This window comes from Cyprinus carpio, chromosome B5, assembly GCF_018340385.1.
Source record: "Cyprinus carpio isolate SPL01 chromosome B5, ASM1834038v1, whole genome shotgun sequence".
In the NCBI taxonomy this organism is placed as follows: domain Eukaryota; kingdom Metazoa; phylum Chordata; class Actinopteri; order Cypriniformes; family Cyprinidae; genus Cyprinus; species Cyprinus carpio.
In genome coordinates, this window is record NC_056601.1 from 9,617,285 (window position 1) to 9,678,232 (window position 60,948).

Consider the following 60,948-nt stretch of genomic DNA (forward strand, 5'->3'; position numbering starts at 1 on the left):
ATTTGAATTAAAGGAAGTTGATTTAAAATGAACCAAAATTCACAGAAATTCATATAACAAGCAAAGCTTTTCAAAGCAAACTTTGAATATTGTCTTGAAAGCTTAAAGTTTTAAAAAGTTTAAAAAGGCCTTGAAGTTTGACAGTTTATAGGCCTTATGGGCAGTTTTCGGCATTGCTAATAATAATGAATATTACTTGAGCACCAAATCAGCATATTAGAATGATTTTTGTAGCCCTGCTCACACAGATGTCACTTTTAAAACAATCAGATTTCTGATGGTCAACATAGTAAACCAAACCAAACACTGGTAAATGTGACTACACCTTAAGAGACTTATCTTTACCGACCCCAAACTTTTGAACAGTAGTGTACAGTATAAACTAAATTTATACTAGTCAACATTTGAAGTGAATCAAAACCTTTCATCAAAGTTGTCCTAAAACCTAAAACCAAAAAGCATTCTTGTCTTAGGACAACTTTTATGAACTTTTTTAAAAAAAAAGACACTGCCAAGAATGCAGTACATGTATTGAATGAGCTTCATATATATAATGAAGCAACCTACTTATAATTGTTTTCATTTTGATATACATAAACACTCTTAGAAATAAAGGTACAAAAACTGTCACTGAGGTGGTACCTTTTCAAAAGATTCACCTTTGTACCTAAAGGGTCAATATTGGTACCTTAAAGGTACATATTAGTACCTAAAAGGTACTAACCCCAGTGACAGCTTTTGTACCTTTATTTCTGAGTGTATAGTAACTTTATCAAAAGTCTGCAGTTCAACTTGCTTCTTATTTGTCATTCCTAGATTTCATTATTCATATTTATTCTCTGCCAGATCAATTTTACTTGATAAACTTAGCACATATGGCTCTAATAGCTTTTGGATGGGTTTCTAAAAAGGCCTTGTCGAAAGCCAAAAAAGACAAGAAGAAATTTCAGAAGGTAAAAAAAGACTATGCAAAAAACTTAATTAAATTTGTGAGATTCATAAAGCACATATTCATTAAATCTATCCTGTCAACGGTCTGTGTCTGCATGTAAAGTCAAAGCAATTGAGGACCGGCTTATACGGGTGGCCCATTCAATCTGTTTGTATGAAGAGGTGCTCCTCAGGCTCTAAGCATTTGTATGCAGTATATAGAGTGGCAGAGGCCCATCTGTGCAGCCTAAAACCATCCTAATTTATGTTTCACACCTCTTGCTGCCGCCACACTTTGCATCTCATAGCACATACTATCTCTCTCTCTCCCTCTGTCTCTCTTTTCAGTGGCAGTGACAGTGAAGTTGCTTTGGCTGTTAAAGAGCAATCCATCATCTGTTTAGAGAGCTTCATCAACATTGTGTACATAGCAGTGCTAAAACAGAGAGGATTTATGTTGCTCAGACAGAAGCTTTTTCCAGTGCCATATGGATGAGGTATAAAATCACAAAAACCAATTAAAAGGAATAACATGCATGCATTAGGTTGTGAAAGCTGAGACAACAAAAGATCACATTAGTGGCTGTTACATGAGCTGGTGCTCAAAGTATCAGACTACAATCTGTTTCGAACCTTTTACAAAACCCATTCTTCATTTATTTTTTTATGGTATGAAAGTCTTGACTTTTGCTCTATGATTTTGAATTATTTTATTTTATTGTATTTTACTTGTATTACCTCTTTCTAGCAAGATATGGATTACTGAGACTCTAAAATAGAACTGAGCCCTTACAAGAAACTGCTGTGGTACTTTACCATGGTATTGTACTTCTATGTGCATATACTCCAGAAGAAAATAACAGTATTGTAAAAAAGAAAAAAAGAAAAAAAAAATGGAATGCACCATTGTTAAAATTATGCAAACCTACAAGTTATGGATAAGTACTGATGAATGGTGGATATTAAAAAAAAAAAAAAAATATTTGTGTGATTAATTAATGAATTAATAGTGAAACTATTCAATTAATTTAAAACAATTTTAGGCATCACAACATTATAATGTACAGTATAATAAAACATTCATTACATTGCATTAGTGTTTTACAGATTAACTTAATGTGTTAAACTTAGTGTTAAATTACAGCAAATGTAATCTAAATGTATATTATACAAAAATTAAATATACAAACAAAATTAAATATCCAATACTGGCCAATAACTGATATGGTAGCCTACTGATAAATTGCCCATCCCCAAATATAATGAATTTACAGTGATTAGAGCATTAAAGCTAGCCTGTAGATAGAAGTATGACATATGATGATGTACTGTCAATCTACAGGAAGCTGATTAGAGAGAGGCAATACCAATGGTCACTGGAATCTTCTAAGCACTGCGAACTTAGGACACCATTACGCAACAAATGAAGCCCTCATCTGCGATCTTAAACTCACAACACAGCTAGTTGACTCAATTAATGTTCCTTCCCCCTCTCCTCTGCTGTGGACTGAAAGCAATTCAACTAGGAGCTTTCTTCCTTCAATGTTCCATGAAATTGGGCCAGATTGTTGTGTCACGTTAATTAATGTAATCCTCGTTGCATTGCTTCAAGTTAATAATTAGATCTGCTTTAATGACATTTTGTATATTTTAGCAAAGCTCAATAAATCTTATATGAGATTAAGAAAGGTGTGGAAGCGACTCAGCAGTGACAACACTTATGCAAAATTATATCTAGCGTTTCATACGTTATTGTCCCTTGTAGGCTACATGTGTAACCTACTAAATTATATAAGCTGTGTAAATCTGGTTCACATACCTTTCCAGTTTAAAGACAGAACATCTCGTCACAAATCATAGTTTAAAAGATCAAAGGATTTGAATACAATTAGGAACTAGAAAAGGAATTAGTTATCCCTCATTTTTAGTAACTTTCTATCGCCATCTGCTGGCGAGAACAGAAAATCGACACAATATAAGAGCAGTTGTATTTTTCATTTAAGTTATGTTGTTGGATGTAATATTAACAAAAAAATTAAATACCAGCAGTAATCAAAACATTAACATTTTTGCATTAATTATTTCTAATATTTGCAGTCTGAGACTTTTCATATTCATCTTTGTAGCCCCAGCAAAGCATGACACTAGCAATGCAAAGGTCATGGGGTTTGACTCCCAGAAAATGCATGAACTGAAAAATTTTTTTTTTTTAAATAAATAAATCTTGAATGCAGTATAATTCATTTTGGATAAAAGCATCTGCTACTGAATGTAAACGTAAAAAAAAAAAAAGATATTATCTCAATATTTGATATGAATTTCATTATAACAGGCTAAAGGGCTATAATACGTATACAGTGTGATTTAATATTCTTGGCTTGCTCACTGCGTATTGACCTTAAAAATACTTCTCTGAATATTTCTTAACTAGCTTCTGCGTTATAGCTAATATACCATGTGGATTATTATACATATGATAGACTTTTAAACAAGATAAAAAAGTCAATGCTCCATTTCATTAAATTTGTGTGTGAAATCTCATTTTGAATGTTAGTTGGCAGTCTTGCGTCATTGAATGATCTGCACAATGATGTATTAAAATGGGATGTTTTAAAAAAAATTTACTAAAGAAGCCACTAATCTTAGTAAATAATTTAATATCGCTATACAATAAACAAATGGTATAATAAAAGGAAAAGAAGCCAAAGACAAGACACCCAACAGAATGTGGTCAAATTTAGAGCTTTAATTACACATTTGTTTACATTGATAGCTTTTAGCTGCTTGTGAAAGTGAGAGAACAGAAAAAGACAAAACAAAGAACAAGGAAACTGAACAGAACAGTGAACAAGAACTTTAGCATTCAACCCTTTATGCCAGCTCCTCCTCTCCCTCTTCTTCAAATTCTCCCTCCTCTTCAGCAGTGGCATCTTGGTACTGCTGGTACTCAGACACCAAGTCATTCATGTTGCTCTCGGCCTCCGTGAACTCCATCTCATCCATCCCCTCACCTGTGTACCAATGCAAGAAGGCCTTGCGCCTGAACATAGCAGTGAACTGCTCGGAGATGCGCTTGAACAGCTCCTGAATGGCCGTGCTGTTGCCGATGAAAGTGGCTGCCATTTTGAGACCTCGAGGCGGGATGTCACACACAGCGGTCTTGACGTTGTTGGGGATCCACTCCACAAAATAACTGCTGTTCTTGTTCTGGACATTCAGCATCTGCTCATCCACTTCCTTCATGGACATGCGGCCTCTGAAAACAGCAGCAACGGTGAGATAGCGGCCGTGGCGGGGGTCACAAGCAGCCATCATGTTCTTGGCATCGAACATCTGCTGCGTGAGCTCAGGCACTGTAAGAGCCCGGTATTGCTGGCTCCCCCTGCTGGTGAGAGGGGCGAAGCCTGGCATGAAGAAATGCAGACGGGGGAAAGGTACCATGTTGACAGCCAGTTTGCGCAGATCAGCGTTGAGCTGACCGGGGAAGCGCAGACAGGTGGTGACCCCACTCATTGTGGCAGACACGAGGTGGTTGAGATCACCGTAGGTGGGAGTAGTGAGTTTGAGCGTACGGAAGCAAATGTCATACAGCGCCTCGTTGTCGATGCAATACGTTTCATCTGTGTTCTCCACAAGTTGATGGACAGAAAGCGTGGCATTGTAAGGCTCCACAACAGTGTCTGAGACTTTGGGTGAGGGCACCACGCTGAAGGTGTTCATGATGCGGTCTGGGTACTCCTCACGGATTTTACTGATGAGGAGCGTGCCCATGCCTGACCCAGTGCCGCCTCCAAGGGAATGTGTGAGCTGGAAGCCTTGAAGGCAATCACAGCTTTCTGCTTCCTTACGGACCACATCGAGAACGGAGTCTACAAGCTCAGCGCCCTCTGTGTAGTGACCCTTGGCCCAGTTGTTTCCAGCACCACTCTGACCTATGATTCAAGAAGTCCAGATCAAACCAGGCTCAAATTGGTCTAGAATTTATTATTCAATTAAATGAAATATTAAACTAGACCTACCAAAGACAAAATTATCTGGTCGGAAGACCTGCCCAAATGGTCCAGATCTCACCGAATCCATGGTTCCAGGCTCCAGGTCCACAAGAACAGCACGGGGTACATACTTTCCACCTGTTACAGAAAGCAGACATTTCCAAACTTAAAAAAAGAACTTATTTGCAAGGTATTTGTGTTTTATTATGCTGCAGTTGCAAACTGACCTGTGGCTTCGTTGTAGTACACATTAATCCGCTCCAACTGCAGATCACTGTCTCCGTGGTAAGTTCCCGTCGGGTCAATTCCGTGCTCATCACTAATCACCTCCCAAAACTGAAGGAAAAGGAGTCAATATTAACGTAAAATTACCACTTTGTGTAGCGTTAAAAGTAATATCAAAAAATCTTCAAAAATACGTTTAAATAACGTCCGCTTTTGCACTGTTGTCATGGCAACTCGCTAAGTTACCGTACACACAAGTTTACAGAGAAACCAAACTATGGATCGCTAGCTACACTTACTAATATGCAATTTTCCTCAAGAAAAAGCACATCTAAATAAAACTAGTCAACTGAAATTGATTATTTAAATATAATAACTAACGTTACTCAACATACAAACTACGCCCCTAGAGACCGTTTTTTTTTTTTTTGAGATGAAATCGTAATCAATACCCTTATCACTCACTTTGGCACCGATTTGGTTTCCACATTGACCAGCTTGCAGGTGAACAATTTCCCTCATGTTGAATTGTTACGGAAAAAAGCACTTTTTGTTCTAAAACAAATAGAGTGAACTATCTTCCACCGCGCGTCGACTAAACTGCAGAACACAGTCAGCAACGGTTTCCAGTTTTAAATAATGCCAGCCTTCGCGTTCTAACCGATTCAGATACAGGTGGATGAAGGAGACGTCAATCATTCTCTGTCCGCTTTTGATTGGTTGAGGTGCACGCGCTCTCATGACGATTTTGCCTTTGATTGGATTAGAGATGTTTTAATATGTTGTCAATGGTTACAGCGCCAAGAGATCACCCAGAAACCGTTTTGTATTGGTAACCAGATACGCACATAGAATATATTTTATTATTGAATAGACACTCACTATTTTCTCATTGAGAATCATGTTACCAAGCACCACCATCAGCAAACAGTGCAGGGCATGTTTGGACTTGTTGAGCATAAATGTGTTGGTACATTACATTGAATGCGTTTGCTTAAGTTCTGCACAGGAATTTCTAGCACTAGACAGTATTTAATTTTCAAATAAATTACGTTACCATAAAGAGAAAGCATTTGAACATTGGTTACGTGGCAGATATCCCTTTTTCATTTTTTTTTTTTTTTTTTTTTTTGACCATTTATTCTGGGTATGATTGCATTGCTGTTCTGAACAACGATAATATTAATCATTAAAAATAATATTAAAAACTGTAATCAGTTTGACATTTGCTTATTTTTTATTTCAGGCATGCCAGCTCAAATGGCAACGATAAAAAGGTAATTAATCGAAGGAAGCTGCATTTGCTGGTATTTGAAATTTACATGTAAAGCATCAGTGATACTGTATGTCATGGCTGGGGAGTTGCTTATAAAGACATGCACTTGAAAAACTCAAATGTGAAAAATCTAACTACTTATTAAACACCAGGCACGTGCACACATAGACATCAAAGGGGGCTTGAGCACCTGCCCTTTTTTCTGGGGAGATTTTTATTTTAGTTTATAATTATTATTATTTTTTAAATAAATGTATTTCGGCACATGCACATCACAGACACAGAGCCGCAGAAGTGAGGCTCTCCCTCCCTTTCCAGTTATGTTTGTCTTGGTGTGGAGGTGAGTGGTGATGAATAACAGACTAAGCTACCTGTGCCTCGAATTTGCAGCTAATTATCCTATCCACAACTCATCCCTAGAGCTACCAAGTTAGCTAAAGTTTAGCTAAGGCAATAGGAAGTCTAGTAGGTTAGACCAGTGCAAGTTATTTCACTGCATGATTCAGTTTATTAAAATGCATTTAGGATGATCACAAAATTAATCAGTATCATGCGAAGACGGACGTTTTTTTCCAACAAAAATCAGCATGATTAGAAATGTGATATTGATTTTATATAGCAGTTCAATAAACAAGAATTTAATATTAAGACACTTACGTTTTAGACACAATATTGACTGTTTTTGCTCTATTTCGCCAACAAATATAATTCCAACATGACAATGTTTTGTTCCTGAATGAATCAAACATTTAAATGATTTGGTTCAATCACAATGACTCACTTATTAACAGTGACTTGCTGCCGCCTATTGGCAGTTTTAATTTCACATTTAAAGTATCTTTTTATTTTTTAAAAATAATTTCAATTATCAGTATTTAACGTTTTATGTTTAAAATATCAAAACAGTTTTAATGCATTTGTAACTGCAGGTTAAATACATTCATGTCCTGCATTAAACAGTGTGTAAATGCATCTAAATGCCCCTTCTAATGCAGCTTCTGTGTTTCCTGGGCAGTGCAAAGATTAATTTTGTAATTATTGATTTCTTTTGCTTGGTAACAGCCCAAATGACTTATTATTCTAATTGACTGATTCAATTTAAGAATTTGACTGAAAAGATGATGCACACTTTTAGAAAAAAAAAAAAAGGCTTTATAAAGGTAAAAATGCCCATTAAAGGTAAAAATCAATTTAAACTTATCGGAAAAGATTATTTCTATCACTGGTGTAAACTGATTACCACACAGAATATGAAGAATATCAAAAACTTTAGCAGTCAGCTGTCCAAGGTAGTCCAAGATATCAGCACAATAACACACTCAGCAAAATATTGTATAATTATTGTTGTTGATAAAATCCCAGAGAATATTTAGATATATATAATATCACATACCCCTAAGTTTTGTTTAGAAAAAAATAAAAAAATAAATATGAAGAATTTTTTTTCCACTTGAGCCCCTGCCCCTCAAAATGCCTGTTAAACATCCATGGCTGACATTTAGACACCAAAAGGGTCCATTTTCCTTTTTAGACTGTTATATAGTAGTGCATATTGTTGGGCTTGTTCATGGAAATAATAACTATTTTTATGCTTGATATTGCAATTATTGCAATTTTGTGTCATGCAGTAAACAGCTGAGAATCATGCAGGACTCTAAATACCTCTTTATTTCCAATTCATGTTTGCCTCATGTCTCCCGATTTCATGAGCAAACATAATTTATTTACAAAGTGGTGATTTTATATGATTTCAAACAATGTAATTTGAATGGAAATGTATGATTTTTAGGAGAAAAAACAAAAGCCTGAAGGTTCACCTCTAAAGCTTAGGTCACAGAAACCCTAAATCACCCACAAATGTGCAAAAATGTAAAATAGTAACAAATATGCCATGTGAGTGTGTTGCCTTCTGAAAATAAGTCAGGGGTTATCTTCTTGACACTCACCTTTTCAGATTTTTTTTTTCTTCTTCCTGTAGGCCTAGTGCAAGCAACACTGTAGCCCACATCTCAACATTGTTTAAGATGTTTGCTTCTTTTCAAAGAGAGCTCACAAAAAAGGTGTATGTGCTGGAATAGGTTTTTGTATTTTCTGAATAAGAGTAAACTGGTTGACCCATTCTGATAATGATCTATAGCTGTTGATGAAAATAACAACTGAATGAGAGCATGAGAAAATAGTTATAGTACCCTGTGGCTTTGAAATTAATATCTTTGACCCTGTTTCAGGATCTTTATTTAATCTGACAAAAACAGACAGAAACACACACACATTCACAAATATACACACAAATAGTAAAAAAAATAAAAAATACTCAAAAGTAATTAAGTAGTTAATTATTTCTTGCTGATGCAAGATTTCTCAAATTTCTAATAGAGCAAAGTATTTGGGTAGGCCTAAATTGTATCACTGAGCACAAGTGGGATGCGTGGCATCGATTCAATATTTATGAGTATCACAGGTGTCATACATCCTTAGAGGGGATTCAGTTCATGCATGCTATGACAGCAGCACACCTAGGCTGAGCAAGCACAAAACAAAATAGGATTAATGACGAAGGTAGGATGAATTTTAACAGCAGGATCTATTGTTGCATTTTGCCGGTTGTTGCTGGCAGTTGATGTACAACAATTAACATACTTTGTAATAATCAAGTCTACTGTACTTATCAGCATTTTGTCAGACCAGAAAAAAAGGCCAAAAGCATGTTTTAGACCAAGGGATCCAAGATTTTATCCAAGACATGTAAGAGGATAGTTTAAACCTTCATCCATAACACTGATTAAATACTGTTTTAGTTGTCCAGACTATGTGAATATGTAAGTGCAAAAGAGCAATGCTTTCAACTATTAAACATGATACCCTCAAACCAACTGTTCAAAAGTTTGGGGTCAGTAAGATTTTTTTTTATTTTTATTTTTTTTTATCTTTTATTTTATGTTTTTTTCTTCTGCAAGCATGCATTAAATCAAATTGATCAAAAGGGACAGTGAAGACATTTTGACTGCAAAAGATTTCTGTTTCTTTTGAGCTCTATTCATCAAAGAATCCAGAAAATGTTTTTCTTTCAATATTCAACTTTGATAATAATAATGAAAAATGTATTGAGCAGTTAGATGATTTCTGAAGGATCAGGTGATACAGAAGACTGGAGTAATGGCTGAAACTGAAAACAGCTTTGCCATCTCAGGAATGAATGAAATATTAAATTATATTAAAACAGAAAACCATTGTTTTAAACTGTAGTAATATTTCACAATATTACTGTACTATGTTTTTGATCAAATAAATGAAGCCTTAATGAGCACAGAAGATATTCAAAAACATTAATAATTCTTACCAAACCCAAGCTTTTAGTGTATTTTCAAGATATTAAGTGTTTATGTTTTTTTATTTTTTGTATTAATGCATGTCCTCTGCACTCATCGAAACTAGGACACTGATGTGTGAATGAGGTGCTCCCTCAGGGATGGGGAAAGTCTGAACTTGAGAGGCTATGTACAGTATGCTGTATGCGTGTGTGTGTGTGTGTGTGTGTGTGTGTGTGTGTGTGTGTGTGTGTGTCTGTGTGTGTCTGTGTGTGTAAGGCAAAAACTATGCACTGCATTATTGATTAACACTCAAGGTGTAACAACACTGGCAGCAGCTGTTTTGCGTGCACACACACACACACACACACACACACACACACACACACACACACACACACCTCTTTTTAACCATGAAAAAAAAAAAAAGCTGGACAGGAGCATTGAATAGGCAAAGTGGGACATCATGCACACTCACTGTATAGTTTATGACCTGAAACTTTATGATTTCACCTTCTTTAGTTTAGTTTAGTTTAATTTGACATATAATATAAGATATTTTAGTCTTGTTTTTCACACACTCTGGTTTACAGGCCCTTTTTTGTCAAGGCTTTAACCAGAGCTGGGGTAGTAACGGATTACATGTAATCTGGATTACAATCAGATTCCAAAACTCAAGTACTTGTAATTACAGTAAACTACTTTTTAAAATACCCTTATCAATACCCTTATCACTCACTTTGGCACCGATTTGGTTTCCACATTGACCAGCTTGCAGGTGAACAATTTCCCTCATGTTGAATTGTTACGGAAAAAAGCACTTTTTGTTCTAAAAAAAATAGAGTGAATTATCTTCCACCCGCGCGTCGACTAAACTGCAGAACACAGTCAGCAACGTTTCCAGTTTTAAATAATGCCAGCCTGCGCGTTCTAACCGATTCAGATACAGGTGGATGAAGGAGACGTCAATCATTCTCTGTCCGCTTTTGATTGGTTGAGGTGCACGCGCTCTCATGACGCTTTTTGCCTTTGATTGGATTAGAGATGTTTTAATATGTTGTCAATGGCTACAGCGCCGAGAGATCACCCAGAAAACCGTTTTGTATTGGTAACCAGATACGCACATAGAATATATTTTATTATTGAATAGACACTCACTATTTTCTCATTGAGAATCATGTTACCAAGCACCACCATCAGCAAACAGTGCAGGGCATGTTTGGACTTGTTGAGCATAAATGTGTTGGTACATTACATTGAATGCGTTTGCTTAAGTTCTGCCACAGGAATTTCTAGCACTAGACAGTATTTTAATTTTCATATAAATTACGTTACCATAAAGAGAAGAGCATTTGAACATTGGTTACGTGGCAGATATCCCTTTTTCATTTTTTTTTTTTTTTTTTTTTTTGACCATTTATTCTGGGTATGATTGCATTGCTGTTCTGAACCAACGATAATATTAATCATTAAAAATAATATTAAAAACTGTAATCAGTTTGACATTTGCTTATTTTTTATTTCAGGCATGCCAGCTCAAATGGCAACGATAAAAAGGTAATTAATCGAAGGAAGCTGCATTTGCTGGTATTTGAAATTTACATGTAAAGCATCAGTGATACTGTATGTCATGGCTGGGGGAGTTGCTTATAAAGACATGCACTTGAAAAACTCAAATGTGAAAAATCTAACTACTTATTAAACACCAGGCACTTGCTGTGATGGGAATGAAAGGGGGCTTGAGCACCTGCCCTTTTTTCTGGGGAGATTTTTATTTTAGTTTATTATTATTATTATTTTTTTAAATAAATGTATTTCGGCACATGCACATCACAGACACAGAGCCGCAGAAGTGAGGCTCTCCCTCCCTTTCCAGTTATGTTTGTCTTGGTGTGGAGGTGAGTGGTGATGAACAACAGACTAAGCTACCTGTGCCTCGACTTTACAGCTAATTATCCTAACCATGACTCATGAGAGCTACAAAGTTAGCTAAAGTTTAGCTAAGGCAATAGGAAGTCTAGTAGGTTAGAACAGTGCACGTTCTTTCACTGCATGATTCAGTTTATTAAAATGCATTTATAATGATCACAAAATTAATCAGTATCATGCGAAGACGGACGTTTTTTTCCAACAAAAATCAGCATGATTAGAAATGTGATATTGATTTTATATAGCAGTTCAATAAACAAGAATTTAATATTAAGACACTTACGTTTTAGACACAATATTGACTGTTTTTGCTCTATTTCGCCAACAAATATAATTCCAACATGACAATGTTTTTTTCCTGAATGAATCAAACATTTAAATGATTTGGTTCAATCACAATGACTCACTTATTAACAGTGACTTGCTGCCGCCTATTGGCAGTTTTAATTTCACATTTAAAGTATCTTTTTATTTTTTAAAAATAATTTCAATTATCAGTATTTAACGTTTTATGTTTAAAATATCAAAACAGTTTTAATGCATTTGTAACTGCAGGTTAAATACATTCATGTCCTGCATTAAACAGTGTGTAAATGCATCTAAATGCCCCTTCTAATGCAGCTTCTGTGTTTCCTGGGCAGTGCAAAGATTAATTTTGTCAATACTGATTTCTTTTGCTTGGTAACAGCCCAAATGACTTATTATTCTAATTGACTGATTCAATTTAAGAATTTGACTGAAAAGATGATGCACACTTTTAGAAAAAAAGGCTTTATAAAGGTAAAAATGCCCATTAAAGGTAAAAGTCAGTTTAAACTTATTGGAAAAGATTATTTCTATCACTGCTGTGAACTGATCACCACACAGAATATGAAGAATATCAAAAACTTTAGCAGTCAGCTGTCCAAGGTAGTCCTTAAGATATCAGCACAATAACACACTCAGCAAAATATTGTATAATTATTGTTGTTGATAAAATCCCAGAGAATATTTAGATATATATAATACACATACCCCTAAGTTTTGTTTAGAAAAAATAAAAAAATAAATATGAAGAATTTTTTTTCCACTTGAGCCCCTGCCCCCCTCAAAATGCCTGTTAAACATCCATGGCTGACATTTAGACACCAAAAGGGTCCATTTTCCTTTTTAGACTGTTATATAGTGCATATTGTTGGGCTTGTTCATGGAAATAATAACTATTTTTATGCTTGATATTGCAATTATTGCAATTTTGTGTCATGCAGTAAACAGCTGAGAATCATGCAGGACTCTAAATACCTCTTTATTTCCAATTCATGTTTGCCTCATGTCTCCCGATTTCATGAGCAAACATAATTTATTTACAAAGTGGTGATTTTATATGATTTCAAACAATGTAATTTGAATGGAAATGTATGATTTTTAGGAGAAAAAACAAAGCCTGAAGGTTTCACCTCTAAAGCTTAGGTCACAGAAACCCTAAATCACCCACAAATGTGCAAAAATGTAAAATAGTAACAAATATGCCATGTGAGTGTGTTGCCTTCTGAAAATAAGTCAGGGGTTATCTTCTTGACACTCACCTTTTCAGATTTTTTTTTTCTTCTTCCTGTAGGCCTAGTGCAAGCAACACTGTAGCCCACATCTCAACATTGTTTAAGATGTTTGCTTCTTTTCAAAGAGAGCTCACAAAAAAAGGTGTATGTGCTGGAATAGGTTTTTGTATTTTCTGAATAAGAGTAAACTGGTTGACCCATTCTGATAATGATCTATAGCTGTTGATGAAAAATAACAACTGAATGAGAGCATGAGGAAAATAGTCATAGTACCCTGTGGCTTTGAAATTAATATCTTTGACCCTGTTTCAGGATCTTTATTTAATCTGACAAAAACTTGTCAATATAGACAGGCACAGACAGAAACACACACACATTCACAAATATACACACAAATAGTATAAAAAAAAAAAAAAAATACTCAAAAGTAATTAAGTAGTTAATTATTTCTTGCTGATGCAAGATTTCTCAAATTTCTAATAGAGCAAAGTATTTGGTATGCCTAAATTGTATCACTGAGCACAAGTGGGATGCGTGGCATCGATTCAATATTTTATGAGTATCACAGGTGTCATACATCCTTAGAGGGGATTCAGTTCATGCATGCTATGACAGCAGCACACTTAGGCTGAGCAAGCACAAAACAAAATAGGATTAATGACGAAGGTAGGATGAATTTTAACAGCAGGATCTATTGTTGCATTTTGCCGGTTGTTGCTGGCAGTTGATGTACAACAATTAACATACTTTGTAATAATCAAGTCTACTGTACTTTATCAGCATTTTGTCAGACCAGAAAAAAAGGCCACAAAAGCATGTTTTAGACCAAGGGATCCAAGATTTTTATCCAAGACATGTAAGAGGATAGTTTAAACCTTCATCCATAACACTGATTAAATACTGTTTTAGTTGTCCAGACTTTGTGAATATGTAAGTGCAAAAGAGCAATGCTTTCAACTATTAAACATGATACCCTCAAACCAACTGTTAAAAAGTTTGGGGTCAGTAAGATTTTTTTTTATTTTTATTTTTTTTTATCTCTTTTTATTTTATGTGTTTTTTTCTTCTGCAAGCATGCATTAAATCAAACTGATCAAAAGGGACAGTGAAGACATTTTGACTGCAAAAGATTTCTGTTTCTTTTGAGCTCTATTCATCAAAGAATCCAGAAAATGTTTTTCTTTCAATATTCAACTTTGATAATAATAATGAAAAATGTATTGAGCAGTTAGATGATTTCTGAAGGATCAGGTGATACAGAAGACTGGAGTAATGGCTGAAAAAAACAGCTTTGCCATCTCAGGAATGAATGAAATATTAAATTATATTAAAACAGAAAACCATTGTTTTAAACTGTAGTAATATTTCACAATATTACTGTACTATGTTTTTGATCAAATAAATGAAGCCTTAATGAGCACAGAAGATATTCAAAAACATTAATAATTCTTACCAACCCCAAGCTTTTAGTGTATTTTCAAGATATTAAGTGTTTATGTTTTTTTATTTTTTTGTATTAATGCATGTCCTCTGCACTCATCGAAACTAGGACACTGATGTGTGAATGAGGTGCTCCCTCAGGGATGGGGAAAGTCTGAACTTGAGAGGCTATGTACAGTATACTGTATGCGTGTGTGTGTGTGTGTGTGTGTGTGTGTGTGTGTGTGTGTGTGTGTGTGTGTGTGTCTGTGTGTGTAAGGCAAAACTATGCACTGCATTATTGATTAACACTCAAGGTGTAACAACACTGGCAGCAGCTGTTTTGCGTGCGCACACACACACACACACACACACACACACACACACACACACACACACACACACACACCTCTTTTTAACCATGAAAAAAAAAAGCTGGACAGGAGCATTGAATAGGCAAAGTGGGACATCATGCACACTCACTGTATAGTTTATGACCTGAAACTTTATGATTTCACCTTCTTTAGTTTAGTTTAGTTTAATTTGACATATAATATAAGATATTTTAGTCTTGTTTTTCACACACTCTGGTTTACAGGCCCTTTTTTGTCAAGGCTTTACCAGAGCTGGGTAGTAACGGATTACATGTAATCTGGATTACAATCAGATTCCAAAACTCAAGTACTTGTAATTACAGTAAACTACTTTTTAAAATACTCGTAATCAGACTACAGTTACTTTTTTATGGATTACATGATTACATATTATTTACACAATGGTTATAAGTTGTTTACAAATCATTGATTCTCCTAAATTTCCTTATTTTTAACGTTTATATTTTTTCATAATAAACCTTCCGCTAAAATACGTTTGTGATTCTTTGAGTTTTTCCGGCGGAGAGGGGAGGGGTGTCAGAATCGCGCTCAAAAGAAATCAGCAACAAGATAATGGAAAATGGAAGGGAACGCAGCCTTTAATCACTGGATGTACAGACATAGTTTCATTAAAAAAAAAAATATAAAAAAAATGGAAAAATGTCACTGTTCAGTGTAAGCTCTGCCTACCAAGGATTAATTTGCTGTCCACTGAAATCTTTGACCTAGCAAAGTTATTGTTGGGAATTTCATGTTCTTTAATATATTTTTTGTAATGTTGATTTTTCTTCATTGTTACTACCTTATGCACTTCAGGTGTTTTGAGATGAAATATTTGACTTAGAAATGGTCTTTGTATAGGTCTATATAATGGTCTATATATATATAAAAGACCATTTCTAAGTCAAATACTAGAGTTTTTTTAGATTAAATATTTTACCTAGCAATTATATTGCTGTGAATTTCATGTTTTTCAATATTGTTTTTTGTAATGTAGCTGTTTTCTAAATTTACTTAATTATAAGTAAATATACTTTAAAATAATAAGATGTGATTTTGTTTTATTCAGTGTTACTAGCAAACACTAACAGCAAGGTATATTAGTGTTAGTATTTTTTAAGTATTAACTTTCCATACATTGCACTTGAAAAAGAAGCTATTGTGTCTCTTGTTGGTGAATTAAATATATTTTTTGGACTATATTTTTTTCTTTGTATGTCAAAATAGTACAAGATTAGGCTAATCCAATTTATGTGATATCAAATAAGGGTTAGCACAAATGTAATCTAAATGTAATCCAAAAGTAATCAGATTACGTTACCAAAAATGTGTAATCTAAGAGATTATATTACTGACTACAAATTTTGTCATGTAATCTGTAATCAGTAACTGATTACAATTCATAAGTAATCTACCCAGCTCTGGGCTTTACCCTGTTTTCATTTCCCACCTGTTGCTTGTGAACCCTATGAGGAGAGCTAACCTAGCTGGAAAACATTCTCCACTATCCAAAGCCACAACAAAAAAAGCTCTATAGAAACAGCAGTACTGCTATAGAAACTCTCCACACACAGAAGACTACTTTCAGACTCATGCAGTGATACATGTCTACTGTATGTACTGTTCATTCATGACCAAGGAAACGCAGAACAAAGCTAAATTTTCTTTTGTTTGCTCTCCAACATACACATATACACAAGAAAAAACGTTTTGTCCATTGTATGTTCATTTCCTTGTTTTATTGAAGTTGTAACAGACCTAAAACACATTCAAGTCAAATTTTTATTAACAAATGCATGGGTCTGAAAACATCCTCAGTGCCTTCCTTGCATATTGTCACTTGACACTCTTTTGCATACTCCTATTTTAAAATGCATTGCTCTTATGATAGTTTTAAAATCAAATTTGAGCTTAATGACTATTTATATTATTGATAAGGCAGTTTTTACGTGTTTCTCTTTTTGGCCAACAGGCACCATATTTCTACAAAAATCTGAACCCCAGTAACAGTACATACATTTCAGTTTATCAAAGGAGTTTTTGACCTTTATGTTATTCAGGGTGAGTGTTCATGAAGTATTGCATGTGAAAATGAAGATAAGAGCCAGCAACCCAATGTGATGAGATGCTCCTGCAACATGACACCTTGTCATTTCAGTTTTCCATTCCCACCCAAGCTCTCTGGGACTGTGCAAGATAAGTGTTCACATCTATATGCATATGTCATGTGCATATTTATAGGAATGAAATCTGTGTGGATGTGTGTGTGTTTGGGAAAGAGATTAAAGACTACACAGACAGAACATTTGCAATTGTATCATGTCTTATTCAGTCAAAAATATAGACTTTATTAGGATTTATCATCTTTCTATACATTATAAGTCACAGTGAAGGAAGGAATACCACCTCAGCAAAGAATGAGAATCAGAACCAAGCAATAAAAAAAGCATGAAAAATAAAACAAGCATACGGCCAAAGAGGCAGTTGTGAGTTTTTGTATGTGTAATATATTCAGACTTCCTGTTAACATACGAATAACATCTTGGATCATTTTTTAAAAAAAATTGCGTTAGTAAAATGCATAAGACCTACTTAATGTTTCTTATTCAACAGATCACCTCCCAGCAGGTTTGACATTATCCTGGAAGTAGCCAGGGTTGGTAATGTTGCCAGAAGGTTTGTAAAAGGCCACAGTGATAAATTTCCCCTTTCCATCTGATGCTAGGCCGACCCCAACCTGCTCTGTAGACCTCCAGATCATCTGGGTGAAGTTACCTATGCACATGTAAAACTGGTTTTCTGACCCACATTTTCATTTATGGATTGTGATGGATTGTAATGTAATATAACTTTAACTATAATTTGATTGTATTGCCTTTGATATGTAAATTAACATAACCATTTCTTAAATATGTGCGCAATATTTGCCATTTTATTTTATAGATTCAACTGTTTTAAGCTCTAAGCTCAGCTGATTAACTGATATGAGTGCAAAAAGCCTACCAGTTCCATTCTGAAAGCCAGGGTTTGCAAAGTTGTACTTTACATTTTCCTTGTACCATGATTCAGCAACCTCTTTTCCTAGAGTTAAAAAAGTATCAGTTGCTCTATGAACATTGTAATTATAATGTGCTACAATTAAATAGGCTCATTTGGGGGAATAATCAATTTACCTGTTGGAGGCACCATGGTGGACGTCCACTTGTAAGACATAGTCTCTCCATAACCTTTGCTGCTGTTCTTTAGGGCATTGATGCTAATCAGATGTGCTGCCCAATCCTGAGCCTCTTTAGTGAGGACAGAGCACAGTGACAAAGGCCGTGCTCCATGCTGCCGTCTGTAATCATTTTGAGCTTCAAGGAGAGACTGACGAAACTGGGACAAGTTCTCACCTTCATCACAGAAAAAGAAAGAACTGTGAATCATTGTGAGTGGAAAATAAGGCTTGGGACTTTATTACTTCACTTTCTACATTATTTCAAAAAAATTTGTGCACATACTGCCCATACATCAAATAGTGTTGTTTTCCAGAAAGCAGTCTTTGTGGGAGCTGAACGACTCAAACTAATTACTGGTAACTACTATAGCTACTAATTAAAATCCCGAATAGTTTTTGAATAAGGACATATTGGCAAAGACCAATTAAAATTTCTTTATCTGACAGAAAGCACTTATTCTGCATTTATTCAATTGATGTCAAATGGATGCAAAACCACATAAAATTAACAATGTTATATTAAAAATGTTATACAAAAAATATCTCATAATGACTTCTAATCTCATAATTTTATTCCCACTTTTTGTCATCATTTTGACTTCATACTTATGACTTTTTACATCATAATTCTGACTTATCAAAGCATGCGTTTTTCTAATATGGTCGAAATTCGAAATAAGCTTCCATAGTCTCTGTTCCATAGAGTGCTTACCTTCTGAACTGCTGCTCTGTGGACACTGACTCTTACGCAGAGCTGGTCCAGAACTGTGAGGCGATGAAGGCAACTGGTTTGACTTGATGCTGAGACCAGCAAGTGCTTGTCCAACTCTGTCAGCTGAACACCAAAAAAAAAAAAATGTTTAAAACTGTGAATACTGTACTATAAGAGTCTAATCAATTATATACAGCATATGAGTATTCAATATGAATATAACAAAAATGTATATAGTCACACTTTCAGTCTACATTTTATTCAGTATTATATTCATACACATATAGTCATACCAAACTCACCAGACGGGGTGGGTTTGAAGTCTGCTTTGGAGCCTGCTGGTAGGACGTTTCTTTCAAAATATCCAGCATTGGAGATGTTTCCTGCTGGGAGGTATTGACCCACTACAAAAGTTGTGTTCCCATCAGTGGCCAGTCCAACACCCACCTCGTTCGTGTCTTTCCACACCACCTGTGTGAAGTGACCTGGAGAAACCAACAGATGTCAGAACAAAGACTAGAGCAGATGACTAACCACCACAAGAGTGTTTACAAATGAAATTACCTGTTTGGGAGGTGAATCCAGGCCTGCTGAAGTTGTAGTCTTTAATTTCACTGTACCAGCTTTCCACTGCCTCACGTCCTGTATAAATTACAAACATAAAATGTTGAAAACATGCAGATAAGTTCATAAAACACCAATGGCAATTAACTAGATCATAACCCAAGCTCCTTTACATCTAAAATGGCTGACTGAAAAGTGAGCAAGTGAAAAATGAGCAAATGTCAAAAATACAGTTGCTACTAAATTCTGACCTGTGAGTTTTTTGTTAGCTGAGCTCCAAGCATAATACACATTCTCTCCATACTCTCCATTACTATGCATGAGGGTCCTGATTGACAGCAGGTGTTCGGCCCACTCCTGTGATGAACAGCACAGGTTTTTGTTTATGGTGAGGGGCGGCGCTCCATGCTGTTTGCGATATGCATTGTGAGTCTGCAGGAACTCAGCTTCAAAGTTGCTGCCTGCTACAGACAAACATAAAGAGTCATTTGATGTGTAATTCTTGTTGTGAATGTAAGATTGTTGATGATTTTTTAATGACAATTTTTCATTCTAATATCCTGTGTCGTGTGTTTTTTAAAATGTATTGTGGTGCACATGCTTCATTTTAGAAGCCATAAAGCATCAGTACAACGAATAGACTATCATATTTCATTTACATTAAGCCTTGATAAATATGATGAAAGGTCAGTTTTAACCCCATTCCATGTTTGTATTTGTGTAAAGAAGATGATTCCACCAGAAAAAAAGTGCTGAAATCATTATATAGCATTTACATGAAACAAATAACCTTACCCAACTTACCCTTTAAGCCGCTTTGCACTTGATAGTCTCCTCGGCCCCCTGGTGGTGCTATTTCAGTACTGCGAGGAACTGAAGGCGCTTTGTTTGAATGCACTTGCCCCACTTTGTCAGCTGAATGTTGCCAGATATATCAAATATTTACTATACTGTCATGAATGTACTATGAAATAACTTTTAGTTTGGAAGTTTACTCACTCGTGCCAGTGGACTTTGAATCTACTTTGGCACCTTCAGGTAAGACATTTTTTTCAAAATAACCCGCATTTGTGATGTTTCCTGCTGGGAGGTACTGACCCACCACAAATGTTGTGTTCCCATCAGTGGCAAGTCCAAAGCCCAGCTCCTTAGTGTCCTTCCACACCACCTGTGTGAAGTGACCTGGAGAAACCACTAGGAGTCAGTGTTGTAAAAGAGACTAGTGCGAACTCTTTGCCACACCAGAATGTCTAAAGGTGGATTCACCTGTTTTAGAGCTAAATCCAGGCCTGCTGAAGTTGTAATCTTTAATTTCACTGTACCAGCTTTCCACTGCTTCATGCCCTGAAGAGAGTGGAGACAAAAGGTATGTAATTGTTTCTAAAACAATGGATTTGTTCACACAGGGCTGCCAACCCTTGAGTTCAACTTGGAGTGAGAATTCCCACAGCGGGGGTTGTTTATATAATATATATATATATATATATATATATATATATATATATATATATATACAAACATATATACATACATACATACATACACACACACTCACACACACGCACACACACACACACATATATACATATACGTGTGTGTGTATGTGTGTGTGTGTGTGTGTGTGTGTATATATATATTTATATATATGTATATGTATATGTGTATATATATGTGTGTATAATATGTGTGTGTGTGTGTGTGTGTGGTGTGTGTGTGTATGTGTGTGCGTGTGTGTGTGTATGTATGTGTGTGTGTATGTATAGCTATATTATAGATATATATATATATATATATATATATAGATATATATATATATATATATATATAAACAAACCCCGCTGTGGGAATTCTCACTCCAAGTTGAACTCAAGGGTTGGCAGATATATATGTGTGTTTTTATATACATATTACACCAGAGTTTTGTTTGACATCTGGACATGCCTATTAGTTAATGTCAGGGAAAGTGGCGTAAGATGAGCCAGTGGGTAAGCTGACCCACCCCTTGTATCTTGCCAACTGTACACGTTTACTCATGTGTCATGTGACCATACATTTCGGAACCACCTATAATTTCTGACAGACTGTCAAAAGAAGAAACACGGGAGGAGTGGAAGGCACCTATTTACTTTAAAAACTGTTTTTTTTTTTTTAAATGTTAGCATAACAGATGTTATGGCTGTTACATCAAAGTAAATTTATCCAGGTCTAAGAAATATTTATAATGCATATAGGTGATGTAACAACATATAATAGGTAAAAATTTGCCTGAATTGGTAAACAAGCTAGTGTTTATCCAAAATTGCAGCTATGGGGCAAAGTGAGTCAAATGCTGTGGTGTGGGTTGAGTTGGGATTTTATTTTGAATTTAAGTTTATTATGTTTAGTATAAACTAGTATTTTAATGTGATATTACGCAAGTGATTTAGTTGATCATATATATAAATATTATTTTATTTCAAATTCTTCTCGGATAAGAACCAGAAGATGCTTTTCGTCACATTATAATCAGATATATCTTTCCACCTGTAAGTCCATAATGGCCGGTTTAACTGGTTCAACATTGCAGAAAAGATACCATGCCAAGAATCTTTTGACTAAAATGTTTATTAGTTTCAGTGACATTTATTACTTCGTTCTAATTCTTTTTTTTTTGTTAACTTAAAATCTTTGTTTAGTCTGTTTTTGAGAAGATTACAACTTTGATGTTCAACATATTGTTTCATAAATGCAAACAACTAAAGACTGAATTTAAGCTTAATTTATGTTGTTTAAGTTAGTTTTAAGAAACCAAATATGAAAAGGAAATTTGATTATTAAATTAGTTTTTAAAACAGGCAAATTATCTTAAAATTTCACATGGGTTTGAATTGGATTCAATGAGATGGTCAGTTTACACACAGTTGGTGCATCTTACCCACCAACTTGGGTCAATTACCCCCACCCTGGGGCAAATTGAGCCACATTTTTTATATAAGAAGCCAAATTTTATAACCCTTTGTCATAGATACATTGTGATAATTTAAAATGATAGAAAACATCCTGAAATTACTTCAGATACTTTCCTTGTACTTCTGCATCATTTCCCATTATCTTTAGGACCAGATAAGTAAAAAATGGCTCATCTTACCCTGCTGTGTTTTTATATAAAAATTATGGAAAATAACTGTTGCAGTGCTGCAAAACTATTAACTTTTCTCACTACAAGAATAGCAATGTACATGTACAAAGAATTGCAAGATTACTTTTATAAATAATTGCAATTGCAATTATTTAGCCTGTTATATTTCAAATATTTTTCTATTAGGCTAATCTTTTAGTCTACATAGCTTGAACATTTGAGAAATTATATTTTTCTCTCATTCGAAAATGAATCCCGCATTTAGGCTGTCACTCCTGAAACTTTGCTGCTTGTACAGGGTAGCTATACGGCCGTTTAGCACGAAAAACAAAACTTTTATTCAAATTCTGAATGGATTAGAATGTCCGCAAATAGCCATTCCTTTAAAATCACTAAAAAGGTGTCACATACTTCAGTTCATCGTGATCTCAGATCTCAGATCTTCCTTTTAATGAATCTCTTATTACATACAGAGAGATGATTCGCAAGTATGCGGCAAAAATGTCAGGCATTTAGAGGTGAGTGAGAGCGGTTGAACTAGAAATGACGGATCAGATCAAATGACTGATAGCATTTGTCCTTGATTTGCGTCTTAAAAGAATTTGACTTTATTGACTGGTTTTTCGAGCAGGAAGCTAACCTGTGAGTTTTTTGGTAGCTGAACTCCAGGCATAATACAGATTTTCCCCGTAGTCCTTGTTGCTGTGTTTGAGGGTCCTGATTGACAGCAGATGGTCCGCCCATGCCTGTGCTGTGCGGCACAGGTTTTTGTTTATGGTGAGGGGCGGCGCTCCATGCTGTTTGCGATATGCATTGTGAGTCTGCAGAAACACAGCTTCAAAGCTGTTGCCTAGTACAGAAGAGCACAGAGTTTAATGATGAACTGAAATAAAAGTAAATTAAGCTATATATATAATATATTGTAGGCTATAAAGGTTTATTTCAATTACTCGTCTGTAATATTCAGTATAAGTTTTGGATGAGTTTAGATAAATTAAATCTTAAAACTTATACTTAAAACTGGATGAATGCTACAAAATATTAATTATAAAACAATTAAGCAAGCAAAAAAAAAAAAAAAAAAAAAAAAATTACATGTATAAAAAGGAGGAAAACCAAGAGTAAAAAAGTTGTGTATACTCACCCGCCATGCATAAAGCTATATGACAGACTGCAAAACAAACACATTAACATGACAGTTACATAAACCACAGTGATAATTTTCAAAGAATTTAACGTCACAACAGAATATCTGAACCACTCCCATTGTGTCTGTGGGAAGGAGAAGGAGAGCAACAGACAAGAGATAGAAATGGTACTGTGTCGGTCTTCTAGAATATTGAAACATTTCATTTAAACAAAACGTGCTGGCACAGTTAAATGTTTATATATATATATATATATATATATATATATATATATATATATATATATATATATATATATATATATATATATATATATATATATATATATAGTAACACTTAATTTTATGGTGTCCTTGTTACATGTAACTGACAGGATTGGACATTTTTTTGTCATGTGTTTCAGTTCCTGTTTTGCCGTATTTGGTTTTGATTCCCCGCACCTGTCTGTCCCTCGTTATCCTGTCTCTATAAGCCCCAGTCTGTTCAGTTGTGTTTGTTGGATCTACTTGTGTACTACGTGTGTTGCTCAAGTGTCTGTTGTGATGATTATCAGTGTTTCCTTGATTAAAGTCAGCTTAATGTTCTTTTGTGCCTCCAGTGTTCTTCCTAAACAGCGTAACGTGACAGTAACATGGACTTACTATTGTATAATAACAAAGTATGATAACAATAAATTATGCATAATTACATTCAAGTAACCCTAAACCTAGCTGTAACATACAGTAAGTTCAATAATTAATTACATTGTAACAATGAAATCTTAAAATATGGTGTAACCATGTATTTTTTTTTTTTACATAGACATAGATTTGCCTTGCAGATATTTTCTTGAAAAGTAACTCTTGCATACTTGTAAAGGAATAAGTGCTTACATTGACAAATGTGTCAGCAGATGGCATGCAACTAAAGTGCTCAGGCTCAATGGCAACAGAATGTTGTTCTCTTTACTTAGTAGACTGGAGATGTTTCTCTCGCTTTTGTTTATCATACACACTGGCAGATGCATTCATATTTTTAACATTTTACGGAATACTTCTGTTGGCTCCCTGTGACCCTAGGAGACAGTCAGGTATGTGGACCAGTTTGTTTTCTCATTTGACTGAATTTAACCTTTAGCTACACTAAAGGTTTGCGCATGAAAAGGTTTCATTTCCGTTTTTTTTTTTTTTTTTTTTTTTTTTTTTTTTTGAGTAGGTGTTCATGTGTGTGCTTGTGTACATGTGACCGGAAAGTGAGGAAACAGATCTAGTGCTGCACAGTCTGTCAGTAAAAGAGCAAAATGGAAGACTCTTCTTGCAGGACAGCAACACTTAACAACTGCAGGATATGATATGGGTTGTCATTTGCATGTAGTCAGACGGCATTTAAATGAAGTGAAACTGAAAACCTACAAACCACAAGTTGCCTTAAAGCAATGTGCATGTTTGTATTTGTAGGCTTGTCTGCTGAAGGGACTCCAAATGTCCTTTACAATTCAAATAACAAATGTATGAATGAAAGCTAGGTGCTTGTTTCCTCTATTGTGCTTAAAGCATCAGCGGTGCACTTGATGTATGGATTTTTAATTAGTGTCACAGTAGACAATATACAGTAGTTAGTTTTTCTAATCACATTGACACAGCTCACACAGTCTTAAAATGCATACATACCTGTCCTGTAGTCTCCTTGAGGCAGGAATTTGTCTTTCTTTGAACGCTGTCTGTCTTTTTCTCGCTCTCTCCTTCCCTGTATCTTGCTGTCTATCTGTGAAATCTATGAACTATATATCTGTCAAGTGATGCAACGCCCTCTAAACCAGGAAAGAGCACTCTGACGACACACAAACACAGATTTTCAGCTTAACTGGCCTCTGAAATACACACACACACTCATCATTGCAAATTAATTTTGATGCTGTTAAGAACAGAAGAACAAAGTTCTAACTCGCTCAATCATGTGATATTTAATTTCTTCAGTTCAAGTTCTGCCATCTTCTCTCTTTAAGTGTTGTCCTTGAACACTTGCATGCTACGACAGCACTTCCTCTTCTGTATATGCAGTTGTTTTCACTGACTTTTCCCCCTGTTTTGACACACAAAATGGGTAAGCATTATAATGCAGACCACAATTTATTTTTTAAAAAGGTCAAAAATCCTTAAACCATTAAAAAACAATTCTTAAACCATTTAAAATATACTTAAAAATTAGAATTCATATATTTCCACAAACCATATGTGTGCTGTACTTTGGTGCAGTGGGATGTGCATGTACTCATAACATAGATTACTACAGCATGTTAAAGTCTTGTTAGATGCTTTACAAAAACATTTATTTAAAAGTTTATTTATAAGTTTAGAGCCTGGGTGTCTTCATCTGATCCTGACTTGATAATGTTGAGATCAGATATCTGTTTCAGTCATATCTTCTGTTGTAGAACCAGAAAAGAATTATCTGGATTATTACAGATTTTGAAAAAAGATATTTTCTACTTGCACACTAAAGTAAAAGGCATAATTAACCACTTTCATTTTTTCTTTTCTTTTTTACTTTTTGTGAAGCATAATGCAGCATCTCCATAGTAAAAGCTGCTGGCTTCTTAAGATTTGAATCTGGCCTGGGTTGTGTCCCATTTCTGTTTGACCTGTTGCCTGTTGAAAAAGCTTGGTTTCATAATGTGTTGTCTCAGACTAGAAAAGAAGCATCCAAAACAAAATTTTAAATGTTTATTTTATTGCACTTTATCTATTTGTTTCTATGGATTTCAATTAGAAACTTTTCTAAAAATGAGTAACCAATGTTCAGATTTCTGTTCTGGAAATTTATGCATATGAGGTAATTGCATAGATACAATAAAATGTAGATTTGTAGTTAAATGTATTTCAATTAAATGGGCTCAAATTTAAAGGAAAGTGATATAAAAACATAAAATATAATAACAATATCAAATATATTTTTATACAATTTAAAAATATTTTATATTGATATTCTATATATTAAAAATATTATAAGAAATTATTAATGTAACATCTACAGTCTATATATGTGGCATTGTGACCACTAGTGGGCAGAACAAACATATTGTTGCCTGAAGAGTCTGAACAGGAAACTGATTTCATCTGACCTCTAACCAGTTTTGTAGCATTTTCTTGTGGCTTTATTTTGGATTTGCCAAGCTGGTCCCATATCCAGTCCCATAAATCTGAACAAAGTCTAAAGCCTCTAATTTGTGCAAAAATATGCCTGGTACAGCTAATAGACTCCGACTGCTCTGACTTTTGACGTAACATGTAGGCCAAGGTAACCCATACTTAGAATTTGTCCTCTGCATTTAACCAATCCAAGTGCATCAGGCCTTAAAAATCATCTTGAGACCAGATTAAAAAATGTTCTTAGAAACAGTCCAGCACCATTTGTTTGTGGATGCCATGCGGTTCCCTATTCTGTATCTAATGTAAATAAATACATGTATATACATTTTACATAGCTTAAGTGTTCAAAGTTCTCAAATACTCTCTGAGGCAACTGTAGAGGGTAATTTAGCTGTTTGCCAACTATTCTTTGTTTATCATCAAAGAATAGCATTGCCATTAAACAGAAGTCTGTAAAGTGCTTTCGAAAGCTGAAATGTTTACCTGAAATACATAACATTTCTTCCAAATAATTAATTGTAAATCCATTTTTGTTCTGGGCACCCTTGTACCTTCAGTATGTTCTCTTGCACATTTTCCATGTCTAACTCTCTCTCTCTCACACACACACACACACACACACACACACACACACACACACACACACACACACACACACACACACACACACACACACACTCTAATGAATGCTGAATGTCAGTAATGTCACTTTAGGGTCATATGTTAACTTCCGATGGGAGAAAAACTTTAACATTTTCCAGTCTTGTGCTATGGTAATTTGATGTGATGCACTAAAAAAAGTCACAAATGACCAGAAATCTGACAGGCCAAGTCATTTAAATGAGTCCAATTAGCATTAAATGCTGGCTCACTGAATTAACACTTGCAGCTGAAACCCTATACAGTAGATATTCCTGAAACTGATATTGAAGATCATGGTGGTATATTGTCAATACAGTGTGTATAAGGTTTATAAAACCGTTGTTTTCTGATAGTCGTTTTCATTTTAATTAGGGTGTAACACATTGGGATATAATTTATTTCTTGTAATAAATGATAGATTTTTTTTTGTCTTTTTTATTTTAATAGAAAAAGCAAACAAAGGCTATCTTAAAATGCTCTCACTTTGTTCTTCTGCAGAAAGAAGTGATTTGAGCTCACAGGGAACAGTTCTCTGGTAAAACTCCCCCAGAAACAGCATCATTTAAGGTAATTTTCAGTTAATGGGTTAATATCCCTGTGACTATTTTTTATTTGCCTGTTATGTGTTTTATATTGTTGAGAAGAGGTAAGTAAGTTATTATCTACTCATGGCTGTTACAGTATTGTTTACCATGGTTAGGACAAGCTGAGGACAAAAAGTTTTAGAATAGATTTTGTATTGTAAGCAAGCAGGATGTGTTGTAGTACAGAGTCTTAATCATTATGCTAAACTAACAGCTAACCTTCCTCTTATTCTTGAGATTATGTGCTGTAATTATGGTTCTTTGCTCATAACCATTATATGTTTATTATTACCATTATAATGTGTAATTTGAATTACACATGGCAGACCTACAATCATGGTTTGTGCTCTCATTATTTCTAAGCACTAGAATAATCTCATTATTTCTGCAGAATAATTGGGCGCTAGTCTCCACCTGTAGCACATCTTACCAAAACTCCAGTGTGGCTTTGAACTGAGATCTCCACCAAAAAATAAAAAACTAGCTCAAAGGTTCCCTTGACTTTCCGTAGTGTCAATTAGCTACAGACAGTTTTCTCTTTCTTCAAGGCACTGCCTATAAATAACTGCATCACATATCATCTTCAAACTTCAAATAATATCAGCTTTATTGCTTCAAACTGGATACTTTGAAAGATATGTCTGTCACTTTTTGTCACATAAATAAAGGATCTGCTTGCAAAATCTTGTTACACCAAAATGACCATAATTCAGTTAATTTTGATTTCGATTTAAATAGTTTCTCAAACTTTTTGACAAAAATATTAAGTGATAAAACAGTCCATGTGTCAGAAAAAATAAGTTGCTGCCAACTAAATCACATCTCAAAACCTGCATGTTATACATGATATGGGTAAGTCTCACAGCAATTCTCCCTAAACCTGCCTATGTAAAAGGTGCTTCGAAACATGTATTAGCTGCAGGAGATCTGAAATAAATTGAAAAATATATTGATAGTCTATTTCAAAATAAATAGCAACACTGGTGATCCAACTGTCAAATAGGATCAGTTCATAACAAAAGGAGACTAAGAATCTAGACTTATAACAAACAAACACACACACACACACACACACACACACACACACACACACACACACACACACACACACACACACACACACATAAACACTCACTGGCCACTTTATTAGGTACACCTTGCTAGTACCGGGTTGGACCCCCTTTTGCCTTCAGAACTGCCTTAATTCTTCGTGGCATAGATTCAACAAGGTGTTGGAAACATTCCTCAGAGATATTGTTCCATATTGACATGATAGCATCACGCAGTTGCTGTAGATTTGTCGGCTGCACATCCATGATGCGAATCTCCCATTCCACCGCATCCCAAAGCAGCTCTATTGGATTGAGATCTGGTGACTGTGGAGGCCATTTGAGTAAAGTGAACTTATTGTCATGTTCAAGAAACCAGTCTGAGATGATTTGAGCTTTGTAACATGGTGCATTATCCTGCTGGAAGTAGCCATCAGAAGATGGGTTCACTGTAGTAATAAAGGGATGGACATGGTCAGCAACAAAACACAGGTAGGCTGTTGCGTTTAAACGATGCTCAGTTGGTACTAAGTGCCCCAAAGTGTGCTAAGAAAATATCCTCCACACCATTACACCACCACCAGCAGCATGAATCATTGAGACAAGGCAGGGTGGATCCATGCTTTCATGTTCTTTATGCCAAATTCTGACCCTACCATCTGAATTTCGCAGCAGAAATCGAGACTCATCAGACCAGGCAACGCTTTTCCAATCTTCTATTGTCCAATTTTGGTGAGGCTGTGCGAATTGTAGCCTCTGTTTCCTGTTCTTAGCTGACAGGAGCAGCACCCGGTGTGCTCTTCTGCTGCTGTAGCCCATCTGCTTCAGGGTTCGACGTGTTGTGCGTTCAGAGATAGTATTTTGCATTCTGGCACCAACAACCATTCCATGTTCAAAGTCAATTAAATCCCCTTTCTTCCCCATTTTGATGCTCGGTTTGAACTTCAGCAAGTTGTCTTCACCACATCTAGATGCCTAAATGCATTGAGTTGCTGCCATATGATTGGCCGATTAGCAATTTGTGTTACCAAGCAATTGAATAGGTGTTCCCAATAAAGTGGCTGGTGAGTGTGTATACACACACACACACACACACACACACACACACACACACACACACACAAATATATATATATATATATATATATATTATCATCGATTATTAACTTGTAAGTGGAAGATTTTATGTGAGCATCCTACCTCTTTGAATATTTTTTGCTGTCTCTTTTCCACAGTGTTATATTCTGTCGTGCATCTGTAATAAACTTCAGAATAAACTTTCAAACTGTATTGAGTTCTTTCTCCTGCATATTTGTTCTGTCTCAAAATAATTTGAGTCATTAAAAGGCATATTCTTAGCCATCCCTGTTCCATGCTATGATGTTTTCTGCCTTTATGGTTGGACTGCATGATCATGTATTATTAATTTTATGTTTTTAGGGAGTTTCAAGATGCAAAAGATGTTATTTCCCTTTTAGATCGTATTTTAATGAAACATTCATTTATTCTATGGGTTTCATTAAAAATGTTAGGATGTTAAACATTGGGAGTCTATTAAAATTTGATCCAGATCTATATTTTTTTTAATTGGTAAAATATTAAGAATAAACAAAAAGTGTCCCTACTTTTATTTTGATCACTTCAAGGTTAGGGTGCAGATGTGACATTTGATAGATTGATTCCCCTAAACATTTTCATTACATTTAGACACAAATGCCAATAATCTCAGTAATATTTATTTTCCAATGCTGAGAAATTAAACATAATCAAAAGCAGTTTTCCTAGCGTTTTTGAAGTGCACTTCTAATCAGTCAATACTTGATGTTCTTCTACACATGTGATTCATTAAACACACAACACTGCAACAAGCCTGTGGGCGTTTGGACTCACTTCGACTCTAATTGACTGGCAGTGTGTGGTGTGCAAGACTGCTTCATTAAACATCACCCTGACAGTATTACACTGCTCTTCAGGCAATGGCTTCCTCAGAACATGTGCCAGAAAAACTTGCTCCCTCAGCTGTAGATTTGATACGCTACCTGTCAACAGTTTCTCTGATGCCCATCGGCTTAGAGCATTACTGTGAAGCCAGAGAGTGATTGCAAGTTTTTATTTTATTTTTATGTATACGAGTATAATTCCATGCATTTTTAAAAATCTGAAGTGAAGTGGGAAATATTGTCCATGGTACCTAGTGATAAAGTTTGTCCTTGTTAGGGATATTGTTTTTGTTTTTGGCTTGCTGTGCGATGGTTGATCCCCTGGACAATTCATTTAATGGAGATATTAGAACTAAATGTGGAGATGTTGTCAGTCATTTTAGGACAGCAACCGCTTGTTGTTATATCTCCGTTCTGATGGACATGCTCCCAAATTGTAAATTAGAAGTCCACTTTGTAATTTTCTGTTAACATTCAGTACATTACAGACTTAGTCCCTGCCTAAGGCACATGCAGGCTACATATGGAGCGCCATGTATCTTTCCATGTAACCAGGGGTATTTCTAAGAATTCAATCTTAGGGGACTAAGCACCCAATGAGGGTATCGTTTTATATACACATACACAGTTTTATTTCTGTAATTTAAAGTGACATGAAAAACCACAAATTCCTTTACTCTAATAAATGTCAGCTGCATCAATATTTAGTAGAATGAAATAACTCCACATGATGTTTCATGATGTCTCAGTCATTTATTGAGTGCTGTGTCTTTGATCATTTCTGTGCATTGATTGTTAATCTAATGCTACAACCCACAATAAACCATTTTAATTAAGAAAATCAAATTTTCAAAGAAAAATAGAACCAGAATAATTTTCTGAAGTATGCCTTCATGTAGAGTGGAAGCAGCTAAAAAGGATCTCTAACTGCCCCTGCCAATAACCACGAGCTGTATGAATTATAGCTTATACATATAATGCCTTCTGTAGGTCCTTGAGCTGTTGCACTGCTGTAAATAATCATAGCCTTTGCCTTCATTGAACCCGTTTCATTGTACTGAACTACACTAACTATTGTCTAATTAGACATGCTTTGACTGAATGCTACACTGCTATTTTTGTGTCATCTGTGTCAAGAATTGGTAAAAAGTTCCTCTCAATGTTCTATTAAAGTGACTGTGCTGTACTTCTAACATTAATTGTCTCTGATATATCTGGGGCTCCATTCGGTTTTGTCGGAAATGTGAAATAAACAGCAGTTGCAAGCAAGGTGAGAACTTGTAAATCTAATTTGTATGACTCAGCTGTGTCCATAGTTTCATACTGTTCATCTTTAACAATGTAGTGCATGATAATCTGTTTCATTTTAACTGGCAAAAAAACACACACACACAAAAAAACACTGCAATATCTTCAAGGTGCAACTGCAACCCTGGTTCTATTCTGAAATTTTGACAATGTGCCTTGCCTTCACAAATAGTTCATATGTTAAATTTGGCAGTACTAGCAAAGGGTATTATTTTAACCACTTAAAATAAGTGTTCCAGTCAGTTTAAACAATTTCATGAAGGCACTTTTATATCTTGAGGTATATCTCCTTTTTTATAACCTTAGTGCACTTTTCTTTTTTTTTTTCTTTTTTTTGTGGATCCTTTTAACAGAGACCACCAACCAGTCTTTTGGACTTTTGCTGCAACAACAGTCATTTTAGTTACAAATCCCTGAATGTGGGCATGTACAATACTATAAAGTGGCTTTCTACCTCTGGAGCACCAGTAGATAGTTTTCCAGCAATCTCTTATCAGTCTAGCTGCTTTATGGAAAACTCCAGCTGAGAAAACTGAATTCCCCATTAAGACAGCTCTCAACAGTCACAACCTTCCAACTGTCCATTGCTGGAACACCCAGTGCAATCTTCCAGTCCATTACCTGCTGCACAAAATGTACAGGCAAAGACTAACTGTTCAGCTGTCAGCCAACCAACCCCCTTCACAAGAAGCATGTCTTAGTTAAACCTACAGTAGATCTAATAGAAAGATATTTGTTTTAAAATTACTGTCACTTGGCAGTTAATCTTTAGAATGGAATATGGCAAGTCAAGAGCAGATGTCAGTCAATTTTATTTTTTTCAAACTTACATGGGAAGAACAGCTGATTTCAGACAATGATGTCCAGACCAAAAGTAGCTTGTGAAGGTACTTTTCACCACCTGGAAATAAACCAGCCATTACGTACATTCATTTTAGATGTACTACTACTGAATTTTTTTTATCTTATTATTGCAATGTTGTCAGATCATAATTATGACAGATCAACTGAAATAAATAGGATCTTTGTTTTGTTAAGAGATGAAAATAGATTCAATCTACTGAACACCTAAACTCTAAATAAATCAGTCTCTAGATCTCTTGATGTGTCTTGAAGCATGTTACATTTCCTATATCAATCACTGCTGAAGGGCCGTGCAAATGTTCCCTCAATGCAGATACACATTCATGAGGAAATAATGGTAAACAGCAGTTGCAGTTTTCAGTTCCACTTTGTGTTCAAAGAAATGTTATTGTCTTAATGGAGTTCTGAGCACAGCTTTGCATTACTATTGTTTTTTTTCCCCCCAAACTGGGGTTCATGGATCCCCGGGGTGTCCACAAAAATCTTGTTGGAGAGTCCACAGAAAATGTGAAAAGTCAATGTTAAAAATAACATGTAAACACTGGTGGGAAATGAAGTGATTATTGTTTTTATGACAGCCCAGTTTAAATATAATGTAAAATGAAAAAATCTATGCAATATTTTTATTTATTTCTTTAATACAATGACAATATAAAAGCCAATTCATTCTGGAAACAACTTGTTATCTATAACATAAGCTATAACACTTATTTTTTCCCCATGTAATACAAACTGGTCTTTAAACAAAAATATATGAGAATCCCTTGGAAGGAGAGCATGATATTTGGGAGAGAAAACCTCATAAGGGCCAAGAAGTAAGTGCTTTCTATTGTTATTGGACAAACACTCAGATTCTCATTCTGGTATCGTAATCATATGCTAAATAAACCATAAACTATGTCTCAGTCAACAAAAGCCTTTAAGCTTCTGACTAGAAAGCACTAGAACATTTACATTTTTTGCTGTGATGTGACACTTCTATTACCAGCTCTCCCTTATATGGCAGAAAAACCTCTGGGAAAAACATTGTCATTTTTCAAAGTATTTTCAAAGTATTCATGGTCAAAGCACAGGTTACCAAGACAGTTTAAAAACATTATTTTCCCAAATTCTGCATCTGATCATTATGCCTTAGTTATGCATATAATACCTAAACCACTGTTTCTCCTTCTATCTACCATCCACCTTCATTGGTTTTACTTATAGTCTAGTTCATTTAATTTCTAAAAACCATACAGAACTTTCCCCCACTCATTATCACCATTCAGATTTATTTTACATATTTGACATGAGTCGGGTGCAGTCACAAAGTTGAATTCTTTGGGGGTTTAACAGTTAATCAGGAACTACAAGTCTATGTTTGAAATAGCATGTTATCTTGGCACTATCTGCATACTGATTTATTATCATATAGAAAATCAGTATACTGTACATGCTGTGCACATGCTAAGTGTATGCCAGTTCCAGTGCATACTATCATCAATTTAGAGGGTGGTCTATAGTCTGTATATATCTGTTATAAAATGCTGGATTGTCTGCCATTTCCAGTCACTGGTACAATTTTCCTGGTGTCAGTCACCTCTGCAGTCTGGTGATAGTATATGCCATGAATGGACTTGTCTTACCATGACACTTTGTGTTCTTCTTCCTCTTCATCTACACATGCTGCCTCAAGTTGCTTTCGGAAATATTGACTTTCATATTTTGACCAGGATGATTTGGCGTTGAAATGCCAAAGAGCTTTCAAAAAGATTTCCTCAGAGATAACACCATCTTCAAACATGCCTGAGCATAGGGTCATCTTTGATTTTTTGTTTTGTTTATTTAATTTGGTCTCTATTTTTTCCCTTCGGAGGCCCACTGAATTTCTGATGAAGGTAGTTAGTAGAGGCATGTGGGTGGCACTGAGTTGCAAGCTGTCTTGGAATCGATCCAGGCTGTGCTCAGGTTTTGGAGTTTTGTGTGACTGCTTAGGTTGCAAAATCTCTTGTTCTCAGTCACCATAGCTGTGCCGAAAAGTGATGTCAATAGTTTCAATACTTGAAAACAAGATGCAGCGGAAACACTGGGAGGAAAAACAGCCATTAAGAAAACAACACCAGATAACCAAGACATTCACTCAGCAGCACTAAGATAGAAATAATACCTTGGGCTGTTGTATATAATCATTTTCTGATTCAGATAATTAAAGAAAACTTGCCAGGCACATGTACACATTGCAGGATTCCAAACTTTGTTTTTGAAGGCTATGTTTTATATCGGTATGCTTTGTTTCTGACTGTGTGGTAGGTATTGAATTGGTGTGAATGGCTAGTACAGAGAGGGAAAGAAAAATGAAGGTGTGCATTAGCATATGTTTTATATTGGTATGCTTTGTTTCTGACTGTGTGGTAGGTATTGAATAGGTGTGAATGACTAGTACAGAGAGGGAAAGAAAAATGAAGGTGTGCATTTGAGTCTCATCAAGAATATTTGTCCTTTGATATGTCAACCTTGTCAGCACAATTTCAAAGTTCCTTACAAATTACAAAGGATGTACTTGATGGTCTGTCAGTACATGCATAAACAAAAAAATTATTCCAGCATAGCACATCAAACATAGTAGATTTTGGCTCTCAGAGTATAACAGCCTCCAGCTGCTCCTGGGACACTGTGCTACACTATTCATAATAAGAGATATGAAAACAAGGATACTTAAAGCATTAGTCCGTAACTTTTTTTAGTTAAAAATAATCCTAAATCAATGTTTGGGCAAGTTCATAAGCAGCCAGTGTTCAAAACTATCTCCTTACCTTAGCCCGATTCACAACGGTAAGCTTGTAATAATAATTTCTAATTTGAGTGGTACTGGTAGGTTTTTGCAGGTAATACAATCATGCTGCCATTCATCTTTGTCTCATTACATCATGTCTGTAAACATAAAAAAGTAGTTCTGGGTAGTAGGCTATATTGCATGTGAGAATGCTGCAGGATCATTAATAGCCTTTTCTCAATGCTAATGATCTCTGCTCTCCTCACACCTCTTTTCTGTGCAGTATCTGCATTCGTTGTGGAACATGCTAACTATCACATTATTAGGAGAGGCGATTTGCAAAGATTCATGAAAAAAACAAAACAAACATACTCACTTCTTCTGTTGGTGAAGCTGGATCACGAATGATTTGCATGAACATAAATGCATTTAGATCGGGGGTACATGGAAGACTGTTTAGAGCTCACTCAGGGCGGCTCTATGCTAAAACGGCAGTGTTCGTCAACAGTCGTGGAAGGGGCCTGGGCAAAGCTACGTCACTTTGCCTGCTTGATCTGAGAAAGTGCTTATTATTTGTGGGGATTTTAAAAAAAAGCACTGTGAGTGGGTTTTTATCATTATAGGATTGCCAAGATACATTTAAATTCAAACACCATGTAAAAGTGAATTTTGCATTCCATGTCCCCTTTAATTCATTCAGTTTGTACCTCCCACTCCTATTTTAAAACTTTTTATTTAAAAGTGCTGAGTGAGATGGGAAATGGTTACTTGCTTGGAGGCAAGATGTTGAAAATCCATTTAAAGCTTTGCTTTGGTTTATAACAGTAAATAAATATAATCCGATATACACCAGATTTCAATTTCTGTCTATCGAGTAGGAGTAAGAACAGGTGACCTTATCATCAAAGACAAATCCAAGCATAGTAAAAACACTGGGTTATATGAAATATTTAAACTACTAATGTCCATGATGATATGCTTAACCTCCCCTAAACACCTGAGGGCACTTTATGGCAAAAATAAACAGTGAATCATGCAGAAAGCCCATGTAACCCCATCCCACATAGTCAGCTCCTTTAAGGTGGTGTCACACAAAGGAATATTTGAATCTATAATTATCATTATGAAACATGTAACTTGATGTTTGGGATGGTGCTCCGAAACCCCACTCCATTATAGGTCTATAATCTACTGAAGATATGGATAATTGGTTGAAATTGGTGGGTCTGTCCATGGAACAAGCTTTGTAAGTCTAAAGTTGCCATGGTTATAATTAATGTAAATCAAAGCAGTTTCCATTAAAATTAACTTGCAATGAGGAAGCGGCTCAACAAGAACACAACTTTATATTACATTATTTATATTATTTTATAAGCTTTTTGGAGTATTTATTCACTTCGGGGAGATTGCAGCTCGTGTGTAGTTTGTTTCTCCTCCTCTTTTCCTCTCGGAGGTAAAAGCAGCAGCAGCAGCAGGGCGGGAATTTCTCCATCAGGTCTTAATAGCAGGACGCGTACAGAAGCAGCAGTTTCCTAACCAGCGCGCAGCGGGTGAACTGAACAAGTTTACTCCGAACACAAGTTCACTGCACATCTGTTTTCGGATCTTTTCTCGCATTTGCGCTTTATGCTAATTTTGCCTCAAAGAAAACCAAGAGTTTCTTCTGAATCAAGAGTGGAAACATCTCATAGAAGGTGAGACTTTGTCTTCCTAATTTTTTTTAATTAATTAATTTTTTTTTTTTTTTTTTTTTTTTTTTTTGCATTGTTTGTGTATGGGTAGGAAAATTTTGTTTTCAAAGGTCACGTGACGTGATTGAAATCGCAGGGCTCTATGTCAGATTTATTTGCAGTAATTTATTTACTTTACGCGACGCAGATTTTAATATGAAATATTACTGACAGTCATACTGACTGAAATGTATATCAAAATAAATAACAAAATATAAATAAATAATATTGATTATTCTTTTATAGGTTAGCTTATATATTTTCTTTTTTAAATGCTTTACTCATTTAGCTTTGCATGGACACCTAGCACTTTTATAAATATATAGCCTACATTATTGTTTATTATTGTAATCGTTCATATATTTCTTGTAGCCTAAGTTTATGCTTTACAGTTACTGCTTCTGGCGCTTCATCATGCTGTCCGTCCGTAAAAAAATAGTCACGCCAGTTTTATCACTTTAAAGTGCGCGGTTGATGAAATTAGTGAAGTAGACCTACATTTAAAAAAAAAAAAAAAAAAAAAACCTTTTTGGGGGGAATTTAAGTTCCTATAGCCTACCTTCATTTGCACTGTAAATTATGTTGTAGCATCACGTTGTTTACCTTCAGTGGCATGGGTCATTGTTTTTCATGCCAGCAGAGGACAGCACATGTCAGTGTGATGTGTAGAACGAGGAAGATACTTGTAGGAACATGTATACAATATTATCACAAAACAGATCAGATCACTCATTAACTTAAATTATTATAAATGATATCTGGAATCTATGGGAAGACTTAGCTTTTTCTAGTGTGGGCTGACTGTGAGGAAAATTACACACAATTAAAGGTACAGTATGATAGCACTTTTAACCAGCTCTGCACCATTTGCTGAATTTGCCTTCATCTGTCCGCCGCTGCCCTCACCTGTTGGTTTATAATCCATACAGTAAATAGTGGCTGGATCTAATTTAGCGACCAATCTACTAAAACAATAGTTAAAGATTCTTTATAAAATCGTTTCATAACTAGTGAATTGTGGAGTCAGTACTTCAAGTGATGATCATATTGTTAAAATTGGAACCCCCCTCTCCCCCCAAGCTTCTTCAGTTGACTTGAATAAATGAATGGCATCTGGAGGACTTATAAATCTTGTTACTAATCCATTCCATGTTTTCTAGTAGTGACTGCCTTCCTTTTCAACACTGAGCCAATTCTGAGAGCATGTTGATAATGTGCTTTATGAATCAAACCAAAGCCAACAATGTCATGCCATTGGATGTTCTGAAATAAGCATATGACAAGCTCCTGTCAACCTTTATCCTAATTATAACATGACAGAAAGTAGGGTTATTGTGATTGGAGAGGAAATATTGGCGGGGGGGGGATGGGGGGATCTTTGACCACATGGAGGTTTGAGAGAACTAGATGGTTTAGAATACAAATTAAACCCTTAAAATGCAACACAAAGTCTTTATTTAGATCTTTTCTGTAAGATAGACGGCAAAATTGAAATTCTGGATGTGTTTTATTGGTAATGCAGAGTTTTATAACACGGATAAGTGGGGGGTCCAATCATTTGATCAAACAGTGCATGGGCAGTTCAGATATTTGGGGTGAAATTGCTGCTGTTTTTGAATGGGGAGCTCTGAGAAAGCTGGTAAGAATTTTAATGTTCATACTCCAGAAGAGGCACAGTGTGTACCGCTGGATGCGTCATCATTTAAGCAACACAGTTCATTCAAGTCCACAAAACAGTTTGATCTGCCCTTAGCAAAGACCATGCAAAATGTATGACTTAAATGCTGATGCATGAATAATAGACAGCTGCTTTGAAACAATCTGTATTGTATAAAGCCCTATGTAAATAAATGTGACCTTAACTGACAGAAAATATATATTATAATTTACAAATAATATTTTGTTTGCTAGCTAGCCTTCCCACAAGATATGGCTGATTAAAATATGTTCAGTCTCTGAATAGGTTTTTTCTCTCATATAAGTGGGAGACAGAGGACAGAAATAAAGTGGGAAATAGGCTGGTTGAAAATATTTTCCCAACACATATGTATGAAAACACAAAAGTATATTTTTCTCTAAAGTTGATGGGCAATGTGCACACACACACATACAAAAAGTATATTTAGTATATTTCATTGAGTTTTCTCTGCTACTAGTCATAGGTAGGACGATATGATGTCTTATTTTTTTTTATTATTATCTGCATATGCTTAGCATTTCCTACTATTACAGAACATTTCATGCTTAAGCCAACATTAATGTTTTCTTATTCTCATGTATTTACAACAGGTTTTTTTTTCTTCTGTAGTATACATTTTATACTATAGTAGCATAAGAAATCTATGTTAGTTCAAAACGTTTATTTGCAGCCATATGAAACATCCTTATAAAATTCAGCTATACTGTTGGACTTGAGATTGAATCAGAAATCGTATCAATATTAAACACAATAACACATATCTGGCTTTGAAATCAGTTCTTTTTTTTTTTCAGACTCGCTGAAATGATCAGGCTGTTCTGGAAAGGCATTTATATTTTAGGCAGCAGGGACAGATGTACAATGAAGCACAGTTTATCTCTGTTTAATACAGTTCACTTTATCTCAGCACTGTTCAGCAGAGTTATTGAATGCAGAAGAATTTCATTTAGCAGATGGCTTTTTACATTGACTTCTACATCTTGTTGTCCACAGTTCATCATAGATGATATAGGCTCTCTCCATTGACATTTGCCTCACAGCAAACTGTCACAGAGACATTGAGGTGCTCATGCTCACAGACAAAAATACCAAGCTTTGTGCAGCTGCTTTACAAATTGACAAAAGAATGTTGATCTTGTCAGTTCTCGTCTCTGGTCCATCTCTCCGGTGTGTGCAAGTCTTCATGCTTAATGGATGAGTGTCACTGAGCTATTAAGTGGATTTGAACTCTTGATTGGCTGCCGAAAGTATGAGGGACTTCAATTCAGCACACATAAACTATGTATACTATAACACTTTTAGTATTGCTTCATAATCTTGAGAGAGTAGGGTTAAATTGGTTTTATAATATATCAATGCAAATCATTGGCTTTGTTCCTGGTTTTGCTTTTCAAAAACAAAACTGCATTTTCACTGTAACTGAATCTCAGAGAAGGGAAAAAAATGATGTAAGGGGATTGAATACCATTAAGTCAGATATAAAAGCAGTGGAGCACAAAGCAGGCAGGTTAGGTGTAAGTAATGCTGCTTAATTCAAATACTGCATTTAGATACTTTATGATTATGACTAAGACTGCTGCTAATTAGCACCTCAGTATTTTCTGTTTCAGGTACATTCTGTGCCATTATACTTTCTGGTTTATATGCCTTTTTCAAAAGAGAAATAAGGAATGCACACTGTAAAAATATCTTGTTAAATATATGGAAAAAATATGTCAGCTGTGATTGCCAGAAATTAACTCTATAAAATATGGTGACAGTGTTTCAGGATGGTTGGTGCCAAAGTTACTTGTAGTAATGACTTTATTATTATTATTATTATTATTATTATTATTATTATTATATACAAATAAATCTATATACTGTATATATACAAATATATTATTATTATTATTATTATTATTATTACTGTATTGCAATAAAAGTTTTAACATTTTCAGGATGTCTTTTTACATTTTTGATATTTATGATTTTCAGGTACTGTACGTGTTTGCAGAGCATGAAGGCAAGACAGTGACAGTATACTGGAATATTTATACAACACTTTCAATATTCCCTCTATTTTTTGCATTTGCCATTCAGTCATTCAACCCAAAGAAATTGATTGTTCTTTGAATCAAAAAATAAGATGGGTGTGGACAATATGTGTCAAACCAGTCAATAATTTACATCTCATCTGCTCACTATCAGCTGGGATTTGATGCTTGGGGAGGTCATGTCCTTCAGAATTCACAGTCACATAGATCACATCAATTCTATAAGGCAGCAGTAATCTTAAAGTGAAAAATGACTTTGAATTCAAATTAAGTTCTGTCAAAACAGACTATAAATAACTGATGCATGGTCATTTATATGTACATAAGAAGTGTAGTCTCAGCCTCAGACGTCATGCCCACGGACCATTGGCTGAACATCTGATGCATACGGCACACAAAAGTGGAAACACTTCACAAGTTTTGAAGTCGTCATTGGATTGGTTAAATTATACAGGATTTCCAGGAGACGTGTGTGTCGCGTTCTTTAATGTTCCGCCTGGAAACAAAGATATGTGGCACCAAACCCCCTCGTGAAAGAAGAAAGCAGTCGTGATTACAACTGTGACAACTGTATCAGGATCAGCTAAATGCTGGATTCTCAAAAGTATGTGAAATATTTAAAGTTTGCGGCATAGAATCTTTATAATACGTCCGAGAGTTTTACATTCCGGTCTGTTATTGTGGCGACATTTCCACGCCCCTAAACGTGATGCTGAATGAAGCGAACTGTGATTGGTTGTTTGACATGTAGGTCAAAGGCTCTCATGGGCGGGCCTTGGCTAGTGAAAGCTGCCATGGATTCCAGACCTTCAGCCGTCAGTCTGAAGTGTTGATAAAGAGTTATGAAGGACAGACTTCAAGGCTATTGCAGCTTGCTGTTTTCTGAACATTTTAAACCTGTCTGATGTACTGATTATTTTTAATAACTCTTTAAAAAATAATTATAATGGTTGCTTGAAAATTGTCCTCAGTTTGAGTCAAGTTAATTAAAAAATCAGCTATAGAACAACTTAATTCTTATGAATAAGTGCAGCCTGTTTCTACCCTCTCTGTATTTTTATTAAATGGGTCATATGACGTTGCTAAAAATAACATTATTTTGTGTATTTGGTGTAATGCAATGTGTTTATGTGGTTTAAGGTTAAAAAAAAACATTATTTTCCACATACTGTACATTATTGTTTCACCTCTAAGCCCCACCTTTCTGAAACGCATCGATTTTTACAAAGCTCATCGTTCTGAAAAGCGAAGTGTGTTCTGATTGGCCAGCTATCCGGTGCATTATGATTGGTCGAATGCCTCAAGCGTGCGACAGAAATATAACGCCCCTTACCATACTGTGATGCCGTGTCCTGGCGCGACGAGAGGAAAACAATAAAACCCATTACAAACGAGGCATTTGTAGCATCCAGTGGGGACATAATTACTGATTATAATGACTTATACTGTCTTTTACGTGTTGTGTTGCATATCGCGCTGTGTAAACATAAAACCATGTCTGCATTTTCTGATCGGAGAAATGACAAACAACAATCGCTACTTTACACTGCTCAAAACTCGCGTTTGAATAATCAGTGGCAAATCTTTAAATATGAAATGTACTTACAGGCTGTTAGTCAGAAGCACCAGACTGTCCTTGCAAAGTTGGAATTGCCCCACTTTATAGAAACAACCTTCGTGCACAGCCTTCCCAGGTTCAGGAAACAGTTCTCCGTAAAATGTGCTGCACACATCTGAATATTTGGGTTGAACTGTTCTGGAACAGTGTTGTACATACGACTTAACCACTGATTTCTAGTTGTGTCCTCTTTTGGAAGACCAAACAAAGTAGTTTCGCTTTCACAACGAAACACTGCGTCTCCAAGACATGGCGGCGGTGCAACAATACTACAGCGAGAATAAAAGTTACACCTTCTTTCTTTGGGTGAACATTTGGGCGGTGTTGTGCAAATCTTCCCATACAGTGATGTAGACGTGGGGGCGTGTTTAAACTAGGCATTTTAGGATGGCGTGGACGAGTCTTAACTTTATAAAGAATATCTCTTTGGGTTTGAGGCTTTAGTCTTTGCAATTTTAGGGATCTTATCTATGCATGAACAGCTTGTAACACTCCAAAGAGAAAGGAAAACTTGAAATTGCATCATATAACCCCTTTAAAAACGACTGCATGCACTTCAATATCAAACTGAGGAAGGTTTGTCACGCAAATGTATTTGCCAGCTTTTTCTTTTCATTGGCAGCATTGTAGCATCTATTCAAGTGCAAAAAAAATTTAAGCTTTAAGTGTTTGTAGACCCTCATATTGTCTTTAATTTTCTAATGTATCGGAAATATTAATTTTTAAATTCATGCTTCCTGAAATAGCTGGTTTGTGCAACTAATATGGTCGCATTTGTCTTTTATAGAAAAACCACTGTTCTCTCATCAAAAAAGAATAGTCAATGTGAAGATTAAAAGGACAGTAAATTCATGTGAATTAAACCATGAGTTATACTCATGGCATATGCCATTTAGAAACACTTCATCAGACTGCTGTGAAATATGATTAGAGATCTCTGTCAACATGATTCAATAAGACATTTAATTTCTGGCATTAAAACTAAATAATTCAATAAAAACATCTGTAATGTGCTGTCACATCCTAACTCTATTGAACTTGAGATTTTACACCTCATTGCTCCCATCTCTAGTCTTTGTTTTACTACATACAGATCCCACAACAAGTAAATAATTTTTATTTCATAAAATACTCTAGTTTGCAAAGCATAAAAAACAAAGCAGCAATTGCACTGCTTTTTAAACTATTTATTAGGAGGACTGGGGAAAAGGCTCAATAATCCATGTGCCTTATCTCCTTCATGCATTTTGTATGTCATATCCTGTATGTCACACTTGTTTTTCTGCATATGTGACCTTGCCTTAAGCTTTCAAGTCAGAGGAAAGGAGCTTGCTTTCCACACAGATTAAAGATTGTAACCAAGCACAGATTCTCCTGCAGAACTCTTAAGTGACATCATAATGTAATTTCTTTTACAAGATGTAAGTACAATTTAAATGATTCATAACCTCCCCATTTTAGCCATGCAAAGCACAGACAACAGCACACAACTAGTTGGTTAGATTATGCAATAGAATTTATAACATTTAAAGCACACTGCATGTTAATGTGCGGTAATGTGCCTGAAAGAGGATTTGTGCACACTTTTTACAGTAGTTCATTAAAATAATGACATTTGTTTGTACAGAGTGGGAATATGACAAAGGGTATTGAGGAATTCTTTTCAATGTAATGTGGAAGAGGGTTCCAGCATCATATACTGGATAGTTAGTTACTTAAATATTTTTAAAAGGTCAGAGATAAGATTGTCTTTTCTAGACTAATCACTGATATATCTTTTTATATAGGCTACCATATGAAATGTAGATGAAAAACAGATCAGATATTCTTTATTTTCTCTCTCTCCTCAGAAAGATGGCGTTGAAACTATTGGACCTAAACTCTACTGTATCATCTCCATTCTTCTCTCCTGTGGAGAATGGCCACAACGTTTCAATGAACCATACCTCCTCTCGTCCATATCCTTATCCAGACATCACCTACGTGGACTTCTATCTGCATGAGCCCTTGGTGTCCGCTATCTTCATTGTATCCTACCTCCTCATCTTTATTGTGTGCATGGTGGGAAATGGAGTGGTGTGCTTCATTGTGCTAAGGAGCAAGAACATGCGTACAGTGACCAATCTCTTCATTCTCAACCTGGCCATCAGTGACCTGTTGGTTGGCATCTTCTGCATGCCTACAACATTGGTGGACAACATCATCACAGGTAAAGGCATTCTTGTTATTGTGATTAAATGTTTCCTGTGTTTTTCAGACAAACCTTAAGTATAGTAGGTCAAACATATAAAAAAAATAATTGTTGTTAAATATATGTAATTTATAGTTACAATAAATATTATTTTGCATGTATTTTACTATTTATGTACAGTATAATTTTCTTCCTTCTGCTGCTACTATGACCACGTACTAGGTGGTTACTTACCTAAAATTCCAGTACAATTGCTTTGAAATTGTAGTATTATAGTTCGTATTTAAATGTATATTATATGCTTAGTTCCCTTTCAGTTGGTCACTCTTAACGAATTGGGATCTCGCTTAGAGAGACCAATCTACTTCGAGTATAAACTAAATGAGCCAATGCACATTGGCATGTAATTATTGCATCCAGCTGCCACTGATCACAGCGTGAGTATAAGTAGGCAGCAGGTGCACCACATATTTGCTTTTCGCTTCGGAGCTGAGCGATCACATCGTTCTGCTCCTGACTACTCTACTGAGAGAAGAAGACTGAACAAGTTCAGCGCACTCTTTGAGAGCTCTTCGTGTTGGTGGTATGGTGCTTCAATGGTGGTTTGTTTCCTGTGTCGAGTGGGTTGCACATATTAAGGGTGCACTACCCCCTGTTTGTGTTGCAGGCGGCCATCTCCTCTGTGCGATTCAGCAAAAAGAGCTTTTTCCCTAAAAGAACATTCACGGGTGTGTCTTTGACGTTGCGTAGCAAACTCGACGTTACATTTTTGTAAAGACGATGTGGGTCTTGCTATTGACAACGTATCACTGGGGCTTTTCTGGTTGCAGTCGTTACCTGGTGCTGGGTGATGATCATGATTACTGCCTCACATGTCTGGGCATTAAACACGCTGAGGTGGCGTTTGTGGATGAGTCATGTTCTCATTGTGGGAAGATGACCGTCTCGGAGCTGCAGACCAGGCTCTGTTTCCTCTAGTGGGGCAGAGCTCCGTTGCCTCAGCTGCGATCTAGTGCTCGTCAGGCGAGACCGACAGGTGAGAACTACTTTCGGCAGGGGCACTGGTGGTTTGAGGATTACAACGGTGGCAAACCCCTCAGGAAACCAACCCTTGGGGGCCCACCGCTCCTCTAGTGCTTCTGATCCAGTTGAGTGGCCAAAGGAACGCACTGGGCCCTCTTCAAAGAGCGTACCAGCGGTATCCTTTGGGGCTCCTCCCAACGACAGGATGTTGATCGCTGCATCGGAGGGTGAGCCAGAACTTTCTGGAGAGGAAGATTCGACTGCACTGCTGTCCTCTGGGACTGTAGCAATGCCTGATTTGGATCCAGAAATAACGGTTTTGCTTTCCTGGGCCGCCGAGAGGGTAGGGGTCGAGTGGAAATCTCCACTGCATCCCGAGCCCACAAGGCTGGATGATTGGTTTCTCAGCGTGGCTCACGCTGGTTCTCAGCGCCCCGCCTCGGTGCCTTTCTTCCCAGAGGAGCATGAGGATCTCACCAGGTCATGGATGGCACCTTTTACTGCTGGAAACCAATCTGCTGGTTCCTCCTCCCTCACCACCCTCGATGGTGATGCAGCTAGGGGGTATACGGGGGTCCCCCCAGTGGAGTGGTCAGTTGCAATGCAGTTGTGTCCTAATACTGCCTCCACCCTGCAGGGCAAACTGTGCCTCCCCTTCTGGGTCTGTAGGTACTCGTCTGGCCAGCGATGCTTATACGGCCTGTGGAGAAGCTGCCTCCGCCTTACACGCTACGGCGTTACTGCAGGTTCTTCAGGCTAAGGCACTGAGGGACCTGCACGAGGGTGGTCACGACCCAGAAGTTCTCAAGAACTCCGTAACGCTATGGACCTCACACTACTAGCGATGAAGGTCACTGTGCGGTCTCTGGGCCGTGCGATATCCACTTTGGTGGTCCAAGAGTGCCAAAACGTGCCGTGTCTGGTCGAAATGAGTGACGCAGACAAAGTTCGGTTCCTTAATGCCCCTGTGTCCCAGACTGGCCTCTTTGGCGACGCAGTCGAGAGCCTGGCCCAGCAGCTCTTGGCTGCACAGAAGCAGACTTAGGTGCACACCCTGCCTCGGCGCACAGCTGCTGCCTCCACCCGTCTGCCAGCCACAGCACCACAGCCTGCTCATCGCCCCGCACCACCACATCCGCACCAGCCTCCAGCAAGCGGTGCCATGGAGCTGGGAATAGGCAGGCCACCCCACCCATCCGGGCCCCTGTCAAACCTGGCGGTGAGCAGAAGAGCAAGAGGCCCCGGGACGGGGAGGAAGCTGCTCTTGGGGGATGGTGAAGGCACCTCTCCCTCCCCCGGAGAAGGGCCTGGGTCCCGGGAGGGTATGGAGAGTCGCAGATGGACCAACACTAGACCTCACTCATCCTCCTCCCTCGCCAGCAGGCAGCAGCAGGCGGTTCGAGAGCGACAACGAAGGCCCTACTCACGCACCCTCTGCCAACCTGTGGAACCAGGTAAGCGTTGCACCACACACTCAACCTGCGTTCTACCTTGCTGCCCCAATGCAGGTACGGCAGTCCTCCGGGCTGTCCCTGTCGCCCCGTGTCTTCACGAAAGTTGCGGAGGCAGCCCTGGTTCCCATGAGGGAACAGGAAATTCATTTTCTCAACTACCTTGATGACTTGCTCATACCAGTTCAGTCTCAGGTTCAGTTGCCCGATCAGAGTTGTGCTATCCTTTTTGCAGCAAGGGTTGGAGTGAAGGCTGTCTCCCTCCATGCTCAAAGTCTGTGTCGCTGCAATCGCTGCTAACCATGACCCTGTAGAAGGGAAGTCGCTGGGGAAGCATGACTTGGTCATCAGGTTCCTTAGGGGGGCGAAATGGCTAAATCCTCCACAGCCCCCCTCTATACCCTCTTGAGACCTGACTCTAGTGCCCAGAGCACTACAGCAGGGCCCATTTGAGTCTTTGCAGGCGGTCGGGCTGAAGTTTCTGTCAATGAAAACTCTGCTCCTGCTTGTGCTGGCCTCCATCAGGAGGGTAGGGGACCTGCACCCATTTTCGGCCGACGATTCGTGTCTAGAGTTCGGCCCTGCTGACTCCCAGGTAACCCTGAGGCCCCGGCCTGGCTATGTGCCAGAGGTTCCCACTACTCCCTCCAGGGATCAGGTGGTGAGCCTGCAAGCACTGCCCCCAGAGGAGGCAGACCCAGCCCTAGCTATGCTCCGTCCCATCTGAGACTTAAGATGCTACGTTGACCGGACACAAAGCTTCAGGTCCTCAGACCAGCTCTTTGTCTGTCACGGAGGCCGGCAGAAGGGGAATGCCACCTCCAAGCAGAGGATGGCCCACTGGATTGTGCACAGGGTGTGCCCTGCGCATTCAGGTTGCGAGCTCACTCAACTAGAAGTGTTGCGTCCTCCTGGGCGCTGGCTCGTGGTGCCTCGCTGGCAGATATCTGTAGAGCTACTGGCTGGGCGACCCCTAACACATTTGCTAGATTCTATAGCCTTCATGTGGAGCCGGTATCCTCCTCTGTTCTCACCTCAAACGGGTAGAAGCACTGAGTGGCCCTGGCTTTGGGTCGGCTTGCTATAACTGCTCCAGAGAGTCCAAACAGTAGACCCTGTCAAGCTCCTCCGTCCCCTCGGCAGCCAGACATGGCAGAGCGTCCGGCGCCAGGCCCTCACTCGATGAATCCGTGAGAACCGGTAGAGGGATGGGTTCCATATGTAGAGACCTAAGTGGATCCCATATGTGTAAGTCCACGGTATAGCCTTAGAGCCCGTGTTTCCCAGGCAGACTTCTGCCATTTCCAAGAGGGTTCAAATCACCTCAAAAATTCCATATGCACCTAAATGGATGCCATATGTGTATTTGCTTCTGATACCTCCTTCTGGAAGGATGGAGCTTCTGCAACGTCCCGGTCCCAAGTGGTACGGGTACATTTTCCCAGTGTTATCCAGTCTTACTGATTGGGTAGTGCCATAGCAGCAGTAGCTGGTCTCCTTGTGGTAAGCCCTGGCCTGCGCAAAAAGTAGGGGTGCAGGTGGCTTCCAGGGGACACTGGAAGGGGCAGTATCTGTGGCCCATTAGTAGGGATCCCAATTCGTCGGTCACCGATGTGACGTCGAGAGTGACCGACTGAAAGGGAACGTCTCGGCTACGTATGGTAACCCCCGTTCCCTGAAGGAGGGAACAGCAGCTGGGTCACTGGCTCGGCTCCTCAGTGGAAACCAAATATGCAGTACATCTGCTGCCTAGTAATACTCACACTGTGATCAGCGACAGCTGGATGCAATAACCATGTGCCAATGTGCATTGGCTCGTTTAGTTTACACTATAAGTAGTTTGGTCTCTCTAAGTGTTCCTGTGGCTCAGTGGTAGAGCATTGTGTTAGCAGCGCAAGAGATTATGGGTTTGATTCCCAGGGAACACACGTTAGGTAAAATTTTTTTTAGCCTGAATGCACTGTAAGTTGCTTTGGATAAAAGTGTCTGTTAGATGCATAAATGTAAAATGTAAATTTCCTTTCCCTTCTTCAGGGAACAAGGGTTACCATATGTAACCGAGACGATACTGTTAGTATTCATTAACTGAAACATTTATGGATCTTTTGTTTCAAATCAGTGGTTTGGAGCTTGTTTCAAACATTCCACTCATTTTCTCCACTGCATGTGGTGTTTCAAGTGCTTTAAAACAGTGAATCATTCTGCAAAGCAAATGGTTCAATTCATTCAGAGTTTCAAAAAGCTTTATTTCTCCCATTACTATATACAAAGTTACACTGGGATATTATACTACACTCTTAACAAGCAGCCATCCAAAATCCCCAGTCTACAGCACAGCATCACACATCAAACTCTTGATGTCTGCATAGCAAGTCCTATTTCCTTCTCTACCCAAGCTAATCTCACACACTCACCTCTAAACAAACAATCGTGGCAACATTTGTGTTTGTTTAATATCCCATTATCTTCATCTTCATCCATCGCTGGTCTAATACAAAATATCAAATAGCAGGCTCTGACTTTGATGGCCACACTGCAGTTTCTCAATAAAGATAACAACAAAGACAAACCAAGCCAAAGTCAAACTGCATCATACCCAGTGTTGCCACTAGCCCAAAGGCCAATAAAAAAGCTCAAAACTAGCCCAATAACCTTAGCCCAAATATTAAAACACCCTAACCTAAAATCAAAAATCACTTTATAGTAGTAGGCTAATCATTTTTTTTTAAAGGTTTCATACAAGTGCCATACAAGTGACACTCCCATACAGTTTTATCATGGTAAAAATAAAATAACAATAGACATGTAGCCCAACATGGTAATAATTAACAGAAAAAAAAGAGATTGTGCATTCATTGTGTAAGCAATACAAAACTTTTGCCTACATCACATGAAAAATCCACCCATACAGGCTATTTTTGAACAAATCTGCATAAATCATACCACATATAGACGCCTTGAAGCCATGAGCCTTTTCAACAGATTTACTCTGCATTTAAATGGCATTGCCTTGTATCTGCAGTGCATACAGTCAGTAGCCGCTGGTCCTCTTAGCAGCACGAAAAATCATATATAGAAAGCAAGCAAAGAGTGCTTCCTTTTTATAATCAAGCTGTCAATCATTTCCATTGCAGTGTGATTGGCTACAATGTTCAGTATTGCAAATCATGTGGTAAATAGAAACCTTTGACAGTCTTCAGATTACAGAGCATAAAAACAAATAAACACGGGACTATTTGAATGCAGCTGCCTATCAGCGGGTACCGAATTGTGTCGAAATACAGTAGTCTTGGCTATTGGAACCACAGTCCACCGTGCCTGTTGATTGCCGATATTATTCCATCCTTTACATCAAATATTAGCAGTTTACTCGTCAGGTATACCTGCCCGCATCCTCTGCAGTCATGACAAAAAAGTAGTAACTTTCCATTTAAGGGGGACCAATATGTTAACACCAGACAGTCTAAAATTGTTACATTTGAGAAATTGTTTATATGAGTAAGGTAGTCTTGTCTTGTTTAGTATGTTTTTGTGGATAGGTGCTTACAAAAGGCACTTGATGCACATTTAAATTATCAGTATTTCAAGAGGATGAATGTTCAGGCATTACAGAACTAATCACAGAAGAAAGTGTAGGCAATTTGTAGGCAATCAAGTGAATGTCACTGAACAAGCTCATCCTGAACACCTTGAAATTGGCCCATTTCTCTACATCACAGTGATGGCTGTTAAACTGAGAAGAATTTTTTCCCCCTGAAAGGAGTACCTTTTGTACAGTGGATTCTTGAGCGAGTAATGGCATTTTTTATTGGTTGCATCCTTCTGTCTTTCATCTGGTTACCATCCAATCATTACAAACTTTAAAGCCTACCGAGTATGCTTATTCATCAGATAATCTACAATCACGATCACTATAGACCTCACAGAGCTGTCATGAATCGCAGTTCTTCTAACTAATCCTGGCCAGCAGGATGTGTTCCCCTGGATCTTAACAAGCTTCCAATCTGTAAACAGGAAGAACCATCTCATTGTGATAAGCAAGTGCAAAAATGCAAAAATGAAGAGAAGAAATTATGTTGTATACTGCAAAGACAGTACCATAAATGATTTTGAAAAGCAGTTTGATGTTGTTAATTTTAAAAGAATGAAAAAAACATCTAAGGGATGTTGAGCCTTTGATGTTTTCTGCACAGTAGAAAGAACCGTAAATGATAAGAGAACTAAAATAACTTACAATTCTAAAAATGATCGGTGTTGATGCTGCACTATGCACATGCATATTCTAGACAGATATAAAGTATATTTTAGACTGTATATAATATATGTGACTCACATTCATATGCACTGTTATCTTTGACATCATCTAATGCTGATTTAAAGTTCATCAACACTAATAATTTAATAACATTTAATAACAAACAAACTTTAGCAGATTTTTTATAGTGTACATTTGTTGTGAAGCCTAAATTCACTTATAGCAATTAAAACTTTTACATTTTTTTGGTACACATTTTTGAAACTGATCACAAACAGATATCCATGACAAAGGGATTGGAGAGAAGATTATAACAGAAACATCATGCTACACAATGCTACAGTTATGTGACTGCACTCAATATAAGTGTAGACCCAAAGCATTTTTCCTGCTTATGGCTGAATAAAAAGTGTGTGACATTTACATTTATGGCATTTAGCAGATGCTCTTTTTACAGAGCGAGGTACAAAAAGGCTTTAGCATCACGAGTCTGTTGTGATTAGCAGATTGCAAAGCATGCAATCTGAAATATGATCTGATAGGCAAGAAGTGCTAAATACAGTACTGTGCAAATTAATAAAGCCAATGCAAGATTTTTCCACACAGAGAGAATTAATTCATCATCTGAGCATTATCAGTGTCTTAATGATGAGCCATGAGAACTGACAAAATTTGAAAAGTAAAAAAAAAGAGTGCAAGTGACATGACCCATACTCAGAATTCGTGCTCTGCATTTAACCCATCCAAAGTGCACACACACAGCAGTGAATACACACCCAGAGCAGTGTGGAGCCATTTATGCTGCGGCACCCGGGGAGCAGTTGGGGGTTCGGTGCCTTGTTCAAGGGCACCTCAGTCGTGGTATTGCTGGCCCGAGACTCGAACCCACAACCTTAGGGTTAGGAGTCAAACTCTCTAACCACTAGGCCACGACTTAAAACCTAAACACTGTGGGAAAAAATAAACATGCAATATGAACTGCATAGAACCAGAAATGTAATGCATTCACCAAGTTAAAAATGTAGACCACAAGGCTTCAAATGCTTGCAAAGAACTTTGAGTTCAAAGCACAAATTATTCAGAGCTGCACGTCCTCCAGACTTTTTAGCTGTGTTCTGAGTTTGCATGATTTCTGTATATAAGATCCCTACCACATGGTAGACCCCTTGAAATTTCAGAATTACAAGCATCAGGCATAGAACAACAATTAAATATAATGAAAGGTATAGATACGAATGGCCCCAAACAAATAAAATGGGGTGTCAGACAATCCATGAGACATTGGCTATCACGCCAGCCTATTTTTACACCCTCAGTCTTCTGTGAATTGAACAACATATAACAGCCTTGGCTCTTGAATAAATCAGTCTAAACAGTCCAGTTTCTTCAAGTGTTTTCTCCAAAATTTTGATGAATGGTGAGATCTCTCAGGTCTTCCAACCAGAGATTATTAGTTGTCCCAAAGCTTTGGAATAGTCTTCATGCTTTTACATTACATCTTAACAAATCACTTCTCCTTAGCTTATAATCAGTAGTGCATTTGCTGTGTTATATTCCTGTTATGTAGTGTGTTTATATGTTAAATGTTTTATTTTCTCATCCAGCTGTAGTTTTATTTTATATATGGCCTCGTATTTGCCATACTATTTTGCAATAATTGTTCTGAACCTGAGACCTGTTGTTGTTGTGTGCTCTAAACTGACCTTCACCTTTTCGCTCATTCACATGAGCTCATGTAGCTTCATGACTGACATTATGTGCTATGAACAGATCTTCTGCTGTCTCATGAATCACATAAGACTATTGAAAAGACAAAGACCCTCCTAAGACAGACAAAATACCTTGTTTTCTTTTCTTAGCTTTATTATGAGTTGAGGCTGTCCTGGCCTTTGAGGTCACAAGTCAAAGCAGATGAGGACACAAGGACAGATGCACATTTGTAAGGTCCCCCATGCAATCTAGAAAACTGCAGCATACACGATATCATGAAACAAATGCAAAGATACAAAGTAAATGGATTTATGCTCTAAAAGGAATGGCCTTCACCCTCAGTTCAGCTCTACTATGTAAATTGAAAGCGAAAAACACAAAGATGTCTTCAACAACCCCCTTTGGCTCTTCAAGTTTTTAATGTTGTTTACATGTCTATCTGCTGTTTTTAATGTGACAAACCACGCGCAAATTCATTCATACAGAATTTTCTCTTTAAAACGGCGGTGTACCAAAATGAACAGCCCCTGTTTCCTACAGTACATCACAAACAATCCTGTCAACATGCGGGTTGGGGGAAAAGGTTTCTATTTACAGGGTGTCATTTTGATGATCAAAGATTTAAGGGATAAAATGATTTACTACAGGGGATGGTGTGACGGCTCAATTGCAAAATAAATTGCTGTGGTTGGTCAGCATGTATGTTCAATAATATGGAAATAAAACAAACTAATAATAAACTCTGAGAGAGTTGACAACTAAGATGCTTTTTGACAGTAAACGGTTCAGTAAGTTTGCACTAGCTTGGATTTCACCACTGCAAGATGACAGGAGTCTGGCTGCAGGCGAATGGATCTTGGATGCAGACCCCAGACAAAGCACTTCACAGAGCTGAAACGGTACAAACAGCAGCTGTGCATCTTTCTAAGAGAACATTGTGCAGTGCTACAAAGATCCCCTACTGAGTTAGTGTTACACAACAAAAATCCCAACCTTCCTCACAGCAAAAGCCTGATGTGTCTAATACAGACCTACAACAGACTTACAAAAAATGAAACTGTAGGCTGAATGCCACCAAAATTCATCTCAGACTCTGAAAGATGGCTACAGAGTATTTTACAGACAGACTAAGTTTACCCATTACTCTTCATTCCCCCTCATCAAAATCCTTAACCACATGAACTTTGTAACAATCCTTTGTAATAATCTGTTGCAGTACAACCAAGACAACTGATTCAGAAAAATAAACATCATCCATTGTGTCTGACTACCAGCAAAAGTATTTTTTCACAAAGCATTTTGTTCCCAATAGTACTTGTTGGATGTTTATTTATGAATGTAAATTATGATAATCTCATCTAGACCTTCAGTGTGACATTAAACTTGACATTAGGCTACGTAGATTACTGAAAAAAATTGACATTATATAATTTTCATTCGTGTTGTGGAGCAGAGCGACACAGTAAAGAACATACAACTCAAATGCATTATAGATTTGCATCTTTTATTTCAACTGAACAACACATGAACAATAGTGGTAATATTCACACCAACAGCACAATCGCAAAAAGTTCATATTTTTTTGATACTGTATTATCAGACTGTTTTTGCTCTGCTCACGTAATCTGTTCCGAATGAAGCCACAGCAGAATCAAGTGTTTCTGACTGAATCAAGGCTGCTTTCCAATTTACCCTAACTGGACTTTAACGTGAACATGCCAGCATGACATAATAATAGCTGTGGGATATTTCCTTCACTGACTTTGATCCTTATAAGAATCAGAAGTGACACATGTTCCTATGTCCGTTATGATTAAGATGGAGAAAATCTTCCTTTTAAAGCTTTGGCTCTTATTCCTAGAACACCACAATGTTCATTCTATATATATATATATATATATATATATATATATATATATATATATATAGAGGAGCCATTTTAGTATATTTGCAGTTAGATAATATATTTAAGCCAGGCTGATCTGGATTTTTTTCAGTTTTCTGTATAAGTGAACCTTTAATACTGAATGACCCCTGACATTCTCTGTCTATATATTTGATTAATTCATTAACTCATTAATTCTTTCGTTAGCTGTTACTGTCTCCTACATGTCTCACAATCTCTACCCAATTTTTTTTTTCTCTCCCACTTCCTCTATTCTTCAGACTCATTTTCTCGTACACCATCTGTATTTTAAAAAACTGTCTCCATCTGTCACATCATTATTCATACCCACACGTCGACCAGCTGCTGCACAATATCTCCAAATTTAATCAGCCTCTTAAAAGGATCTTCTGGGTTTAATCTCGCAAGAGGTGAACAAAGACAATTGGTCCCCAAGTGACTGAGCACTGTTCTTCTCATCAGTCTCCTCTATAATTCACTTAGCTAACACCACTCAAGACACAAAAAGTGCCAGCTCCACTTCGAAAGCTGAAAGAGTCAAGGGAGTGTGTTAAAGTGGTGTCAATAAGTGAAAAAAGAGAGTAAATGAGAGAGAAAACCAAATGGGAGGGAGAGAAAAGGAGGGATCAAAAAGTCCACATTGTAAAGTCTGTATGTCAAGTTGCATTAACGGTAAATAAAACTGAAGAAGAAAGCAAGTAGGAAACAAAAATATACTACAGTATTGTATGTACACAGTAACCGTCTTGCATAGAGAGTAAAATAAATAGCTAAATAAATGGGCTAAATAGCAAAATTATTTAATTTCAATACAGATGCTTGTAAATTATGTCACAATTTGGGAATGATGGTCTAAATTATTGTGAATGGTTCCTTAAGATATATATGTAATTTCTGCCCTATTGTTCATACTTCACTTTTCTTCTGCAGGCTGGCCTTTTGGCAGTTTGGTGTGTAAGTTGAGCGGGATGGTGCAGGGAATATCTGTATCTGCCTCTGTCTTCACACTAGTGGCCATTGCTGTTGACAGGTGGGCTAAAAAAAAGTCAATATATATGTAGTTAATAGTATTACTGAAATAATTTTTTGTGTGTTTGTGTGTGTGTATGTGTGTTTTATGTACACTACCGCTCAATTTTTGGGGTCTGTAAGATTTTTAAATATTTTTAAAAGAACCAAAGCTGCATTTATTTGATCTAAATACTGCAAAAACAGTAACTAACAGTTTAAATGCCATTTATTCCTGTGATGGCAAAGCTGAATTACTCTAGTCTTCAGTCAGTGTCACATGATCCTTCAGAAATCATCAAAAATCTGATTTGCTACATTTGAAAACATTTGAGCAATAATAAAGTAATAATTTCGTATCTTTTTTTGACCCTAAACTTTATTTAAATAATGTAATAAAGTAAAAATGATCTTCACGTTTATATTAATTGTAAATTTTTCCTTAAAACACTTTCTTTAAACACATATTTTCTGTTTCTGTCTCAATCTCCTCTGCTCCGTTTTCTGACACCCATTTCTTTTCCTCTCTCATTTTAATGTCTTTCCTCACACTCTCATCCTTGTTTTATATTAATGTGTCAGATTCCGCTGCATTGTCTATCCCTTCAAACAGAAGCTCACTATCTCCACCTCCACCCTCATCATCATCATCATCTGGGTTCTGGCCATCTCCATCATGTGTCCGTCTGGTGTCATGCTACAGGTCACCAAAGAGCACAGAGTCTCCATCTTGCTAAGTGACGGCAACACCACACAACCCTTTTACTGGTGCCGTGAGAACTGGCCAAACCAGGAGATGCGCAAGATTTACACCACAGTACTCTTTGCTAACATTTATTTGGCACCTCTGACCCTAATTGTCATCATGTATGCCCGGATTGGAATCACGCTCTTCAAAACATCCATGCCTCTCCCTGTGAGCCAAGTTGGGACCTCAGGCTCCGGTTGTAGCATAGGGAAAAACAGCAGATATGAAAGTCGTCAGCTGGTGTCCCGGAAAAAGAAGCGGGTCATTAAAATGTTGCTGGTGGTGGCCCTGCTCTTCATCTTGTCATGGTTGCCGTTGTGGGCACTCATGATGCTGAGTGACTACGCAAGCCTGAGTGAGCGTCAGCATCGTATTATTAACATCTATTTTTATCCTCTGGCCCACTGGCTGGCGTTCTGTAACAGCAGCGTCAATCCCATAGTCTATGGGTTTTTCAATGAGAACTTTCGCAAAGGTTTCAAGGCAGCCTTTAAGCTTCAGCTCTGCTCAGCCCATTCGGGAAAGAGAAGGAGCTACTCTCACCGTCTGCAGGGGAACACTGTATTACCTGCCAACTTGCCCCTGACCAAGGAGTCTGCGCTGGAGGCTGGAGGTCCGAGACCAGGACAGGTGCTCATCCAAGAGCTGGTTTTGGTGGGCAGTGGGAGGGGCCTAGGTGAAAGAAACCAGTCATCAGGCAAGGAAAACATGAAAGAACAGGATCTGATCATGGAAGATCTGGAGAAGGTTTGTGTGTGTGTTAGAGAATACTGTACATGATATTGTTTTGGACCCCTTAAACTCTAGATATCATATACTTTTACGTGTAAGATTTTTTTATGTATTTATTAAATTGATTAATAGTGACAGTAAATACATTCATAATGTTTCAAGATGTCTATTTTATATGAATGCTGTTAGTTTGAACTTTCTGTAGTTTGAACTTTCTGTCAAAGACTCCTGAAAAAAAAAAAAAAACATGTTTCCACAAAAATATTAAGCAGCATAACAGTTTTCATTCAAATCAGCATCATGGGACACTGAGGTCCTCAGTAATGGCTACTGGGAACAACTTTTTTGTAACATATAAATGCAGGTTTAGTGAGCAAAGAGACTTCTTTCAAAAACATAACAAAAAAAACTAAATAAACCCTAAACCTAGAAATAAAATTTATACAGAATTTGGGATATAATGAAAAATACTGATCTCATAAAACGACCTTATTCAACAGGATTTGTGCTTTGCAAATTCCACATCATTAAACTGGCAAATAAAAATATCCTTGAGTAGTTTACCATTACAACAGATACTTTAGTAAATAAACATCTTTTTTTATATATTGGGAGCCAAGGCAATTTTACAGATGTTCTTCACTAAATTGTCAATTTTCACTAAATTGTCAATTTTCAATTTTCAGATTTTTCTAATAGTCCCTGTCTGGTCTATTTTTATTAAAGAAGGTTTAGGTGACACTGCATCTAGCTCAATCTTCAGAGAACATTTAGGGTATTATAAATGGTATAAATGTAACTATTGTTTGTCTTTCTTTCTTAATGAATAAACAAAAATCGTCACACTGCCACTACTGCTCTTAAAAATGTATAAAATCACAACGTTTCGACCCTAAGGTCTTAATTTTTGAGAGTAGTAGTGGCAGTGTGCCAAAGTACCTGCCCAAAGTATTTGGATGTGCACACATTACACTCTCTTCATTGTCTTTCTTTCTTCACAGGTAATGTACGATCTATAGGTGCTTTATGATTTCATGGAACCCGGTCAAAGATACTGTGCGCTAAGATGATTTGATGCACATGAAAGTCCGATTTTTCCCTTCTCTTTGACTGTTTTACTGCTGGGAGGACACCATGAGTTCATCTTTCATCTCTTTACATCTCTTTCATCTTCTAGGCAAGGATGTACTCTGCCTTTTCCTTCTTGAAATTTTGCATTTTATGACAATAATTGTGCCAGACAGGCAGACTGAGCTGGAGGGGTTAAAATTCAGACGTTGTGTGTGACAAACACAAAGAACACCATTTTGTGGACTTAGCTTTGACCTAATAAGATGAGAAATGAAGTGACATCTCACTGGCTGCCAAATTATGCCCAGTGTCATTTCATGGATTTATTAGCTGATTGCATTCATCCTGTTTGACCTGAGGAAAGCACCCTGAGGTTTGTCGAAAATTACAAGGCCACAAGGCAGCAACATGGATATTTCCATGGAAATAGCCATGAGTTTAAGCCACATCTGACTGAATTGCCTGAACAGGGGAAATCTGAGAGTGCTTTCTATTGCATCTCCTCTCTATCTGGATGGTAAAATGACTGCATTTTGTTCAAATGGTCTGTTCAGTTTCTCCTGTTGTACAATGACTACCATTTTTCGAATCTTTCACTAACCAACACTGAATGTCAGCAGCAAAACTTGCTGGTTTAAAGGGTGAATGTAGGTCTTCATCTCTGCCTATTGAAATGAGGAGCATCATGACTGTGAATCAATATTAGCATAAAATAACCACTGTAAAAGAAAGGTCATTTTGCCAGAGATTTTCAGAAACACTCAACAGTGTGTGCCCTGACATGGAGGACAGTGCCTGAGGACCTTTTCAGACTCTTGAATTCATTGTAAATGAGCTGCTGAACAGAAGAGCTGTGCCTTAAAAAGAGGGCATTAGCGGTCAGAAACAATGAGAACTTGAACGTCTCTTATATGGAGTGAGTCAAGAAACAAATCCACGAGGAAAATGGCAAATGTCCAGACTGTCTCTGGTCTTTGCATCTGACATTTATGCATCTCTCACAGTTTCTCTTTTGGCTCATCTATGAATGAGAATCCACGCTTTTGTATGTGTAGAAAAAGAAAAAGCTTACTTTAAAATGTTATATTGTTGTCTGTGTTTCCAATGTAAATCTGTCAGGTGTTAAATTCTAAAGTGGTATACTTGAGTTACAATGTTTTGCTGCTACAATGTCCTCTGTGAACTTTTTAAAAATCATTTTCTGTTTGGTGAACATCTTTTTGGCTGCAGTTCAACATCTTACTGTGCTTTGCAATGATGTGTATAAAATGACTAATCAAGTGAAGAATCTCTTCAGAATTAGAACAGTCATTAATGCAGGTTGGACTGGAAATTTGGTTTTACTAAAAAATGTTATGTATGTTGTTTCTCTGAGAGCAAAGGGCGCGCATAATGAAATACGGTAAATTACAGCTACACCAGCAACTGATATTACATCAAATACTCAAATTATGTAAGGAATAATTGCTATTTGCAGTGTGGCATATCAGCCTACTCGTCATGCCAGTGTGTCGTGACAGTATAATCATCTCTTTAAAGTGACATTTATGACAGTGTATTTGTTGGATGTTGGCACTGCTAATGTTATCATCAAGAAGACAGATGCTATAGGATAACATAGCCTACAAAGAACATTATTTTAACATACTGCACAGAACACAGCAGACTGGAAAATTATACAGGGAGTCTCTATATGTCAAAATTGTTAAATGTCTTGAGCACTGATGTTACTACTGTCACTGCAGTCACACAG

General features: G+C 37.0%; 3 protein-coding genes across 6 annotated transcripts; 1 reads left to right on the forward strand and 2 right to left on the reverse strand.

Moving 5' to 3' along the window:
* Nucleotides 1-3,656: 3,656 nt before the first annotated feature.
* zgc:55461 (beta-tubulin family protein) lies at nucleotides 3,657-5,825 on the reverse strand. The gene is made up of 4 exons (XM_042724188.1): nucleotides 5,613-5,825; nucleotides 5,150-5,258; nucleotides 4,950-5,060; nucleotides 3,657-4,862 (listed from the first exon to the last, which is right to left on the reverse strand). Exons 1-4 carry the CDS (start codon nucleotides 5,667-5,669, stop codon nucleotides 3,802-3,804), a joined length of 1,338 nt encoding a protein of 445 aa, XP_042580122.1. The 5' UTR covers nucleotides 5,670-5,825; the 3' UTR covers nucleotides 3,657-3,801.
* An 11,725-nt stretch (nucleotides 5,826-17,550) lies between these two features.
* On the reverse strand, nucleotides 17,551-25,753 carry LOC109053487. 3 transcript variants are annotated; one of them, XM_042724190.1, is made up of 14 exons: nucleotides 25,674-25,753; nucleotides 25,400-25,559; nucleotides 23,747-23,773; nucleotides 23,243-23,452; nucleotides 20,751-20,828; nucleotides 20,484-20,666; nucleotides 20,289-20,399; nucleotides 19,736-19,948; nucleotides 19,485-19,562; nucleotides 19,223-19,405; nucleotides 18,921-19,043; nucleotides 18,165-18,383; nucleotides 17,995-18,072; nucleotides 17,551-17,766 (listed from the first exon to the last, which is right to left on the reverse strand). In XM_042724190.1, the coding sequence occupies exons 3-14, from the start codon at nucleotides 23,751-23,753 to the stop codon at nucleotides 17,606-17,608; spliced, it is 1,644 nt and encodes a 547-aa protein (XP_042580124.1). In that variant the 5' UTR covers nucleotides 23,754-23,773; nucleotides 25,400-25,559; nucleotides 25,674-25,753; the 3' UTR covers nucleotides 17,551-17,605. The 3 variants fall into 3 exon arrangements, with proteins under 3 accessions (XP_042580124.1, XP_042580125.1, XP_042580123.1); XM_042724191.1 differs by having other exon boundaries at nucleotides 19,736-19,945; nucleotides 25,400-25,751; XM_042724189.1 differs by having other exon boundaries at nucleotides 25,400-25,750.
* An 11,748-nt stretch (nucleotides 25,754-37,501) lies between these two features.
* LOC109053500 (neuropeptide FF receptor 2) lies at nucleotides 37,502-59,596 on the forward strand. 2 transcript variants are annotated; one of them, XM_042724193.1, is made up of 5 exons: nucleotides 37,502-37,711; nucleotides 44,951-45,309; nucleotides 56,567-56,666; nucleotides 57,227-58,139; nucleotides 59,126-59,596. In XM_042724193.1, the coding sequence occupies exons 1-5, from the start codon at nucleotides 37,644-37,646 to the stop codon at nucleotides 59,141-59,143; spliced, it is 1,458 nt and encodes a 485-aa protein (XP_042580127.1). In that variant the 5' UTR covers nucleotides 37,502-37,643; the 3' UTR covers nucleotides 59,144-59,596. The 2 variants fall into 2 exon arrangements, with proteins under 2 accessions (XP_042580127.1, XP_042580126.1); XM_042724192.1 differs by lacking the exon at nucleotides 59,126-59,596 and having other exon boundaries at nucleotides 57,227-58,349.
* The last annotated feature ends 1,352 nt before the right edge of the window (nucleotides 59,597-60,948 follow it).

Excerpts from the sequence above, each read along its gene's own strand:
- LOC109053487 (XM_042724190.1), bottom strand. Across the intron at positions 20,829-23,242 it reads AGCTACCAAAAAACTCACAG|GGCATGAAGCAGTGGAAAGC; the intron begins GTTAGCTTCCTG and ends CACTCTCTTCAG. Across the intron at positions 18,384-18,920 it reads ACAGAGCAGCAGTTCAGAAG|GTGAGAACTTGTCCCAGTTT; the intron begins GTAAGCACTCTA and ends TCTGTGATGAAG.
- LOC109053500 (XM_042724192.1), top strand. The coding sequence starts at position 37,644 with ATGCTAATTTTGCCTCAAAGAAAACCAAGAGTTTCTTCTGAATCAAGA. Across the intron at positions 37,712-44,950 it reads GTGGAAACATCTCATAGAAG|AAAGATGGCGTTGAAACTAT; the intron begins GTGAGACTTTGT and ends CTCTCTCCTCAG. Across the intron at positions 56,667-57,226 it reads GTGGCCATTGCTGTTGACAG|ATTCCGCTGCATTGTCTATC; the intron begins GTGGGCTAAAAA and ends TTAATGTGTCAG.
- zgc:55461 (XM_042724188.1), bottom strand. The coding sequence starts at position 5,669 with ATGAGGGAAATTGTTCACCTGCAAGCTGGTCAATGTGGAAACCAAATC. Across the intron at positions 5,061-5,149 it reads GTACTACAACGAAGCCACAG|GTGGAAAGTATGTACCCCGT; the intron begins GTCAGTTTGCAA and ends TTTCTGTAACAG. Across the intron at positions 4,863-4,949 it reads ACCAGATAATTTTGTCTTTG|GTCAGAGTGGTGCTGGAAAC; the intron begins GTAGGTCTAGTT and ends CTTGAATCATAG.